This window comes from Capricornis sumatraensis, chromosome 5 (genome assembly GCF_032405125.1).
Source record: "Capricornis sumatraensis isolate serow.1 chromosome 5, serow.2, whole genome shotgun sequence".
Lineage (NCBI taxonomy): Eukaryota > Metazoa > Chordata > Mammalia > Artiodactyla > Bovidae > Capricornis > Capricornis sumatraensis.
Window position 1 is genome coordinate 111,258,354 of NC_091073.1, and position 72,089 is coordinate 111,330,442.

Here is a 72,089-nt window from a genome sequence, read left to right on the forward strand (position 1 = left end):
TCCTGGGTCAGTGGCTCTGTCAACTCTCTCGTGCAGACCACCATCACCTTTCAGTTGCCCATGTGCACGAACAAGTATATTGATCACATATCCTGTGAAATCCTAGCTGTGGTCAGGCTGGCCTGTGTGGACACCTCCTCCAACGAGGTGGCCATCATGGTGTCTAGTATTGTGTTGCTGATGACACCTTTCTGCCTGGTTCTCCTGTCCTACATCAGAATCATCTCCACTATCCTAAAGATCCAGTCCACAGAGGGGAGAAAGAAAGCCTTCCACACCTGCGCCTCTCACCTCACAGTGGTTGTCCTGTGCTACGGCATGACCATTTTCACTTACATCCAGCCCAATTCCAGCCCTTCTGTGCTTCAGGAGAAGCTGATCTCTGTCTTCTATGCCATTTTGATGCCTGTACTGAACCCTATGATTTACAGTCTAAGGAATAAGGAGGTGAAGGGGGCCTGGCAGAAGCTTCTAGGACAATTATCTGGATTAACGTCGAAATTGGCAACTTGAATTATGAGCATTACTTAGAGAAAAGAGCTTTGCCTGTCACTTAATTCTGATATGAAGAATTAACTGCATTGCCCTGGCAACCAGGAAGGTGATGAAGAACATGTACTGGTGATGCTGGGGCTGAGTGGTTCGGCTGAGGTGTGGGAGGTAAGGGTGTTTTTATGTCACAGCAGGATGTTCAGAGAAATTAAGCACTGCTGTGACAGAACTTCCCACACTTAATCTCCATTCACTTAACCCAAAATTAACGGAAAAATTAACTTGTTATTGTGAAATACTGTATTTTTGTAATCATGGATCTATTAATAGATCTTACTTTGGACCCCTTGTTCTTATTCATCTAAAATTTGTAGAAGGTTATTATGTTTCCATTGGGAACAAAAGCATTTTCACATTTTAGACTTATTGAAAATAACACATGGAGTATGTGTCCACATCTAGAAATTTTGTAAATCACTATTCTGAGGTGAATGTTGTTATCAAGGCTGATTCAAACGTTTTATGCAGAGCCTCTGACATGTGGACATAAAGCCTTGTCTGAGTGCTGGAGGTAACTGAATGGAAGAATCAACTAAAGGTCTTTTACACAGAAAGGATGTAACTAAAGGTGTTTGTACACATGGCTATTACTGACCAAGGAGATGCTAAATTTTAACCTCTCCTTGATATTATACAAACAATTTAAGAGGAATTTTAATGCATACCTAAGGGGTGAAACTGAAATCATGTGAAGTCGGTCCGACTCTTTGCGACCCCATGGACTGTAGCCCAGCAGGTTCCTCTGTCCATGGGATTTTCCAGTGAGTACTGGAGTGGGTTGCCATTTCCTTCTCCAGAGGATCTTCCCAAACCAGGGATTGAACCCGGGTCTCCCGCATTATAGGCAGACGCTTTACTGTCTGAGCCACCAGGGAAGCCTAAAGGGTACCATTCATATATTAAAACTGTCCAATCTCTGAACAAATAATTTAATTCTTTCTCTAGGTTTAGATATAAAATTAGCATGTAATATTTGAAATATTGTGTAAGATACCAAAGATGTAGTTTATCTATGAAAAGACAGATTCCTCAAACACAACTAATATAAAATAAGACACATTCAGTTTGGGAATCAAGAAAGTTGAGTCAGCCGTGCCCATGTCAGCCTCCAGTCTCCATATAAACCCTTTCTCCCATCGCTCCTCCTGACACACTGCAGGGCCCTAGTTATAAATCTGCTGGGTTTAGAATAGTCTGGAGCAGACCTCACCTCTGACAGAAAGCCTAAATAAAGTAAAGGCGGGGAAGAAGTAATGGTATAAGAGATAAAGAAGGGGAAGGGGAGAAAGACTATGGTAGCAGCTCATCTTCACACTTCCTTGAAGACATCTCAAAGTCCTTTCTTCCCTTGTCTCTTCTTTAAGTCAGGTGATAAGCAGTTCTTCCACTTGTGGACAAAGCTCAGTGCTCGAGCAGAGCTGAAGGCCCATTTAATATTGAATTTTACATAAAGTAATTTAGACCTATAATTTGTGTTTTAGGCAAGCATCCCCAAGCATGTCAATATTCATGGGCGAAAGCCCTCTTGCTGTTAATTAGGGAATGCTAACGGAGTGTAGACTGTGTGTATGACCATGAACTGTGTTTGAGAGACAGTAATCAACATGGTGCATTGGGCAGTAACATGGTCCTAGAGCAAAAATGACAAATGATGAAACAAAAGACGATGTAGTAAGTGTCACAGAGAAAGCAAGTCTCCAGGGGTGATTTCAGGAGTCTTCTGTATGAAAGGACCAGGACAGGTCCCATTGGAGACCAGCTAAGTCAGAAATAGTTACTCAGAGGACAGCAATCCATACAAAGATGCAGACAACCTGTGAGAGTCTCAGAACTGGGAGAGCATGGAAGGTCAGAAATGTCCCACAGCCTCGCTTGCAGGGCAGAGAAGATTGAAGCTGTGGAGGGGGCAGCAGGCAGGTCATGAGGGGTCAGAGTATGGAGGGCACCGATGCCACAGTCTTTCGACTGTATTGAGAGCAATGGCAGCTAGTAGAGGTTTTTAAGCAGGGGCATGGCTTGATAAAATTTACATTTTTGAATCATCATTTTTTGCAAAAGAGTCAAAGGAGAAAGGATGAGAGACCAGGAGACCATCTAGGGGCCTGCTCTAGTGACCCTATTGAGACATAAAATGAATCTGTACTCAGGCTGTGGCAATGGACAAAGAGAAAAGTAAAATCACATGATTAAAGAGATTTCAGAGGACTATTTCCTGTTTTCTTCGATTAGAGTTTTCTGTGGATCCACCACCTCCTCTAACATGTCCTAATCCTATGTATGAATGTTCTATAAATTGTGGAGTAAAGTACAAAAGTTACCACCATGAAAACACACTATATAAAATGGTAGGGGGTGTGATGAAAGGAGAAAATCAGTGAAAAATATAAGTAGACACGTGTCAAATATACGCATGACAGTTCAAGAAGGAGAATTTCTGAAGATGCTGCTCCTCATTTCTTTGTCTGGTTGATATACTTATGAGTCCTCTCCACTCATCCCATCCCCCCCTTGCCTTCACCAGCCTGCACTTCTTTGCCACCCCTTTTCCCAGCTTCAAGGTCAGCAGCCCAGAAAACCTCTCTCTGAGTCTGACCCTCTGCCTCCATTTTTACACCTTTTCTTCTGTCTCTGCTGCCATCACTGTGCTCTCTTAAGGATCCTTCTTACTACATGGGACCGCTAAGATTATCTGGGATAGTCTCCACTTTAAGATCCTTAATTTAAAATACGTGTAAGTTTTAACATAAAAGGCAGCATATTCACACATTCTGAGAATCAGGGCAAAGACATCTTCAGGGGGTCGGTCAATACTCAGGCTATCACAGAATCTTTTCAGATTGGATGGTTTTTCCACATAACTCTAGTAATCTTCAGTAGCTCCCATACTTTCTGATATGATGCAATGTATAATCCCATTTTTTACATTTCCTGGTTTATAATGGGAATAATTTCTTCAAGAAAGTCTGAAGAAATCCATCAACATTCCTTGTGACCTAGGACTGCTGGAAATGTACTCATTCATTTTGTTTGTCTTAAAGTACCTATATTTTTTCCTTCATTCAAAATGTATTTGTTCTTCATATACAATTCTTTGTTGACATCCTCCGTACCACCCCTCCAGGGCTCTGAAGATATCATTCGCTTGTCTTCTGCCTTGCACGGTTTTTGAGAAGAATTCCATTTTAATTTAGATGTTTGTCTTCTCTATGTGGGGTATCTTTTATCTCCGGCTACCTTCAGTGATTTCACTGTATTTTTGGCTTGTATACAATTAAAATGTCATTTGTTAACGTTTTTATTTTTTTAGTTATCCTATTTGGCTGAGTTTCTTGGATTTGTGCTTTGATTTCATTCATTTCCCCCCAGCCATTATCTCTTTAGTATTTCTTGTACTTCTGTCTCTGTTTTTTGTTGGGATTTTCCAATTTCACGTATGTTAGAGTGTTTTCTTGTCTTACAGCCCTGGGAGGCTCTTGACTCTTTTATCATTGTATATTGTTTTCTCCTTGTGCTTCAGTTTTGCTGATTTTTCTGGTTTATTTTTACTCTTACTGATTGTTTCTTGGCTCTATTAAGGCTATGCATAAGGAATCTTTGTTTCTGTGACTGTGTCTTTTCTGTTTAGCATTTCCATTTAATTCCTCCACATAGTTTTCAGTTCTCTACTGAAATTACTCAAGCGTTTATGAAAACATCCATCTGTTCCACTAGACTCTTTACTTCTTTATGAGAGTGGCTTTAACCCCTGCGTGGTAGTTCCTGTAATCCAAGTATATCTAATTCTGGTTTTTAAATTTCTTTGTTCAGTACAGTATAATTTTCCTTTTCTTTTTCTCTGACCTTTAATTTTGATTGGCACCTGGGCATTTTGTGTGTACAATGAGATAAATAGTACTGTCCTTTTAAATGGACACATCTCTACTGTTTATCCTGTAGTCTTGTGTTGTGAAGACTGTGGGAATCAATGTATTCATGGGTAGAGCTGAGTTTGAGTTTTGTGTTGTTAAGGTTATCCTTAGCTCAACAACAAATTCAATTTTTTCTATTATTCAGTTCAGTTTAATCACTCAGTCATGTCCAACTCTTTGTGACCCGATGGACTGCAGCACACCAGGCTTCTCTGTCCATCACCAACTCCCACAGCTTGCTCAAACTCATGTCCATCTAGCCAGTGATACCATCCAGCCATCTCATCCTCTGTTGTTCCCTTCTCCTCCTGCCTTCAACCTTTCCTGGCATCAGAGTCTTTTCCAGTGAGTCAGTTCTTCACATCAGGTGGCCAAAATATTGGAGTTTCAGCTTCAGCATCAGTCCTTCCAAAGAACTCCCAGGGCTCATCTCCTTCAGAATGGACTGGTTGGATCTCCTTGCAGTCCAAGGGACTTTCAAGAGTCTTCTCCAACACCACAGTTCAAAAGCATCAATTCTTCAGCGTTCAACTTTCTTTATAATCCAATGCTCACATCCATATATGACTACTGGAAAAAAACCATAGCTTTGACTAGATGGGCCTTTGTTGGCAAAATAATATCTCTGCTTTTTAATATGCTGTCTAGGTTGGTCATAGCTCTTCTTCCAAGGAGCAAGCATCTTTAATTTCATGGTTGCAGTCACCATCGCAGTGATTTTAGAGCACAAGAAGATAAAGTCTGTCACTGTTTCCATTGTTTCTCCATCTATTTGCTGTGAAGTCATGGGATCAGATGCCATGATCTTAGTTTTTTGAATGCTGAGTTTTAAGCTTGTGGGACATTCAGTCATTGGAGGGTTTTTCCCAGTGTCCCTGTCCCTCCCTTTGTCTTAAGTTACCCTGTGAGACTGCACGTCCTGAATGTCTTCCCCATTTCTAACCCATGGTAAACTGCTGTTACTTGTTTCTTAGTTGTTGCTAGTTTGGTGATGGAGGGACAACTCTCTGTTGTCCAGGATTTGTCTCAGACTTAGGCACATCCTTTGTCCCCGTGTCTCAGGGTTGGGGCTTTCTTAGTGGTGAGAGTGTCAATTCCTAGGTAGCTTGATAAGAAGTCTAGGGTTCCCGAAGAGGAGAAAGGGGTCTGGAGTCCTAGAGAAGGCGAAAGGCCTCTGGGGCTCTCACGGAGAAAAGAAATTGCTTTGTGTTAGTATAACAATGTATCTTGCTCGAGGACTTGTTTCTCCTTAACAAGAACCTTCTGACTAATCCTGGTATTTTAGAATGTACATTATGGGAGGGCTTTCCTGGTGGCTCAGACAGTAAAGCATCTGCCTGCAATGTGGGAAACCTGGGTTTGATCCCTGGGTTGGGAAGATCCTCTGGAGAAGGAAATGGCAACCCACTCTAGTACTCTTGCCTGGAAAATTCCATGGATGGAGGAGCCTTGTAGGCTACAGTCCATGGGATTGCAAAGAGCTGGACAAGACAGAGCAACTTCAAGATTCAAGAGAGATACTATGGGAGTGGGTCTTTTAGGATCTTTCTGTTGTTAAGTTCTAATCCTGTTACCCTAAAATGTAAATTGTGGGAGTGGGTTTGGTAAATTTTTACAATCTTGAGACATTCTTTTGATTGACTGTAATAACCAATTAAAAAAAGTATGTAACTCCCTTGCTAACACTAGCAAGGGGGGCATTCTCTGTCCCCCTCCTGATGTCTAAGTCAGAAACTTTGTCCCTCTTCTTACTTTAATAAAACTCTGCTACACAAAAGCTCTTGAGTGATCAAGCCTGGTCCCTGGTTCCAAAGCTAAATCTTCTTCAGAGATCATGAAATCCAACATTGTTCATTGTAAGATATCAGTGGTCTTCCCACTTCTACAGAGTAAGAAGATAGATGACTCATGATCTGAACACAGAGTAGCTTCCTGTCCCAAGGACCCCCACATGGGAATTTATTTATTTATTTATTTTTCTGTTTTCCTCTTTAGTGAATCTTCAGCTGTAGGAAGATTTCTCTGAGGAAAACAGGGATTGTAGTCCTTCCCCCGGTGGCTTCAGGCTTTTGTTCCATAATGGAGATGATTTGGTGATTGGAGAGTTCTTTCTGCTCACTGCAGAGGCTGCAGCTGCCTTCTCCTTGACCTACCCTAGGAAGAAAGTTTTCTCTGGTTTCCACTTTCCCCAAATATTCTTGTGAGGACAGTTCTAAGTCGATGGAGAAAATACTGAGAATTTGTGGGAACTTCTCTTTTTGCCATGATTCTCAGCCATTCTATACTCATAGTACCCCACACGAACTTTAGCAGTTTGGTAAAGCAATTTTCACTGGCTAGCTGTGGGGAGGGGTGCCCTATTTTCCTTCCATGGGCTCATCCAGGTAAGTAAGTGCTCACATCCTATCTCTTTCTGGATGGACCTATCTTTCCCAAGATTTCATGATGTTTGTTTGCCTTCTAATCTCATTTTACTAATGATTTCAAAGATGATTTTGTAGATTATCAAAACTTCTCTTGTTTTAGGAAACAGTCAATGTACTTTCCAGCTTTCTTCAACCTAAGTGGAAGCTAGAACAAGCTCAGTTACTTTACTTTATCTAAGTAGACTCTTTTTTTAGAGTATTTTTAAATGCACAGCAAAGTTGAGTAGAAAGTACTGACAGTTCTCATATATTATATCTGCCCCCGCTCCCTGCAACAGACACAGCCTTCCTATTATGGACATCCTGCAGCAGAGTATTAATATTTTCAATTTTTAACAGGATTTTTAACAGATAAAGTAAAAAGTGGGGGAGGTGGATGATAATTTACAGCTCAGGAATATATAACAATGGTAAATGATGATTTTCGAACTAAGGAATTTTAAATCAGACAAACCAGTTTTCTCAAAACACCTTAACCAAATTATTTGGAGCAAATAATTTATGTTCATGCCTTTCTTACAAACCCAAGCCTAAACAATGATAATATGTTAGCGTGTCTGTCACGAATGCTTCTTGAAGGAACTATTTCAACTTCTAGATAGATACCTATGAAATAAACTTTCTACTTAGAAGAGAGAGCATTTCCCATTTGGGGAATAGCAAGAATTTTAGAATCATGGGGGCTCACATGGGAAAGAAGCAGGAAAACTCTTAGATTGTATTTGACTTAAATTTTTTTTTCTCTCAGATGATTGAGATCTGGGATTAAATTCATTGGAAACTTCAGATCAAATATTGTGAGGTGAGTAGTTGTGGAATATAAAGTGCTGCAGTGAAAGATTAATGTGACTGTGATCTACAGAGTGAACTGATCCGGTAGCTCTTAAATTTTAATCTCCGAGAAACACCTGAAAAGTGTTTCACTCGATCAGAAGCACCTGGAGGCTCCTTAAACCACAGGTTTGCTGTTGTACTCAGCCGTGGATGACTGTGACCTCTGTGATGAGCAGAAGGATGAATACTGAGTGAGTAAAAGATCTGGCGAATAGTTTATGTGTATTAGGTGAAGCGGTGAATTTGGCATGTGAGGAGGGAATGCGTGAATGGTTGGACTAGCAGTTAAGCAAATGGACAAGTGAATGTTGAGCTGGTTGTAGACAGCTGGGTAAACAAGTGGCTATGTTAATGGTGGTGTTAAGAATTACTGGGTATATGACTCGGTAGATGAATAAATACATGGATAAATGGTTCACTTAACAGATGCATGATGTCTAAAGAATATATCAGAGAATGATAATGTGACTGCATTCTGTAAGAATTACATTGAGTCTTTTCATAAATTATCAAAAATTTGAAAAGGTTTAGAAAGCAAACTCTGTTTTAAGGAGTTGGATACTCTTTTTCCTTTCTTTTTCCCATGGAGACCATAAAACTATTGTTGTTGTGTATTTTATTTGGAGTTTTAAGTCTTTCTATACTTTGCAGTTATCATGAGCAGTATACTCAGTTCCATTCAAAATGCAGTGTTCACGGCAGCTTAGCCAACTCAGCACATTTCTCAGGGGAATGAAAACAGCTCTCCTGTCTCCAGAAGGAGAAGTTAGGTCATCATGGAGTAGAAGAGGCTAACTGGCTTTTCACCAGGTGGATGCAGGCCTAGGCACTGTTCACCAGGATAGGAGATTGAGTGCAGAAAGTCAGTTTGGGCTGTAGGAGAATATCCTAAAATATCAGAATACTGGCTTCAGTGAGTTTTTAGATGACCTAAGGCGTCAGCGGCTTGCAATCTGAGGAGGACTGGATTGCACAGTGAGAAGAGGCATAGCCTCAAGGCCCTGCCCTTAAGGTTTTGGAGTGGAGGCAGCAATTAACACTTTAAAGCATAAGGCTCCTGAGGGGAATCTGTCTGCCCACGTTGCAAATTTAGCCACTGCTATCAATGGCACCCTACTCCAGTACTCTTGCCTGGAAAATCCCATGGGTGGAGGAGCCCGGTATGCTACAGTCCATGGGGTCATGAAGAGTTGGACATGACTGAGCAACTTCACTTTTACGCATTGGAGAAGGAAATGGCAACCCATTCCAGTGTTCTTGCTTGGAGAATCCCAGGGTCGGGGGAGCCTGGTGGGCTGCCATCTATGGGGTCACACTGAGTCAGATACGACTGAAGCAACTTAGCAGCAGCAGCAGCATACCTCATTAGGTTTGGGTCTGAGCCAATTCTGGTGCATCTGTGAACTTCCCAGCAGTTTTGCCCATAAACTAAACTTGTCCCAGGTGATCTTAGCACAGGAGCCAAGGAGTGTTGACTCCTCCAATCTCTGGCCTATCACCTTGTTGGGGGGAAGTACTCTTCAGAGAGCAACAGAAACCTAGATGGAAGGAGATGTGGCTGTTTTGTCAGGCAGTAATCAATGAGTGAGAGTTCTAACATATCCACAGTGGGTCACGTGTAGGTAGAGGCTTCCACAGGGTCAGAAATAGAACTGATCTGGTTAGAGGATCAGAGATATGAATGATGCTGAAGTCTTTTCACCCTAATAAGTATGGCAGAACTCAAAACAAAGGAAGAGAGATGATTTGAGATTTGTTGAGTGTGAGCATTATATGATGCAAAAGATGTAAAATATGATTTTGTTTTTATTAAAGGGGCATTATGAACCTGGAACAGATGTGAATTAGCCAAAACTAAAACAATGCTGAGAAGAAAACGATTTTTACAGGAGGAAGAGCCAGATAGATCAGGCTCTTGACTGTGGTCATTGTTTAACTCTGGTTTTGAATATCAGTTGTGTGCCCAGCCCTGCACTATGAGGTTTTTGTTGTTCTGTGTATACAGGCAAATGGACAAATATTCCCAGATTGTTCTCTTAGTTATTTGGTCTCAATGAAAAACGTGTTTAGAGAGCTACATATTCCACAAATTAGTTTAGGCTAAGAAGACCATGCGTTGGCTTCCTGATAGGAGTGGTGAGGGATGAAGGACATTCCCAGGCACTAGTTCATTGTCCACTGTGGGCCAGGATCGACACTCAGCTCTGATCCGTTGGGGCTGAACCGCAAAGTAGTATGGAGAAAGTATTAACTTCAGGGAGTGTTAGAAGCATCCAGTGAACACATTTCCTCCTCAATTTGGCTTTCCAAATGCTGATGCTATTTCCATTTTCTTTACCTACAATGATTCCCAGAAGGGGCTACATTGAGTGTGGATAAAAGGTGCATTTAGATATTCATAAGTTTGAAATAAGACATGGTGTTTAAAAATGAATAGTAGTTTGGGTTAAAAATAGTCAGGTAACATATCAATGAAAGATATTTCAGTTATTTTAATAAACTATGATAATTAAAAGATAGTGAAATTTAGAAATAAGATGGGATAAGATTGTGGATTGGGTGGAAATTCTGATCAGGATGAACTTAATTTTGTGCACATTTAGTCATCATAGATCTGTTTGTCCATGAAAATGATGTGAATAAATTTGTAATTTGCATCATTGATGTGGAGGCAGTGTGTAGGGTGTGTAGAGTGGGTAGAGTTTCCATCAGGGAAATTTACAAAGAAGCTGTTACACTTCATAAAGTGAGATTGATGAGGGCAAATATAAGTGTGAATGAACACTAAGTGAAGGCTGGAAGATGTGTAATTAAAACAAAGATTTATTTGGGGATTAAATAAAGGAGGATTTATTCTACGGAGTAGTGAGGAGGAAGAAAAAAATCAATCAGGATGTGTTGGAAGAGTGGGTGCACTTTAGTTCCATTGTCAGACGTGAAGTCAGGAAGGACATGAATATAGCATGTGGGGAGAGGAATTGAGATTTTGGTGAGATGTTCATGAAACATTTGCTAAGCTGTTGGGAAAAGCATCTGGAGCTTTGGAGGGAAGTCTAGAAGATAAAGAGGCTTCCCCAGTGGCTCAGTGGTAAAGAATCTGCCTGCAATGCAGGAGACCTGGGTTCAATCCCTGGATCAGGAAGATCCTCTGGAGGAGGGCATGCAACCCACTCCAGTACTCTTGCCTGGGAGATCCCACAGACAGAGGAGCCTGGTGGGCTCCAGCCCGCGGGGTGGACAGGGGGGTCCATGAGAAAGAATTGGACACGACTGAGCACACAGGCTAGGAGATAAATGTAGAATTGAGGGTGAGCTACACGTGAAAGTGAAAGTGTTAGCCACTCAGCTGACTCTTTGCAACCCCATGGACTGCAGTTCGCCAGGCTCCTCTGTCCATGGGATTCTCTAGGCAAGAATACTGGAGTGGGCTGCATGCCCTCTTCCAGAGGATCTTATTAACACAGGGATCAGACTGGGTCTTCTGCATTAAATTCTTTAATGTCTGAGTCACCAGGGAAGCCCCAGAAATCACAAACTCTTCCAGAAAGGAAAACTAGAAAGAAGAGTATAAATTGTAAGCAAGAAACTTGAAACGTTTGTACAGTACTGGGGTAGGAGAATTTAGGAAATTTACCCAGGAGTGCAGATGAGAAATAACAGATTGGAGGAAAATCAGATCAGAAGTGAAGGACAGAGTTAAAAGTCAGAAAGAGGAATTAGTTAACGTTCTTCAAAGTTAGCAATGGAAAGGAATGAAAGTCTCTGGGTTTGATGCCTAAAAGGCCTTGAGTGTTTCCACGAATTAATGGAGGTGAAAACTCCATGTCCATGTCTTAAAGGATGAATGTTTTGAGGAAATGAACCCAGCAAGTGGACACCAATCATTTGAGAACTCGGTGTGAAAGCTGGATGTGAAAGAAAGAATTAAAATGGAAAATAGCGAAGATTCCTCTCTCCATGTTGAGAGATTTCTTTATTTTTTATAATGAAGGAAAAGGAGTTTATCAGGAGTAGGAAAGACCCCAGAATGATGAAAAGAGAGGCTGAAAGGCAGAATAAGATCCTGCGAGAGAGAAAGCCTGGAATCAAAGCTTATATCACTTATCATAAACAAGTAGTGGGTATTTGTCCTATTTGGTCATTAGTATAGCAATGCTGGATCTTCAGCTGCTTAACTTCACCAGTGATCCTTTCAGTAGGCCAATCTTACCCACATTGTATCGATGAGAATTATGAGACTCAGAGAGGGCCAGTGGCTTGCTTCAGGAAGTGGAAGGGAATGAATTCAAAACAGAAACTATTAGACTCTGAAGCTCAAACCTGCGCTGAGAGGTGACCCAGTACCGCAGTTGTGTTTGTAAAGAGACACAGCTATAGTAGAGAGATGTGCTGGATGAGTAAGAGGAACACAGGGAGGCACTGGCTGCCCTGTTCTCCAGGCGGCTTGTGCAGACACCAGAGGGGAAAATGATGTGAGGATGACCTGTTTTGTGTCATTTCTTCTACAGATGGCTTAGGTCTTGAACACAGATCAGTGTAATATTCATCTTGAAACACCAGCATCTAGCCAAGATGAGACTTTATAGATATTTGCCAAATTAGCAGAAAAAGAAATGTCTACTTTCTGCTGAAGGTCTGCTATATAGTCAACAACGGTTCACAATTTTTTTTAAGTTAAATATTTTCTTGCCGTTTCAGAATTATATTTGATATCCTTTTTTGAGGCAAGTAGATGTTTCTTTTCAGCCTGACCATGTTGAAGAGAAGCAAAGCAAGGGGTGGTGTGGGAAGTATCTTGACAGCGGTAGTGGACAGCAGGTGTGTGGACATTATGGAACGTGCATGTATCTGAATCATGAAACATGGCCATTTCTAGACCTACGTGCTTTGTTTTGTCCTTTAACAGCTTTTAAGTCTCAAAATAAAGCAGTTATTTTACCAGCAAAATGGGTTTATTTGGGAATAGCAAGAGGAATTGGAATTCAGGGCATGCAAGCTGTAGCAAAAGCCATTGTCACGTACCACAAACAAAGGAGAGGAAGCTGATAGAGAAGGAGGGTGTTGGGAAGGGTCGCTTTGAACCAAAGTCTTTTGGAGAGAATTGAGAATCCAGGGTGATGACAGTTTCTCCCTGGCTGAGTTGCTAAGGTAGTCGGTTTCTAAAAGGAGATGCAATGTGTATATTGTATATCTTTTCCTGTTGAGGTTTGCAATGGATGATTCTTTCCTATTGATAATTCTTCGCTGGGGCCTAGTAATTGATGATTCATCCTCTAATTTATGTTGCTGGTCTGCTTGAGACTTCCTATCTGAAGTTACCCTTCCTTACTTAGGGTTTTCCTTTTTAAATTTTCACACAGGTAAGAGCTCAGACAGTATTGAAGCTCAGACAGTATTCAGTTTTTTGCTCAGAGACCTTACCCCAACCCCTAAGGGTTTGCCGATAACACCAGCAGCTCTGTTTCTGCCCTCAAGCCCTCTTAATGCCTTATCTCCTGCTTTATTTTGTGCACTGAAGGAGAAGGAAAGTCAGTGAATTGGGCAGGCATGGAGAAATAATACGAATGAGTCAGTCCTATAAAAAGTATTCTTAAAAATGTAAATGCCCTCTTATTAATATTCAAAATTGATATTATAGCATATAATTCTACTGAAAAAGCACTTTCTGGATGAAAGAAAGCAAAAAGTCACCTTCATTTCTCTGTACATTTACACGAATTCGTACCTCCTTCTCTGCCTTCGACAATGGAGAAAGATTGCTAGGCATTTGCTGCCCTTTCTCTCTTATAAATAAAAAGTCAACCGTCCATATTCTCATTTCCTTAATTCTGAGCTGATATAAAACAGTAGACCTTTACCAGCTGCAAGTTGAAAGGAGAAAAATGAAAAAACAAGATACAATTACAATCATCTATCCCACTGTATCTCACTGAGGCTAAACAGACAAGCCTGTCAGACAAACAGTCCCCAGGTTCTCAAAGGGACAAACTATTCCTAAGCCCTCAGTGCTATTAAAAATTGCCTCTAGTATTATTTGTGTCTGAATTGCTGTGGGGGGAGGGCCGGTGGGTTGATGAGAAAATCATACTTGCTACTTTATTTACTCCAAGGCAGAGATCATGCTACAGCTAACACTCAGGCTACTGAAGTACTACTACGAGTAGCAGTTTACAAAGTACTTTCTCTATAAGTTACCTACGTTTGAACTTACATGTACTGGTGAGTCTCATACGCAAAATTTGCCACTGAACCAAAAATCACAGAGCTGGTAAATAAAATCAGGTTTCAAACTTAGATTCTCTGATTTCAGATATTTTCACAAGCACCTTCTTTTCAACATTTCCTTTAATAACAGAAATGTATAAATCTATTATTATACCGTGATGGGCCTAGTTGACATATTTAAGGTAAGTTTTGAAACTTTCCCACCAGCCTTTCTCCACTGTTTAAAAATTCACTTATTATTGTCACCTACTGTCCTTCCCATGTCCTAGAATCTGAGGTAAGCTGGCAAAGATGTGGAGCTCCTAAAATCGTACTACACCATCTTCAGGCTTTAACTGGGTCTCCCAACGACAACATTAAGTGCTATGAAGGTACTGGCCTGCTCTCTGATGCAGAATGGGTACCATGTACATCAGGAGGAAGCCTGTCATCTTGGCCCATGGGTATTCTGAAACATCTGGCTAGGAGTGCCCAAATTCATACAGTATGTATTGATAAAAGTGATTTTTAGCATTCTGTAATTCAATAGACTGTTATTTCTGACTCTCTCTGCAGACTAATCCTTACATTTTTTTTTCATGGGAGCAGATAACCAGAGTTGGGTGAGACAATTCATTCTCCTCGGCCTGTCCAGTGACTGGGACACCCAGGTCGCTCTCTTCGTCCTGTTCTCAGTCACTTACTTGCTGACCGTGCTGGGGAACGTCCTCATTGTTCTTCTGATCAGACTGGACAGCCGACTCCACACTCCCATGTATTTCTTTCTCACCAACCTCTCCCTTGTTGATGTCTCCTATGCCACAAGCATCGTTCCTCAGATGCTGGTGCATTTTCTTGCGGGACATAAAGGGATCCCGTACGTGAGCTGTGCAGCCCAGTTATTCTTCTCCCTGGGCCTGGGTGGGATTGAGTTTGTTCTCCTGGCCGTGATGGCCTATGACCGCTATGTGGCTGTGTGCGACCCCCTGAGATACTTGGTCATCATGCACAGAGGGCTCTGTGCTAGGCTGGCCATCACATCCTGGGTCAGTGGCTCTGTCAACTCTCTCGTGCAGACCACCATCACCTTTCAGTTGCCCATGTGCACGAACAAGTATATTGATCACATATCCTGTGAACTCTTAGCTGTGGTCAGGCTGGCCTGTGTGGACACCTCCTCCAACGAGGTGGCCATCATGGTGTCTAGCATTGTCTTGCTGATGACACCTTTCTGCTTGGTTCTCCTGTCCTACATCAGGATCATCTCCACCATCCTAAAGATCCAGTCCACAGAGGGGAGAAAGAAAGCCTTCCACACCTGCGCCTCTCACCTCACAGTGGTTGTCCTGTGCTATGGTATGGCCATTTTCACTTACATCCAGCCCAATCCCAGCCCTTCTGTGCTTCAGGAGAAGCTGATCTCTCTCTTCTATGCCATTTTGACACCCATGCTGAACCCCATGATTTACAGTCTAAGGAATAAGGAGGTGAAGGGGGCCTGGCAGAAACTACTAGGGCAATTATCTGGATTAACATCGAAACTAGCAGCTTGATGAATAATGAGCGTCACTTGCAGAAGAGAGCTTTGCCTGTGAATTCTGCCACTCTGCTATGAAGCATTAACTTCATTACCCTGGCAACCAGGAATGTGATGACAAAATGTGTACTGGTTATGCTGTGTAGGCAGCTGAGGAATTAGGTTAAGGTATTTAATGCAGGAACATTTTATGTCACAGCAGGATGTTCAGAGAAATTAAGCACTACGGTAATAGAACTTCTACTACTTGCTTGGTCTCCATTCATGTGAACTGATAATATTTTTTAAAATGTCATTTGCTATCTTGATTGGTCATATTGTTTGTAATCATGAGTCATAAATCTTACTTTGGACCAGTGGTTCTTACACTGTACAAGGTTATTTTGTTTCCATTAGGAACAAAACCATTTTCACATTTTAGACTTATTTAAAATAATGTATGTGCCAATAATTGTGTGAGACATTGTTCTTAGGAGAGTATTGCTTTCAAGACTGGTTAAAATGTTTCATGCTGGACTTATGACATGTGGACATAAAGCCTTTGAGTGCTGGAGGTACTCAGTGGAAGGATCAACTAAAGGTCTTGTTTTACAAGGTGTTTCTACGCCAGGCTATTACTGTTCAAGGAAAGCTATGTTTCAAGCTCTTTTTTTGATACTGTGCAAACAGTTTGAGAGAAATTTTACTGCATATATATGGGGTACCATTTAAAAGTTTAACCAGTCCAACTTCTGAAACATCTATAATTTCTTTTATTGAGATTTTAGAAACAAGTATATAATGTATGAAATCATATACATAAAAAATGTAGTTAACCTAAGGAAGGACAGATTCCTGAGGCAAAGGCAGTGAAAGATAAGACAACGTTAATATGTAGTTTGGGAATCAAGATAGTTGAGCCAGCTATGCCCATGTCAGCCTCCAGTCTCCTTATAAACCCCTTCTCCCATCCTTCCTCCTCACACACGGCAGGGCCCTAGTTGTTCTTTGTAAATTTGCAGAGCTTAGAATAGTCTGGAATAGACCTCACCTCTGAGAGACAGCCTAAGTAGGGAAAAAGAGGCAGAAGAAGTAATTGTACCTGGGATAATGAAAAGGAAATGGGGAGAAAGATGATGATGGAAGCTCATGGCCTCACCCCCTTGAAGACATCTCGAAGTCCTTTCTTCCATTGTCTTTTCTTCATATCAGTTCAGGGGCAGTTTTCCCATTTGTGAACACGTTGACCCACAGTCTCTCTGTTTAAACAAACTGAAGTTTCATATAATCCAAAATCCATTTGGTGTATTAAATTTACCTAAAACTGTCAATGCTAAAATTTACAGTGGTGTTCAGTCACTAAGTCGTGTCCACCTCTCTGTGAGGCCATGCTCTGCAGCACACCAGGCTTCCCTGTCTTCACTATCTCCCTGAGTTTGCTCAAACTCATGTCCGTTTAGTCAGTGATGCCATCCAGCCATCTCATCCTGTGTGCCCCCTTCTCCTCCTGCCCTCAGTCTTTCCCAGTATCAGGGTCCTTTCCAATGACTTGGCTCTTGGTATCAGGTAGTCAAACTATTGGAGCTTCAGCTTCAGCATCAGTCCTTTCAGTGAATATTCAGGGTTAATTTCCTTTAGGATGGACTAGTTTGATCTCCTTGCTGTCCTAGGGGCTTTCAAAAGTCTTCTCTAGCACCAGAGCATCAATTCTTCAGTGCTCAGCCTTCTTTGTGGTTCAACTGTCACATCCATACCTGACTACTGGAAGAGCCATAGATTTGACTATATGGTCCTTTGTCACCAAAGTGATGTCTCTGCTTTTTAATATGATGTCTAGGTTTGTCATAGCTTTACTTCCAAGGAGCAAGTGTCTTTTAATTTCATCTGACTCTTTATAACCCCATGAAGTATAGCCCACCAGACCCCTATGTCCATGGAATTCTCCCGGCAAGAACACTGGATTGGGTAGCTAATCCCTTCTCCAGGAGATCTTCCTGACCCAGGGGTTGAACCCAGCTTTCCTGCATTGCAGGCATATTCTTTACTGTCTGAGCCACCAGGGAAACACACATTTTGGAATGTAATCAGGCATTCCTGAAAGTTGTCATTGTTACCAGGCTTCTTGTTAATTCGGAAATAATCAGTGGAGAGTCTACTGTGTATCAGTAGCATGAATGGTTCTTGAGAGACAACAGTTAATACGGAACAATCCTGACAGGGATATGGCCACAGAGTTGGGATGACAGATAATGAAACAGATAAAATGCACTGAGTGTCACAGAAAGAATAAGGCTTCAGGGGTGAGTATAGAAATCTTCTATATTACAGGATCAGAAAACGTCTGGATGGAGACGAGAAAAGTGAGAACAAGTTATCTAAGTGACGATCAACCTGAGCAAAGGGGCAACTTGTAAAAAGTGCTGAGCTGGAAGAGATCATGAGTGTTCAAAACTATCCTGGAGCCTGGCTTGCAGGGCAGAGCAGACTGAAAAAGTAGGCTGGGTGAAGCAGGGAGAAGTCAGGTCTTAGAGGCCATGAAATGCTAAACTATTTAGGATAAAAAAGCAACAGGAAGCAAGAAAAGATTTTGAAGTAGGAGCTTGGGTTGATAAAATTTACATTTTTGAATTATCACTGTGGCAAATGAGTCAGAGGAAGAAAAGATTAGAGCCAAGGAGACCAGCTAAGGGGCTGCTCCAGTGATACTGCTGGGACATTAGGGGGCTCTGAAGTTAAGATATGCAGAGATCTTGCACATGCACAAGTTGGATTTAGAAAAGGCAGAGGAACCAGAGATCAAACTGTCAACATTTGTTGGATCATAAACAAGACCAAGGAATTCCAGAAAAACATCTGCTTCATTGACTTCATGAAAGCCTTTGACTGTGTGGATTATAACAAACTGTAGAACATTCTAAAGAGATGGGAATACCAGATCACCTTACCTGCCTCCTGAGAAACCTGTATGCAGATCAAGAAGCAACAGTTAAAACCAGCCATGGAACAACTGACTGTTTTAAAATTGGGAAAGGAGTATGACAAGGCCACATATTGTTATCCTCTGATTTAAATTTTATGCAGAGTGCATCATGTGAAATGCCTGGCTGGATGAGTCACAAGCTGGAATCAAGATTGCTGGGAGAAATATCAACAAGCTCAGATATGCATATACTGCTCTAACAGCAGAAAATGAAGAGAAACTAAAGAGCCTCTTGATGAGGGTGAAAGAGGGGAGTGAAAAAGCTGGACTGAAACCCAACATTAGAAAAACTTAAGATCATAGCATCCTGTTACATCACTTCATGGCAAATAGATGGGTAAAAAGTGGAAGCAGTGACATATTTTCTTTTCTTTGGCTCCAAAAACACTGTGGATGGTGACTGAAGCCATGAAATTAAAAGACAATTGCTCCTTGGAAGGAACGGGATGACAAACCTAGACAACATATTAAAAAGCAGAGCCATCACCTTGTCGACAAAGGAACATATAGTCAAAGCTATTTTTCCAGTCGTCATATAGGGATATGAGAGTTGGACTGTAAAGAAGGCTGAGCACTAAAGAATAAAAAAAATTTGTGGTGCTGGAGAAGGCAAGAGAAAGTCCCTTGGACTTCAAGGAGATCAAGCCAGCCAGTCCTAAAGGAAATCAGTCCTGAATACTCATTGGAGGAACTGATGCTGAAGCTGAAGCTCCAATGCTCTGGCCACCTGATGTGAAGATCTGACTCACTGGAAAAGACCCTGATGCTGGGAAAGACTGAAGGCAGGAGGAGAAGGGGGCAACAGAGGATGAGATGGCTAGGTAACATCACTGACTCATATGAATGAATTTGAACAGACATGAATCTGACCAAACTCTGGGAGATAGTGAAGGATGGGGAGCTGGACGGGCTACAGTCCATGGGGTCGCAAAAGAGTCAGACTTAGCAACTAAACAACAAAAATGACAACAAGGGTTATAGAAGGGTTGTAACGTGGATGACTGATGGGTTGCATAGATGGTTGGATGAGCACATGAGTGAATATTGAGATGGTTACATGAGTAGGTAAATGAGTAGATGTGTTAATGATGCTAAGAATTTTATTTGGGAGATAAATGAATAAATAATTCACTTAAAAGATGTGCAATTCATACAGAATATATCAGAGAATGTTAATGTGACTGTATTCTGTCAAAATTACATTGAATCTCTTCATAAAAATTAAAGATTTGAAGAGGTATAGAAGTTCATATGTCTGTGTGGAGAATTTCAATTGACCTATTTTCTTTCCCCCTTTTCCCCCTATAAATCATAAGGTTTTCTTCACTCCCTTTCTGGGACCTTATTTTGAGTCTTAAATCTTTCTGTATGGCATTACTGTTTTTAAAAGTTGTAAACCAATGTAAAATATGTACTTGGCTGTCCCTCTGCCCTTACATTGCTCGCAGGAGTCTATTAGATTCTTGGCACATGTCTCAGGGGAGCGAAGCACAATTCTATTTTCAGAAGGAGAGATGAAGGCATCGTGGAGCCAAAGGGAATAGCTTTTTAAATTTTGCCCAAGGTTGGATGCAGGTCTAGTCATTGTTCACGAGGAAAGGTGTTCAGTTTAGTTCAGTTCAGTCACTCAGTGGTGTGTGACTCTTTGAGACCCTATGGATTGCAGTACGCCAGGCTTCCCTGTCTATCACCAACTCCCGGAGTCTACTCAAACTCATGTCCATTGAATCAGTGATGCCATGCAACCATTTCATGCTCTGTCGTCCCCTTCTCCTCCTGCCTTCAATCTTTCCCAGCATCATGGTCTTTATAAATGCATCAGCTGTTTGCATCAGGTGGCCATAGTATTGGAGTTTCAGCTTCAATGAACAGCCAGGACCAATCTCCTTTAGGATGGACTGGTTGGATCTCCTTGCAGTCCAAGGAGCTCTCAAGAGTCTTCTCCAACACCACAGTTCAAAAGCATCAGTTCTCTGGCGCTCAGCTTTCTTTATAGTCCAAGTCTCACATCCATACATGACTGCTGGAAAAACCATAGCCTTGACTAGATGGACCTTAGTCGACAAAGTACTGTCTCTGCTTTTTAATATGCTGTCTAGGTTGGTCATAACTTTCCTTCCAAGGAGTTCAGTTCGGTCCAGTCACTCAGTCGTGTCCAGCTCTTTGTGATCCCATGAACTGCAGCACGCCAGGCCTCCCTGTCCATCACCAACTCTTGCGAGTCCGCCCAAACACATGTCCATTGAGTCAGTGATGCCATCCAACCATCTCATCCTCTGTCATCCCCTTCTTCTCCTGCCCTCAATCTTTCCCAGCATTAGGGTCTTTTGCAACGAGTCAGCTCTTTGCATCAGGTGGCCAAAGTATTGGAGGTTCAGCTTCAATATCAGTCCTTCCAGTGAACACCCAGGACTGATCTCCTTCAGGATGGACTGGTTGGATCTCCTTGCAGTCCAGGGGACTCTCAAGAATCTTCTCCAACACCACAGTTCAAAAGCATCAATTCTTTGGTGCTCAGCTTTCTTCATAATCCAACTCTCACATCCATACATGACCACAGGAAAAACCATAGCCTTGACTAGAAGGACCTTTGTTGGCAAAGTAATGTCTCTGCTTTTGAATATACTATCTAGGTTGGTCATAACTTTTCTTCCAAGGAGTAGGCATGTTTTAATTTCATTGCTACAGTCACCATCTGCAGTGATTTTGGAGCCCCAAAATAAAGTCAGCCACTGTTTCCACTGTTTCCCCATCTATCTGCCGTGAAGTGATAGGACCGGATGCCATGATCTTAGTTTTTTGAATGTTGAGCTTTAAGCCAACTTTTTCACTCTCCTCTTTCATTTTCATCAAGAGGCTCTTTAGTTCTTCTTTGCTTTCTGCCATAAGGGTGGTGTCATCTGCATATCTGAGGTTATTGATATTTCTCCTGGCAATCTTGATTCCAGCTTTGTTTCATCCAGCCCAGCATTTCTTATGATGTACTCTGCATATAAGTTAAATAAACAGGGTGACAATTTACAGCCTTGATGTACTCCTTTTCCTATTTGGAACCAATCTATTGTTCCATGTCCAGTTCTAACTGTTGCTTCCTGACCTGCATACAGGTTTCTCAAGAGGCAGGTCAGGTGGTCTGGTATTCCCATCTCTTTCAGAATTTTCCACAGTTTATTGTGATCCACACAGTCAAAGGCTTTGGCATAGTCAATAAAGCAGAAATAGATGGTTTTCTGGAACTCTCTTCCTTTTTCCATGATCCAGCTGATGTTGGCAACTTGATCTCTGGTTCCTCTGCCTTTTCTAAAACCAGCTTGAACATCTAGAAGTTCATGGTTCATGTATTGCTGAAGCCTGGCTTGAAGAATTTTAAGCATTACTTTACTAGCATGTGAGATGGGTGCAATTGTCGAGTCTTTTGAGCATTCTTTGGCGTGTATTGAGAGCTAAATATCATGTTGGGCTGTACAAGATTATCCTATCCCCAGAAAGCTGCCATCTCCAGCTTCTTAGAATGACCTAAGTCTTCAGTAATTTGTTGTCGTCTGAGGAGGATGGAGTACCCTTTTCCACAGAGAGAAGAAGTGTGGCATCAAGGCCTTGCTCTTGAGGTTTGGGAGTGGAGGCAACAATTAACACTGTAATGCTTACAGATCCCAAAGGCACTCTGCCTACCTTTCTAATTCAGCCACTGTCACACGTCATTAGGTTTGTGTCTGAGCCAATTCTGGGGCACCTGTGAGCTGCTTCTCATCAATTTCCCTCACAAACTAAACTAGTCCCTGGTGATCTTAGCCCAGAAACCAAGAAACTTAATCCCTGTGGTCCATCACTTTTTTGAGGAAGAGCACTCTTCAGAAAGCAACATAAACCTGGACTGAAGAACACATGACCATTTTTTCTGGTACTAATGAATGTTTGTTAATAGAGGTACTCAGAGGGGATGGTTGTAAGCAGAGGTTTTTTTAAGAGAGGTAGAAATAGAACTGATGTGATTTGTCAAAGACTGAGTTGAAAATATAAACCATGAATGTTGGGATCTTCTCATTCTGTTTAAAATAGCAAAGATGGTTAAATAATACTGCTTTCCAGATGTTGGAGGCTTAATTATATTTTTGTTGTAAGAGTTTCTCAATTCCAAACTTTAGTACTGACACAGAGAAAGAAAATATGAAACAGAGGGGAATAGTGGCGATGATTAATAATTAAAGATTGGAATTCCTACGGATGCATTCTGCATCTTTTTATTTTTCAGGGAAACACTTACTAAAGAAGCCCAGATGTAAATGATTATTAGATATTGTTATTCTTGAACAAATAAGAGGAGTATATTACATCTCTGGACATAGCTTTAAAGTGTCTTTTCTCATAGTATTTGGATTTTCCTTTCAGTGATAGGAATTTGACATGTAAAATGATTAAATGGATTGCTTATGTTCATAAACAGCGAGACTAGGAAGTGGCACTAGAAATAAGGTCTCCTGACTACAGAATGAGCTGTAGGGGTTATACTGTGGAAAGCTGCCAGGCTTAGGGAATTATACTACAAAAGAATACCCTAGTCTTATCTACAGGGGACAAGAGATACAAAGAAAGTGAGCATTTACAAATGAAATCATGGTAACATATATCATCAAAGGTGAATTTCAGGTTTTCACATATTGGACAGTGTCTCTATAGTTGGACTCAGCTTACATGAAAAGTCAGGCAACAAAAAAATCCAGATGTGAAATAGATAATAAAACCATGAAGAAGAAAAACGAGTTTCCCTTTCAGGGTACTAAACCATATTTGAAACTTCATCCATCTAAGTGACCTTGGGATCTTTTGTTTCCAAACAATAGGTTGATGCAAATATTTCTGCTCATGATAGATGAACTTAGTGTATACAACATCCGAGTATTCACCTACAGGTCTGATGACTCTTTCTTTAAATTGAAGTGCCATTCTATTGACAACTCAACTGCCGAAAGGTATGATTCTCGTTTATTCTGGCCAGCATGAAAGAAAACATATCTTTAGGTTGTGGGCCCCACCTTCATGTGCTCTGCTTCTACATTTAGGACTTCTATTTGAATTCTTACAAAAGATGATAAACAAACACTTCTATATATAGAGAAAAAAAGGTGCTGGCTTTTCATCCCTTAGCTGAAGGTATCATCTCTACAGTGAATGGGTAATGTGGAGATCATATGGGTTGTGGGCTCACCTATAAGGCTTCACACTGTTGGAGATTGGATATTTGAGGTTTATCTATCCACTCAGTCTTTGAATTGGCATGACTAATGGAAGAGATAGTTATTCTGAAATATAATTCTGAAAGGTATTACACTGGAGAGTTCTTCTGTAGTATATATACCTGCTAAGTTTTTCAAATTAATACTTCTTTCTAATGAGTGGAAAAAGAGCAAGATAACTTATGAAGCTGTCAGCGAGTATAAGTAGAAAGTATTGTTAGATAGTTTTACAAGTGTAATACACTGATCAGGGCAGTTTAATAAAACGTGACAATAAATATGGAAGAGGAAAAAGTACCCACGTGTCAAGCCCTGGATACTTCCTTACAAAGGAAAATCAAGTATTTTGGAGTATTGTTCCACATAGTAGTAATAGAAACGAAATGCAATTAAAATTGTTTAATGGGCTGCTCTGGTGGCTCAGATGGTAAAGAATTCACCTGCAGTGCGGAAGATCCAAGTTCAAACCCTGAGTTGGGAAGATGCCCTGGAAAAGGGAATGGCTATTCACTCCAGTATTCTTGCCTGGAGAATTCCATGGACTGAGAAGCCTGGTGGGATGCATTCCATGGGGTTGCAAAGAGTTGGACACAACTGAAGTGGTTGAGCACGCATGCACATAAGCTGATATACTAGTTCACACTAAGATTAGATACTTCGTATTTTAAAACTCCCAATTAGTTTTATCTTTAACCATTTCATGAAAAAGAAACTGCCAAACATAAAAGTAATAGGTCTCAGGCATTAGTGGCAGTGCTTTCAGGAGATGGATTTTCATCGATTATTTCAATGGCATCTATTGGGCAATATCACATAGTGTATTCTATTAGTTACGGCCACAGTAACTACCCTGCATCCACCTCAATTCATAAAACACAAGCATGAGCAAGTCCTTCCCTTACGGTGCTCATGTTTAAGGAGAGGAACTACAGAAGTGTGTCACTGCTCACTACAATGTTCTGAGCAGGCAGCAGAGGTTGCTTATTTTTGAGTAAACAAAGAAAGTCAAAACATAGAGAGGTATTGAAGTTTGAACATATGAACATATTACCCAAAGGATATAAATAAGATTTATTAGTCTTATTTTAAAAATAAAATTTGTATTATTTTATGTATACAACATCATTATTTATACACACACACACACACACATACAGTGAAATGATTACCATGATCAAGATAATTAACATATTGTTCTCATTGTTTGTGATGAGCACCTAAAATCGAATTTCTTAGCAAATTCCAAGTATTAAATGTTATGTTAATAACTGTAGTCATCATGGTCTACTTTAGATCTCTAGACTTTTTCACCCTAAATTATGCACCTCTGTATATTTGACCAACAATTGCCCCGTTTCCTCCACCTCCCGGCTCTTGGTAATCAACCACCTTTCTACTTCCTGTCTTTGATGTTGAGATTCCACGTGTAAGTGAGGTCATGCAGTTTTTCTCTTTCTGTGCCTGGCTTATTTCACTTAGCAGAATGTGTTCCAGGTTCACCTATGTTGGTACAAATGACAATATCTTTTTCCTTTTAAGGCTGAAAAATATTCCATTTTTGTATGTGTATATACCGTGATTTTTTAATCTGTTTAACTTTCCACAAATACTAAATTTGTTTCCATCTCTTATCTATCATGAATGATGGTGCAGTGATTTTGGGAGTACAGATAACTCTGAGGTGCTGATTTTATTTCCTTTGGTTATGTACAAAAGTGGAATTGCTGGATCTTATGATGGTTCTATTTTTCGAAGACTCTCCATACTGGTTTCCATAATGGCACACCAGTTTGCATACCCATCAATGGTGTAGAAGAGTTCTCTTTTCTTAACATCATTGCTAACACTTACCTTTTTTTTTTCCTTTGGTAATAGCTATCCTAACAGGTGTGAGGTATAGTTCATTGTGATTTTGATTTTGATTTCCATGATAATTGGTGATGTTAAAATATCTTTGAATATATCTGTCAGTTATTTATCTGTTAGATCTCTAGACTTATTCATCCTCATAAATATGTCTTCTTTGGAAAAATCTCTACTCGACTTCTGCCTTTTTAAAAAACCAGGCTGTTTGCTGTCCTTACTATTTATTTGTGAGACTTCTTTGTATATTTTGGATATCAATGCTTTATTAGGTATATAGTTTACCAATTTTGTAGGCATTGACTTGGATCTTCATATTGTTTTGGGTGGTATTGACATTTTAATAATACTAATTCTTCTAAGACATGAACATGAGATATCTTTCAATTTAGGTATGTCTTATTTAACTTCTTTCTTCAATATTTATAATTTTTAGCACACACATCATTTTTCTTCTTGGTTAAATTTTTTCCTAAGTATTCTTTTTGATGTGGGATTTTTTTTCCGTTTGATTTCTTTTTTGGATGCAGTGATGTTGCAACAATGCCAGTAATTTTTGTTTGTTGATTTGCATCCTGCAATTTACTGAACTCATTTTATTTATAGCAGTGTTTTGGTAGAGTCTAGGGTTTTCTGCATAAGATTATGTCATTTCAAACAGAGATCATTGTACTTCTTTCTGGTTAGGATACCTTGTATTCCTTTTTCTTGTCTGATTGCTCTTGTTAATATTTCTAGTATCGAATAGAGATGAGAATGGACATCCTTGCCTTGTTCTGAATCTTAGAGAAAAAATTTTAAGTTTTCCACATTGTTTATGACATTATTGTGGGCTTTTTATAAATGGCCTTTATTGTGTTCAGCAAGTTTCCTTTTATACCTGTCTTGTTGAGCGTTTTAATCACGAATGGCTATTGAACTTGGCCAGGTGCTTTCTCTGCATTTTTCATTCGACCGGTGTGACGTGTCATGTTGATTGATTTGGATATGTTGAACTACCCTTGCATTCCATAGATAAATCCCACTTGATTGTTGTATATAATCCTTTTCATGTATTTTTGAATTTTTGTTTGCTGTTTATTAAGAATTTTTGCATCTGTGTTCTTTAAAGATGTTGGTCTTACCTCGTGGTATCATTCTTTGACTTTGGTATCAGTATCGTGCTAGCCTGATAAAATGAATTTGGAAGTATTCTGTAGAGACAAGACACAGAAAGTGCTCACTTCTTCCGTCTCTCTGAGGACTACTAATTACCTGCCTTACAGGCTCACAGAGGCAGGGTAATTAGAAGCTTGACCTTAAGACAGCAACTGGGAAAATACACAGTTAGTCCTTTCCATGGAGGGCTTCCCTGGTAGCTCAGATGGTAAAGAATTTGCCCGCAATGCGGGAGAAGTGGGTTCGATCCCAGGGTCAGCAAGATCCCCTGGAGGAGGGCTTGGAAACCCACTCCAGTATTCTTACCTGGGAAATTACATGGACAGAGGAGCCTGGAGGGCTATGGTTCATGGGATTGCAAAAAGTGAGACACAACTGAGCAATTAAGCATATGTGGTACTGTTGAGTGCTGAGGCCCCAGATCTCAGAGTCAGGTGATTTGGGAGCCTGTCCTTCAGGTGGCAGCCATCGAAGCTGGTGTTTGTAATGTGTGATCCAGGGAATGCTGGGAGTTGTGGGATTCCTCCCATTTGTAAGGCAGTGTGTCAGTGGTGGCATTCATGGGCACGAACGTGTCTCAGATTCTTCCACTTGTTTTGATGTGGATGTTTTCTCAATCATTCAGTGTATAGGAGCCTCTCAACTAGCTTCTGAATTTTTGTTGAAGGGAATTGATCTGTGTGTAGATGTTTATTTAATGGATCCATGGGAAGAGAGAAAGCTAGGAGTCTCTTATTCTGCCGTCTTGTTGACATCCTTTCTCTGGTTTTATTGTCTATTAAAGGAGCATTGGGGCTTCCTTGGTGGCTCAGGGGTAAAGAATCTATTGCTGATGCAGGAATAGATCAGGAATGGATCAGGAATATCCCATGGAGGAGGAAATGGCAGCCCACTCCAGTATTCTTTCCTGGGAAATCTCATGGACAGAGGACCCTTGCAGGCTACAGTTTGTGGGGCTCCAGAAAAGTCCGAGATGATTTAGCGACTATACAACAACAAAGGAGCATTAGGTACCTGGTGAAACTGTTTAAGCAGCCAGAGTTGTAGCAAATACTGAGAGGAGAACACAGACCAACTGATATAGGAGAAAGAGCTGAATAAAGCTGACACTCAGCTATGGTCAATGTTCAACACTGGTTTCCAGGAAGTAGATATTTCTCAGACGGGTCATGATTGAGGAAAGCAAAGTGAGGGGTAGTAATGAAAGTATCTTGATGTAGCAGAAATGAAGGAATTGTTTAAAGGGGCAATCAGGTTGTGAGAAGGACATCAGGAAAGATGTTTGTAAAAATCTGTGTGTCTAAATCATGAACAAGAAGGGCATTTATTGAACTGCTTGTTTTGTCCTTTAAGAGTGGAAGCATGAACACCTTTCTTCACCTTTCTGCTCAGAAACCCTGGCCTGACATCTATGTGGGTTCAGATAAGAGGCAAGCAGCTCTGCCTCTCCTCTCAATCTCTCTCGCTGCCTTTGTCTCCTGTTTTCTCTTGTTTTGTCCACTGAGAGGAAAGGAAATTAAAAATATGCAGGCATGGAGGAAGAGTAAGAATGAGTCAGTGCTTCAGACATGGTAAAAAACTATTTCTGTTGTTCAGAATTGACCTTGAAACATATTAGATCTACTGAAAAAGTGCTGCTAAGAAAAGAAAACAAAGTGGAAACTCTATTCTAATGTGTTTCTACAAGAATCCATACCTTCTCTGCCTTGAATAGTAAGAAAGGGTCCTTAGCCATATGCTTTCCTTTCTTTTTTATATTGAGAAAGCCTAAACATTCATAACCTTCCTTGTTTTCTTTTAAGCCAATATAAAAATGGTAGATTATCAATAATAGTTGAAGCGAAAAAATAAAACAAGGCCCAACTACAATTCTCTTATCTGTCTCATCCCACTAAAGGCTAAGAGACCAGAGTCTAGTAAAAACACCGAAAGGAAGAAAAAGTCCTCAGAATATCTCACTAAACCCTAAGATTCATTAAATGTTGCCTACAGTTTTATTTTTTGAAACATCTATGTCTGAATCCATAGAGGAGATATGAGGAAAGTCACATCTATTACTTTATTTACCCCCAGGCGGAGGTCGTGTTACTACTGCTTGTCATTCTACTACAGAACTACTACCAGTAATAATTCACAAGTACTTTCTCCAGAAGTTTCTTTCATTTGAGCTTAAACGTATTGTGAGTTGCATAAGTCTGTTTCATAACTAGAAGTTTGTCACTAAACCAAAAATCACATAGTTGCTAAATAAAATTAGATTTCAAACCTAGGTTCACTGATTCCAGATCTTTCTGTAAGTCTCTCTCTATTCCCATTATTTCCTTTTATAATAGATTTATCCAGTTCATCATGATGGGTCTAGCTGACATGTCTAATGCAGGCTTTAAAAAAAAAATTCCAACCAAGTTTTTCTTCATTTTTTTATCATTTTATCCATCACTGTCACCTACCATCCTTTCCATACCCTAGAATCTGTTGTAAGCTGGTTAAGATATGGAGTTCTTAAAATTGCTCTGTGGTTATCTTCAGACTTTAACTGAATCTCCTAGAGACCACATCATATTCTTATAAAAGCACTGGGCTGTCTCTGATACAGAGTAGATATAATATGTATCAGTATAAAGCCTGTCATCTTGACCCATAAATGATCTGAAACATCTAAGGCTGGTTAATTTCATACAGTATGTATTGATAAAAAATTATTTTTATGATTCTTTGACTGAATATTGAAGGCAAAAGGATAAGGGTGCATCTGAGGAATGATATGGTTAGATAGCATCACCAAACAGAGAAGGCAATGGCGCCCCACTCCAGTACTCTTGCCTGGAAAATGCCATGGGTGGAGGAGTCTGGTAGGCTGCAGTCCATGGGGTTGCTAAGAGCCAGACATGACTGAGGGGCTTCACTTTCACTTTTCACTTTGATGCATTGGAGAAGGAAATGGCAACCCACTCCAGTGTTCTTGCCTGGAGAATCCCAGGGATGGGGGAGCCTGATGGGCTGCCGTCTATGGGGTCACACAGAGTTGGACATGACTGAAGTGACTTAGCAGCAGCAGCATCAGATCAATGGACATCACCTTGAGCAGCTCCGGGAGGTAGTGAAGGCAGGGAAGCCTGGTGTGTTGCAGTCCATGGGGTTGCAAAAAATCAGACATGACTTAGCAACTGAACAACAAAAACGGTTCTTTGATTCAACAGCTTCTATTATTTCTGAGTCTCTGCAGATTAATAACCTCACATCTTTTAATGGGAGCAGATAACCAGTCTTGGGTGAGAGAATTCATTCTCCTCGGCCTGTCCAGTGACTGGGACACCCAGGTTGCTCTCTTCATCCTGTTCTTGGTTATGTACCTGCTGACTGTGCTAGGTAATGTCCTCATTGTTCTTCTGATCAGACTGGACAGCCGACTCCACACTCCCATGTATTTCTTTCTCACCAACCTGTCCCTTGTTGATGTCTCCTATGCCACAAGCATCATTCCTCAGATGCTGGTGCATTTTCTTGCGGGACATAAAGGGATCCCGTACGTGAGCTGTGCAGCCCAGTTATTCTTCTCCCTGGGCCTGGGTGGGATTGAGTTTGTTCTCCTGGCCGTGATGGCCTATGACCGCTATGTGGCTGTGTGCGACCCCCTGAGATACTTGGTCATCATGCACGGAGGGCTCTGTGCTAGGCTGGCCGTCACATCCTGGGTCAGTGGCTCTGTCAACTCTCTCATTCATACTGCCATCACCTTTCAGTTGCCCATGTGCACAAACAAGTATATTGATCACATATCCTGTGAAATCCTAGCTGTGGTCAGGCTGGCCTGTGTCAACACCTCCTCCAACGAGGTGGCCATCATGGTGTCTAGCATTGTGTTGCTGATGACACCTTTCTGCCTGGTCCTCCTGTCCTACATCAGGATCATCTCCACCATCCTAAAGATCCAGTCCACAGAGGGGAGAAAGAAAGCCTTCCACACCTGTGCCTCTCACCTCACAGTGGTTGTCCTGTGCTATGGTATGGCCATTTTCACTTACATCCAGCCCAATCCCAGCCCTTCTGTGCTTCAGGAGAAGCTGATCTCTCTCTTCTACGCCATTTTGACACCCATGCTGAACCCCATGATTTACAGTCTGAGGAATAAGGAGGTGAAGAGAGCTTGGCCGAAACTTCTAGGACAATTATTTGGATTATTGTCGAAATTGGCAACTTGATGAATCATGAGCATCACTTGGAGAAAGGAGCTTTGCCTGTGTGTTCTCTTACCCACCTCGGATTATAACTGCATTGCCTTGGCAACCAGGAAGGAGGTGACAAAACATGTGCTTGTGATGTTGGGTAGGAGGCTGAGTGACTGGGTTGGGTGTAGGATGTGGGGGTGTTTTTATGTCACAGCAGGATGTTCAGAAACAGTAGGCAGTGGTGAAATAGAACCTTCCACTGCTATCCGCTCAGTATCCATTCATATGACCCTACAATATTTGAAGAAAATATTTATTGTTTTGATAGCAACATGAAAAATTGTTACAACTATGGACCCATTCTTGGATTTTACCTTGGAATACTGAATTATTCAACCACATTTTAAGGAGGTCATTTCATTTCCACTGGGAACAAAATGAATTTTCATGTTTGAACACTCAAAACATTGTGTGCCATACATAGTCACATTTATTAATTGTGTGAGCCACTGTCTTAAGGAGCATGTTGCTATCAACTCTGATTGAAATGTTTTTTGCACAACCTATTGCATGTGGACGAACAGTCTCTGTCTGAGTAATGGAAATAAATGAGAGGAGAAACATCAAATAAAGTTCTCTTTTTACTGCAATAAAGATATAATTGAGTTGTTTGTGATTGACATTATTTAAGAAAAATATGAGAGCTACTGCTAAATAGCATATGAATAATTTGGTAAGGAAACAATTGTATATATTGGGTACCTTTCAAAAGGTGAAATTGTGATTTCTGAAAATTCAGCAAACCTTTCTTTGAACTTTTGGAAAAAAATAAGCAAATAAACAGGAAGATAAATGAATACAATGTTAAGACACAGTTAATCGAAGGAAAGTAGTTTCCTTGAATAAACCAGTGAAAGATAATACAGCTTTAATATGGATTTTGTGCTGTAAGGATAGGTCAGTCTGCTGTGCAGATGTTATTCTCAAGTCTCCATATTAAAGGTGTTCTTGTTCTCCCCTCCACACACCTCACACACAAAGGCACAAACCCCTACTTAAATCTTAACCCCCTACTTAAATCTCCTCTGTAAATCTTGTGAGCTGGCATTGCCTGTGAGTGCAGCTTGTCTCTGAGGATAAACCTAAATAAGGTAAAAGGGGGAAGAAATGATTAAACAGGGGATAGGTAAGAGGAGAAAAAGAATATGATAATAGTGGGTCTTCTCACTCTCTTCAAGGAGTCTAAAAGAGAGACTTTCCTTTTCTTTTTCGTCTCCTTATTAAGTCAATTGATAAGTTTTTGGTTGACTTGCATTTTGGCAGTGGTGATCAGTTGAGGGATTTCCTTTGGCACCTATTCTTCTCTGTGAAACAAGACGGATCACTCATGGCTGAGAGTGCAGAGGAGGGAGGAAGAGACGAAGGTGTGAGATGTGAGAATGGTGAAGGCGAACAGCCCACAGTGGGAGACAGACAAGTGTGCCTCTCTCACTTGTGGACACCACTCTCTGCCTCAAGTATCTTTAAATTTCATCTCAGTGTCTTCAATTACAAGGTCGCAAAGGTCACATATTCCCTCTGATTTGACCAACTTTATTCTCAGCCCTCTCAAAGTTACATATCATTTTGTGGACACTGACTTTGTTGAAGACGATACTATAGGCATTGTGTGGTATCAAAGTTGTGTTTAGATATGGCCACTTGTTGTTGTTCACTGGCTAAATTGTGTCCAACTCTTTGCAACCCGATGGACCACAGCAGCCAGGCTTCCCTGTCCTTTATAGTCTCCTGAAGTTTGCTCAAATTCATGTCCATTGAGTCGATGATGCTATCTAACTATCTCATCCTCTGTTGTCCCCTTCTTTTGCATTCCCAACATGAGGGTCTTTTCAAATGAGTTGACTCTTCACATCAGGTGGCCAAAGTATTGGAGCTTCAGTTTTAGCATCAGTCCTTCCAATGAATATTCAGAGTTGACTTCCTTTAGGATTGATTGGTTTGATCTCCTTGTAGTCTGAGGGACTTTCTTTTGTCTTCTCTAACACCACAATTCAAAAGCATCCATTCTTCAGTGTTCAGCCTTTGTTATGTCCACCTCTCACATCCATACATGACTACTGGAAAAACCATAGCTTTGGATACATACACCTTTGTTGGCAAAGCGATGTCTCTGCTTTTTAATACTCTGTCTAGGTTTGTCATAACTTCCCTTCCAAGGAACAAGTATCTTTTAATTTCAAGACGGTGGTCAACATTCACAGTGATTTTGGAGCCCAAGAAAATAAAATCTGTTACTGTTTCATCTATTTGCCATTAAGTGATGGGACTGGATGCCATATTAGTTGTTTGAATGTTGAGGTTCAAGCCAACTTTTTCACTTTCCTCTTTCACCCTCATCAAAAGACTTTTTAGTTCCTCTTTACTTTCTGCCATCAGAGTGGTATCATCTGCATATCTGAGGTTGTTTATATTTCTCCCAGAAATCAGGATTCCAGATTCTGATCCATTCAGCTGGGCATTTCACATGATGTACTCTGTATAGAAGTTAAATAAGAGGGTTATATATATAACTTTCCCAGTTTGGAACCAGTCCCTTGTTGCATGTCTGTTCTAATTGTTGCTTCTTGACCTGCATACAGGCTTCTCAGGAGACAGGTGAGGTGGTCTAGTAGTTCCACCTCTTTAATAATTTTCCACAGTTTGTTATGATCCACACAGTGAAGGGCTTTAGCATAGTCAAAGATTGAGTCAATGAGATATGGCCACTACCTCAGGAAAAGTACAGTCTTCTAGGGCAGGGGTTGGAAAACTGTTTCTGTATTAGGCCAGATAGAAAATTTTAAAGGTTTTCTGGGGTTTCTGTATTAGGCCAGATAGAAAATTTTAAAGGTTTTCTGGGTCATACATTCTACATTACAGCTAATTCAGCTCTCCCATAATAGCACTAAATAGCCATAGATAATGTATAAATAAAGAATAAATGTTGCTGGTACCAATAAATCTAAATATAGGGACACTGAAATTTGAATTTAATATAATTTTTACATCATAAAATCTTCTTTTTTTAACCATTTAAAAATATAAAAAAGTTCTTTTCCCATGGACCATACAAAAACAGTGGCAGGCCAAGTTTGACCTATGGGCAATAGTTTGCCACAATATTATAAGGGAAATGGAACAAAATTGCAAAATTGCAACACGAGGTATATGCATAAAGAGCACTGATATAAAAAGGAAAACGGGATTCTTTCAGCATGTAGACTGAGGTTATGATGGTGAAGAGAAAATGAAGTAGTTCTCACTTCAGTTTGCATTTCAGAAAGCATCTCATTTCTCATCATCATTTAGGTTCATTTGCCCAAGATCTAAGGACTCCAAACTAATGGGTGAATGCAGGACACAAATCACCTGTTAGCACCATTCTTAGATATCTGCTGAATATGAATTGAATGATTTATATTACTTCTTAGCCCTAGAAACATTTAACCACAGTGATAGGACTTCTGGGGACACAAGCTTCTACTTTCACTCTGTACTATCCATTATTGTGATATCTGGGACCATCAAGCTCTCCCCTATTCTTCCCACTAAAATTCAGGCTTTTGAGGCCTAATCCTACTGTATAAAATATAGATCCTATAAAATATACACGACCAAGTGGTGTCTTGCCAGAGTGATGCAGTTTGGTTGTCCTTCTAGCATCAAATTTGGGTTAAGCTGCTGCTGCTGCTAAGTCGCTTCAGTCATGTCCAACTCTGTGCGACCCCATGGACGGCAGCCCACCAGGCTCCCCCATCCCTGGGATTCTCCAGGCAAGAATACTGGAGTGGGTTGCCATTTCCTTCAGCGAAGTCTGATCCTTGGTACCATGAGATTTTTTCCCCTTTCATGGAAATTATCGGTGTATGCATGCTATTGTCTGACTTCTCTGAGTCTTCTACATAGTCCTCATCGAAGTATAGCAGGACAACAAAACAAGTGTGATCCTGGACAAGTTATAAATCTCTCCAAGAATCAGCTCTCTTTTTCATAAGTTGCAAAGAATAATAAGCTCCTTGTGAGAAGTTTGAGAGGATTCAATGAAATATTATATGTAAAGTGCTTATATAGATTTGGTGGGCATATAATTGGAACATCTGTTTTCACAAAACTGACATTATTAGCTAAAGCTGGACACACACATAATCTGTGATATAGCAATTCCACTACTGGGAAACAGAAATGAGGACATTTGTGGGACAAAAGATGAGTGTGTTTGTATGTGAATGTTCATAGGAGTGTTCTTATTAACAGCAGCAAAGCAGAAACAAACTAAATGTCTATCAGATTTGATAGACAAATGGATATCAGATTTGAGATGCTTTCAGTGGGTAGTAACTTTTTGAAGTATTTTCAGAATAAAGGCAGACTTCTAGATACAAAAATGCGTAATTTGACAATGCCCAGTTAAAAGGAACCACCCCCCCCCAATAGTAAGGCAAAATGGGAAAGGTCCCATGAAATAGCTGCATCAGTTCTGAAGATAGTATATGATTATAGCCCATGTATAATTTAGAACCTTGTTACAGGAGATATTGCTCAAAGATATCTGAGCAATCCATGAATAATGGGACACTTTGGTTCAAATAGTCTCAATCATTATTACATGGACAGAAAGTCATGGTCAAATTTTAACTTCCTTAAAGTGAAACTTCACCAAAGACAGGAGAATGTCTCCAGGGGAACCAGGGCTTCAGATTCTCCTCTCTCTTCTGGCTCATTAAAAAATTATTCTCACTTGTAAATTCTTTAAAACAGGTAAGAATTTAAGGTGAGAGAATTACCTATAGAGAAAGAGCAAAAACAACAGAAATCTACGAAGCACAGGATAATTGGCCTGCGGAGATTTTGTCTCTGAGGGAAAAGAAGATCCCACATCTTGCCCAGCCCAACTCTTCCTGGGGCAATGCTGGCCTCTTGTCCTGGAGGTAGGGCAGTCGTGATCAGAGGCTCTCCATTGGGTTCTTGGGATTATGGTCAAGAAGCAATGATTTCCTTAACACACAGCTTCTTTCTAGGCTCATGTGACAGTTGGGTTGAGTTTGGTTAGTATAGAGATAAAGGTCACATTTGAACAATTTGTTATAAGAAAACACATTTGAATAGCCAAACTGGCGAGAAATTTCTCTTGAAGACCTCTGAGAAATGAAGTACCTAGCATAGGGCTTTTACTGCATCCATGGAATCATTGAACATAAGTCACTATAGGCTGTTTTCCCTGTGTCACATTGCACCCCCAGCACCTGTACACTGCTGGAAATCTGGACCAGAGGACAGGTTTGTGTTAACCAGCCCATTCTTAAACAATGATGGTCAGAAGGTGGTGACTTCAGCTGGATAACTGGCTTTAAACTTTCTGTTGCTCCAAGCAGTGTAGGTATGCATTAGGAAGTAGGAATCAGGTGGGGATAGCAACTTAGCCAGTTAACATTTGGGAGAAATCTCAAGCTTTCCTGCCAGCTTCTTTTTTGAAAAGAACATTTCTTTAGGGAGATTGAATCACAGTTCTAGGAAGGAAAGGTGGTTCAGGAATGCTGTTTGTTTTATTGTTATTGTCACTTATAACACCACCAAAAATAACACTTTTATTTTTGAAAGTCTGTTTTTAACTTTTATTTATGTATCATATTTTCAAAAGTTTTAATCATTTTACTTGTTTTGCTGTTGAATCTTTATTTTTGATTAAAAAATTATTCTTTTTACTACTGATGTCATATCTAATTCTATCACTCTTCCTACTTCCCTCACTCCAATGAATTGGTACAGCTTTGAATGTATGCTGTGTTTAGACGGATGAAGAAGCTACAGCTAGACTCCCAAATTCACGGGTTCCACATCTGTGGATTCACTAACCATGGATTGAAAATATTAAAAATAATTCTAGAAAGTTATCAAAAGCAAAACTTGAATTTGCTGCATACTGGCAACTATTTATATCACATTTACTTTGTATTAGATATTATAAGTAATCTAGAGATGATTTAAAGTATACAGGAGCATGTGTGTGAGTTATATGCAATAACAGACCACTTTATATAAGGGAGCTGAACATTCATGGATTTTGGTGTTCATTGGAGTCCTGGAACCAATCCCATGGATACTGAGGGGCAAGAGTAGGTAATGATGGTTGAACTGGGAAATGCAAGTTCATTGACAAAGCAGTTCATTCACCCCAGGGCATGGCACTTTAAAAACATGAAGATGATACAGAAACATGACATGCTAACAATGAGTGTTTCTATTTGTATCAATAACTTGCTGAGCCTTTAAGGGGAATTACTGACCCAAGAACAGGGATTACTATATTTTCTTTGTCAAGCCCTTAACTATTATTTATTTTTAAGAGGTGAAAGCCTCAAAACCACAAGAGATTATCATCAGATTTTTCAACAAAGTCTCCTTATTTGGTTCCTGAGCATACCTTAATCATCAGCTACCTCCTGGATTGTTTTGTTTTTCTTTTAGCCCTCTCCCAGAGAACTTGTGTTACATGAATTGTTTTGTGTGTTATAGCAGGATTAAAGACTACCTCATATACCTTTCTAGAAATATCATCTATTAAAATGTTATATGTACATGGTCACATTCCACTGACAGGTCTCAGATTTTCCCCTTTGAAGTCATTACCTCTCTCTGGTACCTGAGGTCTTCACCAGTGATAATTTCATATTCCAACTTTTCCCTTTTTACTGGGGATTAAAAGGTAGGTTTCCTCTTTCTTTGATAGAAGTATTACAAAGTGACTTGCTAATTGGAAGCTCTAGAGTAAATTCTAAAGAATTAAAAAACATTTTCTACTTTTATTGCCTCCTCTTATAACTTACATAAATTATCTCTTGAAGTGGGAATGGTTTATCGAGCTTAATTCATTCATAGATAATAGAAAGATTATCAATGGCAAATTTCCATAGACCCTTCTCTGCTGGATGGCACCTTTCGCTTCTTATTTATCTGCGGTTATCTGCCCTGACTGTTATGAATACCCTCAAAACAAAGTATGATTTTCATGATATATTCAATGACCCTCTCTGATCACAGGCAGCAAGCAGGTAACATTTTCTTGGGATAGCTGTGCTTACACTTCACTTTCTGTACCCAAAGGAGAGAATAATTTGAGGGGCAGAGCATGTGGAAAATCTAGAGTGGGCCTTGTTCAGTCTGTGAGGTTCCTGGAAATCACCTGTGATTTGAATAAGGCCCAAGTAAGATTACTAAGCATTCCAGAGATAATACTCAAGCTCTTGCGCTTTCTGAAGTACTAATACATCAGCAGGATTAGAAAGTTTGAGGATGGTATTGAACAGAGTAGGCTATTACTCTCTGGCCATGTTAGGCACAGTAGAGGGAGCATCGCATTAGGATGAGAACAGACAGAATTTTCTAAGGCACAGGGGACAGTCACGTATTTCAGATGGAGATAAAAGTAAAGAGGGTTAAAGGAAAGAGGTAATCATCAGCCATTTCACTGAGTTAACTTCAATTTTTACATTACATTTTGTAGTCTCCAAACCACAACAATCCCTATCCAGAATGTATAGAAATAGAATTGGAACGAATGTGCAACCAGTTTCCCCTTATCTAATAGGCTAGCACGTGTGCAACTGTCTGAGCTTTTATCACTAAGGAAGATGGTTAATGCATCTTTGTTTCTTGACAGTCATCCTCTGTTGTTGACCCCATGCACTGCAGTTCTTTTAAGGGAGGAGAAATACAATATAGACGATTCTTCCCCCTTAGTCTCTCAACCAGATAAAAGACAAATAGGTGAAGGTTTCTCAAAACTGAGTCTGATTACTCAGGTCTTCGTTTTTCATCTCACTGAATTGGAGATGTAATTTTTGACAATTTTTAGCTCCTAAAAACTATTTTATATTTGCTACCTTCTAACTTATAACCCAAAATTTGTGATTTTAAAAGGGTGGAAACTTAATATCTCATTTTCACAAAGAATCTAGAAATAAAAAAGTGATGAAAACCATTCAATATGGATTTTGAGATCATAAGAAGGGAAAAACTGGTATTTAACAAAGAAGTAAATAAACTCCATAGTTAGGAGTTGGCTTTAAAGAAAAAAAATCACATTTTACAGTTAACGTTTTTAACTCAGTTATCTAAGCATTTTAATGAAAATCTTCCCACTTAAGGAATGAGAAGAGTTTTCTATTCTCCTTGTATCTCAGCCATATCGGGCATTCTACGGTGGTCCCAAACTCAGAAGGAGACACATGATCTGAAAACGCACACCACTCAATATTGGACGGCTGTTTTGTCTAAATGACCTCATAAGATCCTCTGGCACCTTAAGTATCTAGTCTTTTTCGAGTTATAGCTTGGGTTTGGTCTTCAGAGGCCCATGGTCAGGGAAAACCAGACATGGATGAGTGAGTTCATTCTTCTGGGGCTGTCCAGCCTCTGGGAGACGCAGGTCTCCCTCTTTGTCCTTTTCCTGGCCATGTATCTGGTGACCGTGCTGGGGAACTTCCTGATAATACTCCTTATCAGACTGGACAGCGGGCTAAACACACCCATGTACTTCTTCCTCAGTGTCCTGTCGTGTGTGGACGTCTGTTATACCAACAGCACGGTCCCCCAGATGCTCGTTCACTTCCTGTCAGCCCGGAAGTCCATTCCGTTCTACAGCTGTGTGCTCCAGCTGCTTATCTCCTTGGCAATGGGTAGCACAGAGTTCTTCCTGCTGGGGGCCATGGCCTATGACCGCTACGTGGCAGTGTGCCGCCCCCTGCACTACACGGTCATCATGCACAGAGAGCTGTGCCTGGGGCTGGCTGCAGGCTGCTTGGTGGCTGGTTTCATGAATTCGCTGATGCAGATGATCATCACCTTTCAGCTACCTTTTTGCCGTAGGGTTGTTAATCACTTTGCCTGTGAGATGTTGGCTATGCTGAGGCTGACCTGTGTGGACAACTCCTTCAACAAGGTCATGGTGGCCGTCTCAGGATTTCTGGTCATCATGCTTCCCTGTTTTCTTGTTTTATTCTCCTACGGTCAGATAGTCGCTACCATTCTGCGTATTCGCTCTGCCCAGGGACGCCGCAAAGCGTTTGGGACGTGCGCCTCTCACCTCACTGTGGTTGCCATGTGCTTTGGCACAGCCTTCTTCACATACTTGAGACCCACGGCTGGCTCCTCTGCCGAACAGGAGAAGAGGGTTGCTCTATTCTATGCTGTGGTGACCCCAATGCTGAATCCCTTAATCTATAGCTTGAGAAACAAGGAAGTGATGAGCGCCGTTAGAAGAGTGTTGAGGAAATTTAGTGAAAAATGATAACAATTCAAAGAATTTCTCCTAGAACAAATAATTTCAGGATTTGTATGGAAATACAAAAAACCTCGAATAGCCAAAGCAATCTTGAGAAAGAAGAATGGAACTGGAGGAATCAACCTGCCTGACCTCAGGCTCTACTACAAAGCCACAGTCATCAAGACAGTATGGTACTGGCACAAAGACAGAAATATAGATCAATGGAACAAAATAGAAAGCCCAGAGATAAATCCACACACATATGGACACCTTATCTTTGACAAAGGAGGCAAGAATATACAATGGAGTAAAGACAATCTCTTTAACAAGTGGTGCTGGGAAAACTGGTCAACCACTTGTAAAAGAATGAAACTAGATCACTTTCTAACACCACACACAAAAATAAACTCAAAATGGATTAAAGATCTAAATGTAAGACCAGAAACTATAAAACTCCTAGAGGAGAACATAGGCAAAACACTCTCCAACATACATCACAGCAGGATCCTCTATGATCCACCTCCCAGAATTCTGGAAATAAAAGCAAAAATAAACAAATGGGATCTAATTAAAATTAAAAGCTTCTGCACAACAAAGGAAAATATAAGCAAGGTGAAAAGACAGCCTTCTGAATGGGAGAAAATAATAGCAAATGAAGCAACTGACAAACAACTTATCTCAAAAATATACAAGCAACTTATGCAGCTCAATTCCAGAAAAATAAATGACCCAATCAAAAAATGGGCCAAAGAACTAAATAGACATTTCTCCAAAGAAGACATACGGATGGCTAACAAACACATGAAAAGATGCTCAACATCACTCATTATCAGAGAAATGCAAATCAAAACCACAATGAGGTACCATTTCACACCAGTCAGAATGTCTGCGATCCAAAAACCTGCAAGCAATAAATGCTGGAGAGGGTGTGGAGAAAAGGGAACCCTCCTACACTGTTGGTGGGAATGCAAACTAGTACAGCCACTTTGGAGAACAGTGTGGAGATTCCTTAAAAAATTGCAAATAGAACTGCCATATGACCCAGCAATCCCACCGCTGGGCATACACACCGAGGAAACCAGAATTGAAAGAGACACATGTACCCCAATGTTCATCGCAGCACTGTTTATAATAGCCAGGACATGGAAACGACCTAGATGTCCATCAGCAGATGAATGGATAAGAAAGCTGTAGTACATATACACAATGGAGTATTACTCAGCCATTAAAAAGAATACATTTGAATCAGTTCTGATGAGATGGATGGAACTGGAGCCGATTATACAGAGTGAAGTAAGCCAGAAAGAAAAACACCAATACAGTATACTAACACATATATATGGAATTTAGAAAGATGGCAATGATGACCCTGTATGCAAGACAGCAAAAAAGACACAGATGTGTATAGCAGACTTTTGGACTCAGAGGGAGAGGCAGAGGGTGGGATGATTTGGGAGAATGGCATTGTAACATGTATACTATCATGTAAGAATCGAATCGCCAGTCTGTGTCCGATGCAGGATACAGCATGCTTGGGGCTGGTGCACGGGGATGACCCAGAGAGAGGTTATGGGGAGGGAGGTGGGAGGGGGGCTCATGTTTGGGAACGCATGTACACCCATGGTGGATTCATGTCAATGTATGGCAAAACCAATACAGTATTGTAAAGTAAAATAAAGTAAAAATAAAAATTAAAAAACAAAAACAAAAAACAAAACCCAAATGACTTAAAAATAAATTTTCAGTTGAAGAAATTAAAAAAAAAAAATTTCTCCTTCCCTCCAACAGCCCATAAAATGACATTTTAATTAAAGAGAAAATGATGGATGTGCCCTTTCTCCTCAGATTTGCTGATAAGGCAGATCAAGGTGAACAAGCTTTTCTAGACTGACTTTCCACATTCATCCACGTTTTGACTATGTGCATCACTACTGCAGTAAACAATCTGCCTGCAACACAGGGGATGTAGGTTCAATCCCTGGGTCAAGACAATCCCCTGGAGGAGGAAATGGCAACCCACTCCAGTATCCTTGCCTGGGAAATCCCATGGACAGAGGAGCCTGGCAGGCTCTAGTCCATGGGGTCACAAAGGAGTCAGACATGATTGAGCAAAACAACAACAACAACAACAAAATTTTTTAAAGCCTTTAATTCTTATGCTGCAGTCTTCTGGATAACCTCTCCTCCTAAACTTCATATCCCCCTTTTTACTTTCAAATTCAAGGTAAATAGTAAAAAATTTCAGGTGGCAACAGCCACACTTCATGTGGCTTTGAAAACTCTCTAACCTCTAGTTTCCTCAGTTATAAAAACAAGTGATCATAACCAGTGATATGATTATTTTGAACATTATAAATTATCTATGTAAAATACCTAGTAGGGTGGTGGCATAGAGTAGATATTCAACTATTTTTTTAAAGTAGGATTACACAATTGTAGGGCTACATGTTATGGAAACTTCTCTCTACATACAACTACTCAAAATGAGTTTTTTTCCTTTTGCTTTGGCTCTAGTAGATCACTGTTCTATGTCTGCTGCAAGTAATTACTTTACCCAGAACTATGGCATTTATTCATTCATCCATCCATGCATCTATCTACCTAACTACCTACCTACATATCTATCTCTTGTGTGTTTTTTTTTAGCTCCAGGCCAGACAAGACCTTTCTTGTGATCTCCAAACACATGTATCAATGTTTGATTGGCTCCTTCACTTATATAAATCTCATTCTTACCATAGTTAAAATAGAGCTATTATGCTTGCTTCCTCTGTCCCAAGCTATTCCTTTCCTCTTGCCACCAAACACCTTCACTGTATTAGTAAAAGTGACCATCATACATCAGAGTAATTTCTGATTCCTTTCTTTTACATTCTACCTAGCAATAGATTTCATTTGCTTGCCAACAAAATATGTGATTAACTGGTCTCTCTGTTTCCACCTCTCCTTTTTACATTCTGTTCTGCGCACAACAACTTTAATTTTTAAAATTATTGTTTGCTTTTTTACTTTATAAAAAGTAAGTGAAAACAGAGGCAGAACACAATACTGAATGTATAACTTAGTGAATTATTATAAGACAAACCCTGTTGTAACCACCACTCAAGTTAAACAAACAAAAAAAGATGTGCTAGCTGCTGCAATAGCCCCTCCATGTATCCTAATGACAACTCCTTTTTCTCAAAAGTAACTGTTCTCTTGACCTTTGTAGTAATTACTGTAGTGTATTTACTTATGGCTTTATTCCTCAAGCAAACATCCCAAGTCACTGTAGTTGAATTTTGCCCAGTTTTCTCAATTTGATATGCTTAGAAATCCCTTTAATCTATAGGACCCCTCTAACTCTGTCTTTTCCCTACAGTTTATTTGAGTGACCTGGACCATTTGACCTGTAGAAAGCTTCTTTATCTTAGAAAACAAATCAGGTCACATCTTTTTCCTGCTTAGAATAAAATCCAAACTCCATATGTGCAGGGCCTCATATGGCCTTATGTGTGCCTGCTTCTTCATCTGCATCCCAATTCCCTCCTCCTCTCTCTCATTGCTCTCAGGGTACACCGTTTGTCTATCAGGGTTGGAAGAAGAGGACTGTCTCTATAAAAGGAAAATTTATTTTTTTTTACAAGTCATACGAATTCATGAAAAAAATAATTGTAGACCTGTTAGATTTTTCTATGTGAAATCTGAGACTTACCCAATGTATTAATAATTTACTAATAAGCACTCATAAGTTTAGTAATAAATGCTACCTTTCACTGGAAATTCTCAATCCTATCAATTAATATCATGAATAACTGGGCTCAAATTTCTGAGTAAAATCTCAGAAGTAAAGATGTTTTGATCTCCCACTTTTTAAGAAGAGAAAATTCAAGTGTTTGCCTTAGAAAGGGCAAAATGTTATGTTCACCAGTTAAACTAAACTTCATGTGAGTAGGGACTATGTGTTTTATCTCATTTTTTCCCAGTGCCTTAACAGGGCCAATAAATACCTGCTGATTGAATAACTTATTAATTGAAACTTTCTTTACAATTTTAGAGGTTGCCTTTTATGAAACATAAAAAGAAAATTCATATTAGAATCTAGTACAGTGGTAAATAAGACTTTAAAAAATAGGTGCAGAGTTAACTGGTTTGTATTGTTCCTCAGCAGATGAAATATTATCACCCATACAGGGCTTCTTTCATTAACTGAAGTAGATTAATTATATTTTATCCCATTCTTTATTCTTAGTTCTTCCTTGCTGTGTGGACAACTATTCTGGTATGTTTAATGCATGCAATGATGTTTGAGAGTATGTTTATGTATTTAGAAATATATTAACTACTCAAGAAACTAATACAGTGTCTTAGTTTATTTATTTTTTTTAACCAAACCCTCTATTGCTAGTCTATTACTTTAAACTGTACAGAGTAATCCATGGTGTCCACCATATTTTAGCTACCATTCTTTGTTGTGGTACCCAACTCCCCCTCACCACATATGGCCCTATGATTTACATCATAATACATGTGCACTTAAAGACTTATGAGGATTTATTTAGGGAATGCACACAGGAGCCAAATAGCTTGGTAATGGATAATGCTCTCCAGATTGGCTTTATCTACACTCTTACTTCAGTGTGTGAGGGTTCTTATCTATCCACAGCCTGCTTATTTTAAATTTTTTCTAGCCTAGAAGGTATAAATTTGTTTTATTTTGCATTATTCTTATAATTAATCAATATGAACATGTCTTCACATGCTGACCTTCTGATTTCATCTACCTTCACCCCACCCCATTGTATTCATGCCTTCCCCAACTCAGTTCATGATAACTCCATCATTGCAGTGATTAGGCTATTTCTGTCTTTTTCTCATATCTGCTTTAAATGGGCAAGCGTAGCCTGTTGTCTCTATTCTCAAAATATATACATAATATGATCACATCTCAACATCACATCTCACACATCCCAGTGTGAGCCACCCTTCCTCCCATACGAGTTACTGCAATTGCTTATATCAAATTTTCCTGCTTCTCTTCTTATATCCCAGGATTCAGAGTGATCCATTTAAAACATAATTGAAAGAGACACGTGTACCCCAATGTTCATTGCAGCACTGTTTATAATAGCCAGGACATGGAAGCAACCTAGATGTCCATCAGCAGACGAATGGATAAGAAAGCTGTGGTACATATACACAAAGGAATATTACTCAGCCATTAAAAAGAATACATTTGAATCAGTTCTAATGAGGTGGGTGAAACTGGAGCCTATTATACAGAGTGAAGTAAGCCAGAAAGAAAAACACCAATACAGTATACTAACACATATATATGAAGTTTAGAAAGATGATAACGATAAGCCTGTATGCAAGACAGCAAAAGAGACACAGATGTATAGAACAGTCTTTTGGACTCTGTGGGAGAGGGAGAGGGTGGGATGATTTGGGAGAATGGCATTGAAACATGTATATTGTCATATATGAAACGAATCACCAGTCCAGGTTCAATGCATGATACAGGATGCTTGGGGCTGGTGCACTGGGATGACTCAGAGGGATGGTATGGGGAGGGAGGTGGGAGGAGGGTTCAGGATGGGGAACACGTGTATACCTGTGGCAGATTCATGTCAATGTATGGCAAAACCAATACAATATTGTACAGTAATTAGCCTCCAACTAAAATAAATTTATATTAAAAAATAAATAAAACATAAATCATGTCCTTCCTCTTTCAACCTTGCACTTATTCAGGTAAAACCCAGGTTTAAAACAATGAACACAGGTTTTCTTTTAACTATACTGTTTGCATGGAATGTCTCTTTCTCGGGTATGCACTTCTTTATCTCCTCCAGTTCTTCATTTAACTGTCATCGCTGCCCTATTTGATCCTGAAAACCTTCTCCTTGCCCCCTGCTCCTATTTCTTCTTCAGTTCAATTCAGTCGCTCAGTCGTGTCTGACTCTGTGACCCCATGGACTGCAGCATGCCAGGCTTCCCTGTCCATCACTCCTAGAGCCTACTCAAACTCATGTCCATTGCATCAGTGATGCCATCCAACCATCTCATCCTCTGTCGTCCCCTTCTCCTCTCACCTTCAATCTTTCCCAGCATCAGGGTCTTTTCCAGTGAGTCAGTTCTTCATATCAGGTGGCCAAAATATTGGAGCTTCAGCTTCAGCATCACTCCTTCCAATGAATATTCAGGACTGATCTCCTTTATGATGGACTGGTTGGATCTCCTTGCAGTCCAAGGGACTCTCAAGAGTCTTCTCTAACACTGCAGTTCAAAAGCATCAATTCTTCAGTGCTCAGCTTTCTTTATAACCAACTCTCATATCCATACATGACTACTGGAAACACCATAACTTTGACTAGATGGACCTTTGTTGGTAAAGTAATGTCTCTGCTTTTGAATATGCTGTCTAGGTTGATTATAAGTTTTCTTCCAAGGAGCAAGCATCTTTTAATATCATGGCTACAGTCACCATCTGCAGTGATTTTGGAGCCCCCCAAAATAAAGTCTGACACTGTTTCCACTGTTTCCCCATCTATATGCCATGAAGTGATGGGACCAGATGCCATGATCTTAGTTTTCTGAATGTGGAGTTTTAAGCCAACTTTCTCGCTCTCCTCTTTCACTTTCATCAGGAGGCTCTTTAGTTCTTTGCTTTCTGCCATCTATATATGCTTTCTGTCATCTATATATCTGAGATTGATATTTCTCCCAGCAATCTTGATTCCAGCTTTTGATTCATCCAGCCCCAGCATTTTGCATGATGTACCCTGCATATAAGTTAAGCTAGCAGGGTGACAATATACAACCTTGACATGCTCCTTTCCTGATTTGGAACAAATCCTGTTGTTGCATGTCCAGTTTTAACTGTTGTTTCTTGACCTGCATACAGGTTTCTCAGGAGGCAGGTCAGGTGGTCTGGAATTCCTATCTGTTTCAGAATTTTCGACAGTTTGTTGTGATCCACACAATCAAAGGCTTTGGCGTAGTCAATAAAGCAAAAGTAGATGTTTTCCTGGAACTCTCTTGCTTTTTCGATGATCCAGTGGATGTTGGCAATTCTGTCCTTTATTGTGCTCATCTTTGCATGAAATGTTCTCTTGGTATCTCTAACTTTCTTGAAGAGATCTCTAGCCTTTCCCATTCAATTGTTTTCCTCTATGTCTTTGCAACAATCACTGAGGAAGGCTTTCTTATCTCTTCTTGCTATTCTTTGGAACTCTGCATTCAAATGGGTATATCTTTCCTTTTCTCCTTTGCCTTTCACTTCTCTTTTCTCAGGTATTTGTAAGGCCTTGTCAGACAATCATTTTGCCTTGTTGCATTTCTTTCTCTTGGGGATAGTCTTGATCCTTGCCTCCTGTACAGTGTCATGAACCTCCATCCATAGTCTTTAGGCACTCTATCAGATCTAATCCCCTGAATCTACTTGTCACTTCCACTGTACAATTGTAAGGGATTTGATTTAGGTCATACCTGAATGGTCCAGTGGTTTTCCCTACTTTCTTCAACTGAAGTCTGAATTTAGCAATGATGAGTTCACGATCCGAGCCACAGTCAGCTCCCAGTCTTATTTTTGCTAACTGTATAGAGCTTCTCCATCATTTGCTGCAAAGAATATAATTAATCTGAATTTGGTATTGACCATCTCATGATGTCCATGTGTAGAGTCTTCTCTTGTGTTATTGGAAGAGGGTGTTTGCTATGACAAGCACATTCTCTTGGCAAAACTCTGTTATCCTTTGACCTGCTTCATTTTGTACTCCAAGGCAAAATTTGCCTGTTACTTCAGGTGTGTCTTCCATGCCAAGATGCTGGAGGAATAGGATGGGGAGATCAGTTTCTCCCCCTCAAATTCATCAAAAGATCATTTGAATGCTGAACAACTTCCACAAAACAGCTTCTGAACACTGGTGAAGGACACCAGGCACCCAGAAAGGCAGCCCATTCTCTTTGAAAGAAGGCAGGACAAAATATAAAAGACAAAAATAAAGAGACAAAAGGGTTAGGGATGGAGACCTGTCGTGGGGAGGGAGTCATGAAGGAAGAGAAGATTTCACACGGTAGGAACCCCTCTCACAGGTGGGTGTATGGGGTTTTGGAATCTCAGAAAGCAACATAACAGAATACAGAAAAACAAAAAACAAAACCACAGACTGCACGCCTAACCATAACTGCAGAAAAGAGAACTTTCCCCGTGAAAGGAACTTTCCCCGTGAAAGGCTCTAACCTAACAACCTAAGGTGCAGCCTGGCCTGCTCACAGAACAAAAGATTGAGCCAATACCAAAGGGGAGCTGGCCAGCTCCCCTCTCACCCAGAGGCAGAGAGGCAGGCTTGTGACAGCCAGAGCCAGAAGGCAGGGGGCTGCTACAATCTCAGCCCCAGAAATGGCATCTTCCACAAAACTGTGAGCAGACTCCCAGCTGCTAACCTTGTCTTCCTGAGATCCTGGATTTGACATCTGCCAGGAGGGTCACAGCCTGAGGCCAGCTCTCCAGAGGAGACATGCAGGGGACCTGAAATGGTTCTCTTGTGGAGCGCCCGGGAAACCGAATGTTCAGGACCGGGGAGGTGATTAAGATGCACGGCCCACGTGGGATAGTCAATCCCCAAGCATTTGGTCACCTGAGCTGCTCAGACCTGGGAAGGGCACGAAACACACGCCCAACACACAGACTGAGCCAGAACTGTGTATGAGTGTCTCTTATAGAGGTACGGGTCAGCAGTGGCCTGCCACAGGGGCTCTGGGTGCAGCAGACCTGGCTATAGCATAAGTCCTCTTGGAGGAGGTCACCATTAACCCCACCATAGAACCACCAGAACTTACACAGGGCTGGGGAAACAGACTCTGGGAGGGCACAAACAGAAACTTGTGTACACCAGACCCAGGAGAAAGGAGCAGTGACCCCACAAGAAACTGGCCCGGACATGCCCATGAGTGTCCAGGAGTCTCCGGTGGAGGCGTGGGTTGGCAGTGGCCTGCTGCAGGGTCAGAGGCACTGAGTGTGGCAGTGCACCCATTGGACCTTTTGAGGGAGGTCGGCATTATCTTCATTACCTCCACCATAGTTTGGCCTCAGGTCAAGCAACAGGGAGGGAACACAGCCCTTCCCATCAATAGAAAATTGGATTAAAGATTTACTGAAGTGAAGTGAAGTTGCTCAGTCGTATCCAACTCTTTGCGACCCCATGGACTGTAGCCTACTAGGCTCCTCCATCCATGGGATTTTCCAGGCAATAGTCCTGGAGTGGGTTGCCATTTCCTTCTCCAGGGGATCTTCCCAACCCAGGGTTTGAACCCAGGTCTCCCACATTGTAGACAGACTCTTTACCGTCGGAGCCATGGGCCCACCAGTTAGAGTTACTAAGGGAACATTTCATGCAAAGATGGGCACGACAAAGGACAGAAATGGTATGGACCTAACAGAAGCAGAAGATATTAAGAAGAGGTGGCAAGAATACACAGAACTGTACAAAAAAGATCTTCACAATGGTGAAGATAATCACGATGGTGTGATCACTCATCTAGAGCCAAAAATCCTGGAATGTGAGGTCAAGTGGGCCTTAGAAAGCATCACTATGAACAAAGCTAGTGGAGGTGAAGGAATTCCAGTTGAGCTATTTCAAATCCTGAAAGATGATGCTATGAAAGTGCTGCATTCAATATGCCAGCAAATTTGGAAAACTCAGCAGTGGCCACAGGACTGGAAAAGGTCAGTTTTCATTCCAATCCCAAAGAAAGGCAATGCCAAAGAATGCTCAAACTACCGCACAATTGCACTCATCTCAATGCTAGTAAAGTAATGCTCAAAATTCTCCAAGCCAGGCTTCAGCAATACGTGAACCGTGAACTCCCTGATGTTCAAGCTGGTTTTAGAAAAGGCAGAGGAACCAGAGATCAAGTTGCCAACATCTGCTGGATTATGGAAAAAGCAAGAGAGTTCCAGAAAAAACATCTATTTCTGCTTTATTGACTATGCCAAAGCCTTTGACTGTGAGGATCACAAGAAACTGGAAAATTCTGAAAGAGATGGGAATACCAGACCACCTGACCTGCCTCTTGAGAAATCTGTATGCAGGTCAGGAAACAACACTTAATACCATGTTCATGGATTGGAAGAATCAATATAGTGAAAATGAGTATACTACCCAAAGCAATTTACAAATTCAACGCAATCCCTATCAAACTACCAGCCATATTTTTCACAGAACTAGAACAAATAATTTCAAGATTTGTATGGAAATACAAAAAACCTCGAATAGCCAAAGCAATCTTGAGAAAGAAGAATGGAACTGGAGGAATCAACTTGCCTGACTTCAGGCTCTACTACAAAGCCACAGTCATCAAAACAGTATGGTACTGGCACAAAGACAGACATATAGATCAATGGAACAAAATAGAAAGCCCAGAGATAAATCCACACACATATGGACACCTTATCTTTGACAAAGGAGGCAAGAATATACAATGGAGTAAAGACAATCTCTTTAACAAGTGGTGCTGGGAAAACTGGTCAACCACCTGTAAAAGAATGAAACTAGATCACTTTCTAACACCGCACACAAAAATAAACTCAAAATGGATTAAAGATCTAAATGTAAGACCAGAAACTATAAAACTCCTGGAGGAGAATATAGGCAAAACACTCTCAGACATAAATCACAGCAGGATCCTCTATGATCCACCTCCCAGAATTCTGGAAATAAAAGCAAAAATAAACAAATGGGATCTAATTAAAATTAAAAGCTTCTGCACAACAAAGGAAACTATAAGCAAGGTGAAAAGACAGCCTTCTGAATGGGAGAAAATAATAGCAAATGAAGCAACTGACAAACAACTAATCTCAAAAATATACAAGCAACTTATGCAGCTCAATTCCAGAAAAATAAACGACCCAATCAAAAAATGGGCCAAAGAACTAAATAGACATTTCTCCAAAGAAGACATACGGATGGCTAACAAACACATGAAAAGATGCTCAACATCACTCATTATCAGAGAAATGCAAATCAAAACCACAATGAGGTACCACTTCACACCAGTCAGAATGGCTGCGATCCAAAAATCTGCAAGCAACAAATGCTGGAGAGGGTGTGGAGAAAAGGGAACCCTCCTACACTGTTGGTGGGAATGCAAACTAGTACAGCCACTATGGAGAACAGTGTGGAGATTCCTTAAAAAATTGCAAATAGAACTACCTTATGACCCAGCAATCCCACTGCTGGGTATACACACCGAGGAAACCAGAATTGAAAGAGACACATGTACCCCAATGTTCATCGCAGCACTGTTTATAATAGCCAGGACATGGAAACAACCTAGATGTCCATCAGCAGATGAATGGATAAGGAAGCTTTGGTACATATACACGATGGAGTATTACTCAGCCGTTAAAAAGAATTCATTTGAATCAGTTCTGATGAGATGGATGAAACTGGAACCGATTATACAGAGTGAAGTAAGCCAGAAAGAAAAACACCAATACAGTATACTAACACATATATATGGAATTTAGAAAGATGGCAATGACGACCCTGTATGCAAGACAGGAAAAAAGACACAGCTGTGTATAACGGACTTTTGGACTCAGAGAGAGAGGGAGAGGGCGGGATGATTTGGGAGAATGGCATTCTATCATGTATACTATCATGTAAGAATTGAATCGCCAGTCTATGTCTGACGCAGGATACAGCATGATTGGGGCTGGTGCATGGGGATCACCCACAGAGATGTTATGGGGAGGGAGGTGGGAGGGGGTTTCATGTTTGGGAACACATGTAAGAATTAAAGATTTTAAAATTTAATAAAAAATAAAAAAAATAAAATAAAATAAAATAAAATGAGACCCAAAAATACAAAACAAAACAAAACAAAACAAAAAAAAAAGAACTGGACATGGAACAACAGACTGGTTCCAGATAGGAAAAGGAGTCCGTCAAGGCTGTATATTGTCACCCTCCTTATTTAACTTCTATGCAGAGTACATCATGAGAAACGCTGGACTGGAAGAAGCACAAGCTGGAATCAAGATTGCTGGGAGAAATATCAATAACCTCAGATATGCAGATGACGCCACCCTTATGGCAGAAAGTGAAGAAGAACTAAAAAGCCTCTTGATGAAAGTGAAAGAGGAGAGCGAAAAAGTTGGCTTAAAGCTCAACATTCAGAAAATGAAGATCATGGCATCGGGTCCCATCCTTTCATGGGAAATAGATGGGGAAACAGTGGAAACAGTGTCAGATTTTATTTTTGGAGGGCTCCAAAATCACTGCAGATGGTGACTGCAGCCATGAAATTAAAAGACACTTACTCCTTGGAAGAAACGTTATGACCAACCTAGATAGTATATTCAAAAGCAGAGACATTACTTTGCCGACTAAGGTCCGTCTAGTCAAGGCTATGGTTTTTCCTGTGGTCATGTATGGATGTGAGAGTTGGACTGTGAAGAAGGCTGAGCGCCGAAGAATTGATGCTTTTGAACTGTGGTGTTGGAGAAGACTCTTGAGGGTCCCTTGGACTGCAAGGAGATCTAACCTGTCCATTCTGAAGGAGATCAGCCCTGGTATTACTTTGGAAGGACTGATGCTAAAGCTGAAGCTCCAGTACTTTGGCCACCTCATGCGAAGGGTTGACTCATTGGAAAAGACTCTGATACTGGGAGGGATTGGGGGCAGGAGGAGAAGGGGACGACAGTGGATGAGATGGCTGGATGGCATTACTGACTTGATGGACGTGAGTCTGAGTGAACTCCAGGAGTTGATGATGGACAGGGAGGCCTGGTGTGCTGCGATTCATGGGGTCTCAAAGAGTCAGACACGACTGAGCGACTGAACTGAACTGAACTGAACTGATGGGCCTGCCCATCAGAACAAGACCCAGTTTCCCCCTCAGCCAGTCTGTCCCATCAGGAAGTTTCCATAAGCCTCTTATCCTTATCCATCAGAGGGCAGACAGAATGAAAACCACAGTCACAGAAAACTAACCAAACTGATCACATGGACCACAGCCTTGTCTAACTCAGTGAAACTATGAGCCATGACATGTAGGGCCACCCAAGATGGATGGGTCATGGCAGAGAGTTCTGACCAAACGTGGTCCACTGGTGAAGGGAATAGCAATCCACTTCAGTATTCTTGCCTTGAGAACCCCATGAGCAGTCTTTCTTCTTACCTTGGTATTTATTTTTTCCAAAGAACTTATCTATTCTAATGTATTTGCAATTAATTCATTTTTAAATGTCTGCTGTCACCCTTCCACTTCCCCCAGAATATAAGCCCCTTAAGAATAGAGGTCTTTGTTTGGTTCAAGAATATATCATAGTGTCTGGCTCATAGTTACCAAACAGTAAAATTTTCTGAGTGAACCATGTTGTCAGCCTTTTGGATTTCTATTGCTATACACTGTGTTCATTTTCCTTTAGTTTTCTACCATTTCCTTGTTGGTATGTACATTATAGACATGAATCCTTTTCTGTTATAGCCATTGCAAATATATACCTCTGATATGTCACCTCTGTGAATCTTATTCATGGAATCCTTTGTTGAATGAAAAAATCTTCATTTTGGTATAATCCAATCTATCATAGTTTGTCCAATGATTTAAACTTATGAAGTTTTGTTTTTCTAAAAAAATCTTCAAATCGAGGTCATGCAATATTCTATTTTATTTAATTAAGTTTTCTACTTTCACCTTTCACAGCATTTCTTTAGTTTATCTCTAGCATTTTAGTTTCCTTAGACATCTACTTCTACATAAGTTGTTAAATATATGTCTAGTGTTTTTCCCCATGTTGTGGTCCATTTATGGTCCTATATATAGATCTGTCTTTGAATTCTATTCTTTTCTATTTTGTTAATTTGTTTTTCACCATGCAATCCTATTTTCTAATTCCAAAAATTGAAATATCATTGACATATAATGGTATATCAGTTTCAAGTGTAAAACATAGTGTTTTGACATTTATATACATTACATACTAATCACCATGGTAAGTCTAATAACCATCTGTTATGAGACAAAACTATTATAAATTAGTGACTATATTCCCTATGCTGTCCATCACATTCCAGGACTTATTTATTTTGTAACTGCAAATTCATACCTCTTAATCTCACTCACCTATTTCTCCCAACCTCCCACCCATCTTCCAATCACCAGGTTTTTTTCCTCTTTAATCTGTGAGTTTCTGTTTTTGTTTCACTGGTTTGTTTCTTTGTTTTAGATTCCACATATAAGTAAAATCATACAACATTTGTTTTCCTTTCTCTGGCTTATTTTACTTAGCATAATATCCTCTAGATCCGTCTATATTGTCACAAATTACAGAATTTCATTCTTTTTTATGGTTGAGTAATATTTCATTTTATATATACATATATACTATATCTTCATTATTCTTTCATCTGTTTATTAGAACTTAAGGTACTGCTGTATCTTGGCTACAGTAAGTAAAGCTGCAATTAATATAGGCGTACATATATCTTTTTGAATTAATGTTTGTTTGTTTGTTTTCTTTCAGAAAACATCCAGAAGTGGAATTGCTATATTGGGTAGTAATATTTTTAATTTTTTGAGGAAACTTCACACTGTTTTCCATAGGGCTGCACCAATTTATATTCCTACTGATGGAAACTTCATTAAGGGTTCTTTTTTCGCCCTATCCTTGCCAATAATTGCTATTTGTTGTCTGTCTGATTATAACCATTCTCACAGGCTACATGAGGTGAGGTGATATGGTGGTTTTCAATTGTATTTCTCTGATGATTAGTGATGTTGGGCGTCTTTTTTGTGTTTCTTGGCCATCTGTATTTCTTCTTTGGAAAAATGTCTATTCATATCCTATGACCATTTTTTAATAGAACTTTAAAAAAAATATTGAATTGTGTGCTTTCTTTATATATCTTGGATATTAACCCCTTATCTAGTGTATTATTTGCACGTATTTTCTCTCATTCAGTAGGTTGTCTTTTTTGTTGATTATTTCTTTCCTTGTGAAAAAGTTTTCTAGTTTGATTTAATGCCATTTGTTTATTTTTGCTTTTGTCTCTCTTGTCTGAGGAGATAGACACACAAAAATATTGCTAAGACTGATGTCAAAGAGTGTACTGTCTATGTTTTCTCCTAGAGTCTTATGGTTTCAGGTCTTATATTTAAGTCTTTAACCCATTTAAAGTTTGTTTTTGTATATGGTATAAGGAAGTGGTCCACTTTAATTCTTTTGCCTATAGCTTTCCAGTTTTCTCAACACCATTTATTGAAGAGAGTGTCTTTTCCTCATTGTATATTCTTTCCTCTTTTCTCATCGATTAATTGACCATAGACATGTGAGTTTATTTCTGGGCTTTCTATTCTGTTCCACTGAAATGTGTGTGTGTGTGTGTGTGTGTGTGCGCGCGCACACACACACACCTGCCTGTACCATACTGTTTTGATTATTGTAGCTGTGTAGCATAGTTTGAAATCAGGGTACATGATACCTCTAGCTTTGTTCATCTTTATTAAGATTGCTTTGGTTGTTTAGAGTCTTTTGTGGTTCCATATACATTTAAAAGTTTCTTGTTCTAGTTCTGTGAAAAATGCCATTAGTATTTTGAAAGGGATTGCATAGAGTCTGTAGATTTCTTTTGGTAGTGTAGACATTTTAACAATATTAATTCCTTTCATTAGTGAGCACAGCATATCTTTCCATTTATTTGTGTCATCTTCAGCTTCTTTCCAGAGAAGGCAATGGCACCCCACTCCAGTACTCTTGCCTGGGAAATCCCATGGATGGAGGAGCCTGGTAGGCTGCAGTCCATGGGGTCGCGAAGAGTTGAACATGACTGAGTGACTTCACTTTCACTTTTCACTTTCCTGCATTGGAGAAGGAAATAGCAACCCACTCCAGTGTTCTTGCCTGGAGAATCCCAGGGACGGGGGAGCCTGGTGAGCTGCCATCTATGGGGTCGCACAGAGTCGGACACAACTGACCAACTTAGCAGCAGCAACTTCTTTCATCAGCGTCTCCTTGGTATTTTTATTCCCAGGTATTCTTTTTTCCTTTTTGGTGCAATAGTAAATGGGATTGTTTTTAAATTTCTCTTTCTGATAATTCTTCATTAGTGTATAAAAATGTCACAGATTTCTATATATTTTATTTTGTATCTTGCTACTTTACTGAATTCATTTATTAGTATTAATAGTTGAAGAGTGGGAGTTTAGGGGCTTTCTATATAGTATCATGCCATTTGTAAATAGTGAGTTTTGCTTCTATCCTCCATTCTGGATGCCTTTTATCTCTCTCTCTTGCTCTCATTTTTTTTTTTTTTTTTGGTCTGATCACTGCAGCTATTACTTCCAATGTGTGTGATCAGTCGCTTCAGTTGTGTCTGATTCTGTGACTGCATGGACCACAGCCCACCAGGCTCCTCTGTCCTTGGGATTTTCCTGGCAAGAATTCTGGAGTGGGTTGCCATGCCCTCCTCCAGGGGATCTTCCCAACCCAGGGACTGAAGCCACATCTCCTGCATTGCAGGTGGATTCTTTACTGCTGAGCCATGGGGGAAGCCCAGTACTATGTCAAATCAAAGTGGCAATGGTTGGCACACTTGTGTTGTTGATCTTACAGGAAATGTTTTCAGCTTTTCATTATTGAGTAAGTTAGCTGTGAGTTTGTCATAAATGGCCTTTGTTATGTTGACATGTTTTGTCTATAGTTAGCTATTTATAGCATGATATATGCCATATAAATTTTGAGCAATTTCTTAAAGTTCCATGAAACATTTACCTGAAATTTTGATTAGGTTTACTTTGAGCTTAGAGATTCATTTTGGAGCATTGACATCTTCATAATATTAAATTGCCCAATCCAAAGCATGAAATGTATTTTTAGTTCAGATAATCTTTAATGTTTTATTTGGAGTTTTCACATATTCTCCATATTTTTAAAATAAATATCCGTTAAACATATGTTGTATGCCAGACGATCTTCTGGGTATTGTGGATCCAACAATGAAAAGCATGTCTGCCTTCTTGGACATTGTGGTGGTGGTTTAGTCACTAAATTGTGTCTGACTGTTATGTTTTACTTAAAGGAAAATAGACAGTAAATATAGGAAATAAACAATCAATACAGTGTGTCATAATTACTATGGAGAAAGATAAAATGGGGAAAGTAGATAAAGAACACAGGAGGATTGAAAGTATTGGCAGAGAGTGCCACAGAATTCATGTATATACTCTGCTGAGAAATTCCTAATTACTTTATAATTTATAATTCCTAAATACGTCACAATTATTATATGGGGTATTTTATTTTACTTTTTTAGTTGGTTATTGCTGGTATACAAAAATGCTATTGATTTCTGTAAGGTGGTCTTGATCTAGTTCTCTTTTATAGATTGTTGAAAAAATGTTCCTGGTTTATAGTCATATCGTCTATAAATAGTGATAGTTTTTATAATCTTTTATCCATCTTAATCTATTTCCTTTTCTTGTATCATACTCTAAAACCTCTAAGGTCATATGAAAAAATAGCCATGATGGCTGGTATTCTTTCTTGTTCCTGATCTAAAGGCAGGAATCTGCAGATTCTCCATTAAATACAATATTCTTTGTAGATTTAGGGTATTTAATTTGAATTAAGTTAAGTTTTTAAGTTTGAAGTATATTAAAGTAAAGGATTAGCTTCTCTAGACTATATCAAAGCATATCATAAGGCAACTACAATTAAAATTATAGTATTGGTGTAGAAAAAGATGTGTCAATAAATCAACATACAAACTCAAAAGAAACCTTTGTCATGGGAATTTAGTGTATCATAATTGTGTAATTAATTTAGAAAATATGTATGATAATGGGAAAAATTGCCACCTTAGTAGGAAAAATAGCTCATCTTTCCTCTTGTATGTAAAAATGATCAATTCTTAATATCTAGAGGTGAAGAAGTTCACTTTACAAATGATTTTATGTTCATTCCCATTTAAATCTAAAGTATATAATGGTAAAAGAATAAGAAACAAAGCAATAAATCCACAAAGCATAAAGGACAATAAATAAATTAATATATTTTATAAGAAATGCCAGGAACGTTTTAGAAGCTAGAGAGCAAATTCTTTCTTATCTTTTTAAGGTCCAGAGATAACATAGGCTCTATGACACTTTCCCTTTCAGCAGTGCCCACGTAGCAGCCATCTGTAGGTAGGCTGTAGGTAGGCTATTCTTTTAAAAAAGTGGGTCTCAGGCTGGGAGAAGACACTATTTATACCAGCTCTCAAGCCCTTTACAGGGCAATGCCACCTAACCGAGCAGAGGATGAGAACAGACTGGTTATACTCACTTAGACAAGGCACGTGGTGGAAATCTTCCCTGCTACCCTTGGGAAAGGGAAAATGGGGAATAGAAGTTTCACTGCACAATGCTTAGCATCCTCACTAGAGTATTTTTAACAGAGGGTAGTGGTGTTTTATTAAAGATTCTGAACACTAAAGATCCCTAAGTACAAACCAACATATGGAAGATCATCTTCCTTAAAGTGAAGGGAAAGGCAGAAGTTCTAAGGTTACAGAATGTGATGGTAGAATTACAAACCTGGACTGTCTGTGTGCTCAGTCATGACCAACTCATTGCAGCCCTCTAGACTGTACCCTGCCAGGCTCCTCTGTCCATGGAATTTTCCAGGCAAGAATACTGGAGTGGTTTGCCATTTCCTACTCCAGAGGATCTTCCTGACTCAGGGATCAAATCCATATCTCTTGAGTCTCCTGCACTGGCAGGCAAATTCTCTACCAGTGAGCAACATGGGCAGCCTGGACAGCAGCCCAATAATAAGTAACAGCTGTCAGGTATTGGCATAAAAAATGTCTCCTTGCCTGACCTCAGATTAGGTGATGTATCACAGAGCACCCAATGGTCCCCTGAGTTGCTGATCTAGGAGTTTCTGCTCAAAGGGATGTGGTGATGGGTGAATTGGAATGGGGAAGTTTTGATGTAATTCCCAAGGTCCTACAGTTCAGTCAGTTCAGTTGTTCAGTCACATCTGACTCTTTTTGACCCCATGGACCCATGGTCCTAATGTGGGATAAAAATCCCAACAATCCAAAGGGGCTTCCCTGGTGGTTCAGTGGTAAAGAATCTGCCTCAATGCAGGAGCCTCAAGAGACGTGGGTTCGATCCCCGGGTCAGGAAGATCCCCTGGAGAAGGGAATGGCAACCCCCTCCAGTATTCTTGCCTGGAGAATCCCGTGGACAGAGGAGCCTCATGGGCTACAATCCATGGGGTTGCAAAGAGTCGAACACGACCAAAGTGACTTAGCATGGATGCATGTACAATCCAAAGCTGGTATCACTGAGGACTCAGACGTACTTCCCCTGAGAAATTAAAGTTTGCTGAGTTCTTTCTCATGCTCCAGAGACAAGGAAACAAAATTTTCACTTGCAAAGTTGAAATGTAGGTTAGGGTGTTAGAGGCAGAAGTGACCAGGCAGAGGGAGAGGAAAATTAAAAGAAATCTAATAAGCAAAAAATAATTGGCCCCTTGAGATTTTATCACTAAGTTATAGAAAGTTACCTGTTCCAACTGCACTTGCTTCAAACTCCACAACTCTCCCAGCCCTGCCATCTTTCCGAGGCACAGGATGGCCCCCTCCGTTCTCCAGAGGTAACTCAGCCATTTCCAGTCTTTCTTCAGCACTTATTTAGCAACATAAACTGTGAAACTAGCTTCCTGTAATCCATGACTTCTGTATTCTTCATGTCTCAGAGTATAGTTAGTGGCTTGATATAGTTGTCCTCTGGTAGAAGTTCATCCTAAAAATTATGTTCTGTCTATTCAAATTATGTTTGTGAGTGTACAGCTAAGTAGGTTTGAAAAGAAGTTTGAGAAGTTTAAGCATCACTGAGTGCATTTATGTGTGGGTTCCAAAGGGACCATGATGGGAAGTGATCCTATGAGTCAAAATAATTCTGGGCTCTCCTCCACTTGTGTAATGATTTTAGCTTAATTACATGGCTACTCAAATTTTTACCTCTGGCTTTGGAATGATTACCAAGTGACCTGGAAATGTAGTCTACTTTTTATATTAGTGTGATAGTAACCATTTACATGAACAGTGGTGGATATGTTGGTTCAATTTATAAGCACTCACCACTGCATAGAAGAGATTCATGGGAGTCAGCTCAGAAGGGACAAATTTTCTCAATCAGATGAAACTCATACCCTCAGACCAGGACCCTTCATCATGTCTCACCTCTTACTTTTTAAGGATATTCTTTTGTCTAGAGAAAACTATTCTTAGGTTTGAAACTTTGAAAGCTAATTTAAAAAAATAAGCAATTGATTTATTCATTTCTGATATTGGATCATTTTAATTTCCTTATATTTCATATTCAGAGCTCTTAGTTTTCTCTTAGAAGAGGAAGAAAGGACTTCCTGCCATGGATCCGCTATAAGACACTGTTCATCACCATATCAGACACAGAGTAGAAGCATGATCACCTTTTCAAGTTTATGAAAGAGGCCTTTCACGTACTTCAAGAATAGAGTCTCTAGTGGGGGAGATGTGCTGTGTTTTTCTTCCTTATGTTGCTGAAGTGGCTTGAAGGCCAGATCTCAACTTCACAGGTAAATGAGAGGGACCTACTCTGGCCCACCAGGACTCTGAAGTAAATGGGCTCAAAAGTAGAAAATAGGATCCCATTTAGTCTCCTTGATATGTTTCCTGATTTTCATGTTCGGTATATCCATAGCCTTTTAAAAAATGACCATCATGTGCTATACACAGGGTCTGCTATGTATAGGAGCAGCATAATGGATGTGCCCCAACTTGTCAGATAATCCTGCTTACCTGCTGACTCCCCCATTGTCTAGTCACTTCGGCTTTTTCCCATCTGTAAAACAGAGTTAATAAGCCGAAGCTCACAGTGTTGTTGTGAAGACATATTTTTGTTGCTTAGTCATTGTGTCCGACTCTTTGTCAGCCCATGAACTGTAACCCTCCAGGCTCCTCCCTTTATGAGATTTCCCAGGCAAGAAGTACTGAAGTGAGCTGCCATTTCCTTCTCCAGGGGATCTTTCTGACCCAAGGATGTAACCTGGATCTCTTGCGTTTTCTGCATTGGCAGGCAGAGTCTTTACCACTTGCACCACCTGGGAGGCCCCATATATTAGTAGATATATGAGGTATTTAGTATAATGACTAGTACAGAGTAAGTGTTCAGCAAATAAAAATAAATTTAATTATGGTTCTTGTTTTTCTTTTACCATCTTTCCCACTCCAGTGGATTTTTGCACTCTGGCTGTGCAAAAGTGTTTCAGTGAAGAATATTACTTATATCTTTAAATATTGTGCATTTTTTGCCAGTGTTGTAGCTGAGTGTCCTGTTCCAATCAATTTGATGTAAGTGACAGAAAGCTTTCAGTGCAAAGACTTGAAAGTGGTATCTTTGTTCAATCGTCATTTCTAATACTTTCTGTGTGATATTCAATTTCTGAGAGTTCTCTTTTTAATAAATTCCTTGACATTTTGGACCTTATTCAAAGCAATACTAAATCCTGAATATTTTATAGTTAACCATATGAAAATAAACTATAATAGCAAGACCTCCAGCCATCTGTGTTGTAAGTGGTGTGATCTGTAACAATCATCCTAAAAGTTTTTATGCTAAAACTGGAAACTTTTAATAAATATAATCTGCTGCCCATCTGCTGTTTGAATAGTAAATAAGCCATTGTAGTAATGACCCTCATGTGGAATTTTCAGGTACTGTCACAGGAGTAGCTCAAAGACCTCAAACTGCCACCTGCACATTTTAGTTACGGATACATTTCTTTCTTTAAGTAGGAAACATAAAATAAGTTTTGACTTGGGATTAAAAAAACTGTTACTGTCTCTGTTATCGTGTTCTATAATTAAGACCTGATTTTCTACCCTTCTGCCTTCACTGGTGAGGAGTGATTCCTGTTATATTGGTGAATGAATGAGTTGTCCTTTTCTTGAGAAAACATTGTTATTAAGTAATAACATAATGGGCTTCCCTGATGTCTCAGTGGTAAAAAATCTACTTGCAACGCAGGAGACGCAGGTTCAATCCCCTGGAGGAGGGCATGGCAACCCACTCCAATATTCTTGCTTGGAGAATCCCATGGACAGAGGAGCCTGGTGGGCTGTAGGCTCACAAAGAGTTGGACATGACTGAAGGGACTGAGCATGCACACACGATAACATGACATCATTAAACACATTAGTAAATTACCCTTGGAGGACATAAGAGATACACTTTAACAGCTATGTATGCCTTCTCTTCATTTAACACCTGATTCTTGAAGTTGGCCATTGTGGATTGACATGCCCACCTGGGCCACTGGCATGAAGTAGGTGAAGATGAGACCTTCCACCTGACACTCTCAGATTAAAAGGGCACATTATAGAAAACAATTTCAAAATCCCTTGGTGATAAGTATGAGAATATTACTTAAAACATTCAGGATTTCATGAATACATTCCATTGAGGAGGGGTGAATACAGTTGTGTCTGAGACATCCAGAGAGTAAACAAACAAGCAAACAAAAAGTTAAATGGTACTGAACCTCATGTAGAATTCAGAAGAAGATCTTTCATGTGGGCTAAAAACTTGCTCACCAGAAAGACAGTAATTACCCCCTCTAATAACTACTAAGTTAACTAGAATTTTAAATCTAAACACTTCATTAATTTCCTTCCTTCATTTAAGAGTAGATATATGTTCTAATAAATTGAATTTCAAGAATGTAACCTTTTTTTCCCCTTGATTTCCAGCTGCACAACTGGGTACTGTTACATTCTTCCTCTACAGATAACATTAAACAGAGTTTGGATGACGATCTGGCTGAGACATTCAGGGAGAACTTTAAGTTCAAATGGGTAGGTTCTCCATGTGGTATGAAAGCCACCTTCCAATTCTGAGTTTCTTTAATTCATCATTTTGACATCTTTAGTTCAGTTCTTAGAAACTAAATGGGTCAGGGGAATAAAACGCAGACATGGATGAGTGAGTTCATTCTGCTGGGGCTGTCCAGCAACTGGGGGATTCAAGTCTCCCTCTTTGTCTTGTTCTTGGCTATGTACTTGGTGACTATTGTGGGAAATGTCCTCATCCTTCTTCTGATCAGACTGGACAGCAGGCTTCATACCCCCATGTATTTCTTCCTTAGTGTTTTATCTCTTGTGGACCTTTGTTACTCAAGCAGTATTGTCCCTCAAATGCTGGTCCACCTGCTCTCAGTCCAGAAGTCCATCTCATTCTACAGCTGTCTGATCCAGCTCTCTATATCCCTGGCACTGGCTGCGTCTGAGTTCCTGTTGCTGGGGGCCATGGCCTATGACCGCTATGTGGCAGTGTGCCACCCACTACACTACACGGTCATCATGCATGGAGGGCTGTGTCTGGGACTGGCTGTTGGCTGCTTGGTGGCCGGTTTCACGAATTCGTTGATGGAGACAGTCATCACCTTTTGGCTTCCCCTGTGTCACAATGTCATTAATCACTTTGGTTGTGAGACCCTAGCAGTGCTGCGGCTAGCCTGTGTGGATATCTCTTTCAACAAGGTCATGGTGGCCATCTCAGGATTTCTGATGATCATGCTTCCCTTTTCCCTGGTTCTGTTTTCCTATGGTCGTATAGTTGCTGCCATTCTGCACATTCATTCTGCTCAGGGACGTAGCAAAGCATTTGGGACGTGCGCCTCTCACCTCATTGTGGTTTCCATGTGCTTTGGAACAGCCATCTTCACCTACCTGGGGCCACGGTCCGCCTACTCAGTGGAAGGGGAGAAGATGGTTGCTCTGTTCTACGCTGTAGTGGCCCCTATGTTGAACCCCTTGATTTACAGCTTGAGAAATAAAGATATTATGGCTGCTCTCAGTAAACTTTTAGAGAAATTCAGAGACAAAGGGTAAAGACTATAAGAACTTCTTGTTATCTATCATCAAAATCAAAAAGATTAGGTAAGTGAAGGTGGGACTGCCACATGTACACTAAAGACTATTATGGCCAGATCCTGGATTTCAAGTGGAGAATTTCTCCACATAATTAATGGATTTCCTCATGTAGGCCAATACCAGGTAATTTACATACCAGTGATTCATGAAAGGGCCTTTTCTTAGACCGTCTTATCTCAGGTATCCAGGAGTATTTAGGATTCTTCTCCCATTTTTACATTTTATTAGCCTGTTGATGTTTAAAGGAATAATGCATGGCTTCATCAGCAGACCTGGTTTGTGGATTGAATGGATAGATGAATTCTGACAATTAGGCCCACTTACACTTTTGTGGATTAGAAGAGAGAATGTCTGTTTCTCTTTCTACATGACAGTACTCCAATTGTTTTTAGAACAGCTTGATTTCCTCCAAACGGTTTTTTCAACTCCTTAAGAAAAAATAACATCAATTTTGGAGCTTTCGATACTCTCTATCCCTAAATCTAGACTGTGATATTATTATATTCTGAAATAAATAATATATGACAGAATATTTGTTCAGACCATTATGCTGGATCTTATTTGCTTTGAAGATGAGAAATCTGTGTCTTCACTATAGTCTTTTTTATTGCGGTAAAACATACAATATATAATATAAAATTTGCCATTTTAGTCTTTTTTAAGTGTGTACTTCAATGGCATTAATTACATTCACAATGTTGTGCAAACATCACCACTATCTATTTCCAAAGTTATTGATTACCATAGTCTTTTATTCAACTAATTTTCAAAGACCTGGTTCCTATAAACTGGTTACAAAGATTCCACACCAACTGTACTCATTTTCTCTTAAACTTAAACAAAGGTATGTGCATTTTGTTTTGCTAATCATTATTGATTTTCACACACAAACCTACCTAGATTATTTTGAATTTTGATTCTCCAGTTCATTCCATTTGTTTACTTTGTCTTTCTGTTGATATAGATACAATGCATGGAAAAAGTTATAAAAATAAATACCAAATAGTACACATCAATTATACGTCACTGCAAACTTGGGGAGAAGGGGTGCAGAATGTCTTATAATTGGAATCATACAGTATACAGCCTTTTCATATTGGCTTCACTTAGTAATTCGCATTTAGGTTCCTTCATGTCTTTTCATGGCTTAATCATTCATTTCATTTTGGAACTGAATAATATTCTATCGTCTGCATGTTCCCCAGTTTATTCATTCATCTACTGAAGGACTTCTTGTCTGCTGCTAATTTTCAGTAATTATGAATAAAGCTGCTTATAAACATTTGTGTGCAGGTTTTGTGTGGCCATATTTTTGACTCCTTCAGGACTCCTTTAGGTGAATACCAAGTAACATGATTGCTGGATCATATGGTAAAAGTATGTCTTGCTTTGTAAAAAACCATCAAACTGTCTTCCAAAGTGGCTGTACCACTTGGCATTCCCACCAACAGTGAATGAGAGTTTCTATTGCTCCATATTTCTCCAGCGTTCTCTAGTGTTTTGGATTTTGGCTGTTCTAATAGTGTGTAGTGGTATTTGATTATTGACTTAATTTGTATTTCCCTGATGACACATGATATAGAGTATCTTCTCATATGTGTGTATTAATACTAGTTCAGACTCTTCCAGAATACAGAAAAGCAGTAAACGCAACATAATTTTATGAAGTCAGGATTACACTCACACCAAACCAAGCCAAGATATTATAGAAAGGAAACCATAGATCAATAACAGTCATGAACAGCCACACAAAATTCTAAAAATATTGCCAAATAAAATCCCATTCTTTGCAAAAATATAATAGCTTATATTTTAATTTAGTTCCTCATCTTAAAATAAATCAATGTATATATTTCCCTGTATCAAGAGAATAAAAGGGAAAAACCATTTAGCACTTCAGTAGGTGGCAAAAAGTATTAATGTTAATAAAAAAAATCTTTGCAAACTAGGTATAGAAGGAAACTTCTTAACCCAATAAAATGTATATATAAATAACTTACAGCTGACATCAATATTTATTAGCAGAAAATGGAATCATCTTCTCTTTGAGATTAAGAATAGTCCTTAATGTCCATGATCATCAGTTTCCTTATCTGGAAATTCTGGCCAAAGTGATAAGGCCAGAAAAAGAAATAAAAGGAATACAAATTAGAAAGAAACAAATAGAATCATTTTTGTTCTCAGGCAGCATTATTATTTACTATAAAATCTCTAGGAATATACAACAAAGATCTTGGAATTAATAAGGGAATTTGGCAAGGTTGAAAGATGCAAAGATAATAGGTAAAGTATGAGTGTGTACATGTGGGCAAGCTAAATCCCTTCAGCTGTGTCCTACTGTATATGACCCTATGGACTGTATCCTGCCAGGCTCCTCTGCACATGGGATACTAGAGACAGGAATACAGGAGCGGGTTGCCAAGTCTTCCTCCAAGGGATCTTCCTGACACAGGGATCAAACCCACGTCTCTTATGTCTCCGGCACTGCAGGTGGATTCTTCACTACTGAGCCACTGGGGGAGCCCACACTTCTGTCTCAGTTCAGTTCAGTTCAGTTCAGTTCAGTCGCTCAGTCGTGTCCAACTCTCTGCGACCCCATGAATCACAGCACGCCAGGCCTCCCTGTCCATCACCAGCTCCCGGAGTTCACCCAGACTCACATCCATCGAGTCCGTGATGCCATCTAGCCATCTCATCCTCGGTCGTCCCCTTCTCCTCATGCCCCCAATCACTCCCACCATCAGTCTTTTCCAATGAGTCAACTCTTTGCATGAGGTGGCCAAAGTGCTGGAGTTTCTGCCTCAGCATCACTCCTTCCAATGAATACCCAGGACTGATCTCCTTCAGAATGGACTGGTTGGATCTCCCTGCAGTCCAAGGAACTCTCAAGACTCTTCTCCAACACCACAGTTCAAAAGCATCAATTCTTCGGTGCTCAGCTTTCTTCACAGTCCAACTCTCACATCCATATGTGACCACTAGAAAAACCATAGCCTTTACTAGATGGACCTTTGTTGGCAAAAATAGTATCTCTGCTTTTGAATATGCTGTCTAGGTTGGTCATAACTTTCCTTCCATGGAGTAAGTGTCTTTTAATTTCATGGCTGCATTCACCATCTGCAGTGATTTTGGAGCCCCAAAGTATAAAATCTGACACTGTTTCCACTGTTTCCCCATCTATTTCCCATGAAAGGATGGGACCAAATGCCATGATCTTCATTTTCTGAATGTTGAGCTTTAAGCCAACTTCTTCACTCTCCTTTTTCACTTTGATCAAGAGGCTTTTTAGTTCCTCTTCACTTTCTGCCATAAGAGTGGTGTCATCTGCATATCTGAGGTTATTGATATTTCTCCCGGCAATCTTAATTCTAGCTTATGCTTCTTGCAGCCCAGCGTTTCTCATGATGTACTCTGCATAGAAGTTAAATAAGGAGGGTGACAATATACAGCCTTGATGCCCTCCTTTTCCTATTTGGAACCAATCTGTTGTTCCATGTCCAGTTCTAACTGTTGCTCCTTGACCTGCATATAGGTTTCTCAAGAGGCAGATTAGGTGGCCTGGTATTCCCATCTCTTTCAGAATTTTCCACAGTTTCTTGCGATCCACACAGTCAAAGGCTTTGGCATATTCTAGCAGAAATAGATGTTTTTCTGGCACTCTCTTGCTTTTTCCATAATCCAGCGGATGTTGGCAACTTGATCTCTGGTTCCTCTGCCTTTCCTAAAAGCAGCTTGAACATCTGGAAGTTCACAGTTCAGGTATTGCTGAAGCCTAGCTTGGATAATTTTGAGCATCACTTTACTAGCGTGTGAGATGATGCAATTGTGTGGTAGTTTGAGCATTCCTTGGCATTGCCTTTCTTTGGGATTGGAATGAAAACTGACCTTTTCCAGTCCTGTGGCCACTGCTGAGTTTTCCAAATTTGCTGGCATATTGAGTGCAGCACTTTCATAGCATCATCTTTCAGGATTTGAAATAGCTCCACTGGAATTCCATCTCCTCCACTAGCTTTGTTCGTAGTGATGCTTCCTAAGGCCCACTTGACCTCACATTCTAGGATGTCTGACTCTAGATGAGTGATCACACCATCGTGATTATCTTGGTCATGAAGATCTTTTTTGTACAGTTCTTCTGTGTATTCTTGCCATCTCTCCTTAATACCATCTACTTTTGTTAGGTCCATACCATTTCTATCCTTTATCAAGCCCATCTTTGCATGAAATGTTCCCTTGGTATCTCTAATTTTCCGGAAGAGATCTCTAGTTTTCCTCTACTTCTTTGCGTTGATCGCTGGGGAAGACTTTCTCATCTCTCCTTGCTATTGTTTGGAACTCTGCATTCAGATGGGAATATCTTTCCTTTTCTTTTATCCTTTGCTTTTCACTTCCCTTCTTTTCAAGCTATTTGTAAGCCCTCCTCAGACACACATTTTTTCTTTTTTGCATTTCTTTTCCATAGGGATTGCCTTGATCCCTGTCTCCTGTACAATGTCATGAACCTCTGTCCATAGTTCATTAGGCACTCTATCTATCAGATCTAGTCCCTTAAATCTATTTCTCACGTCCACTGTGTAATCTTAAGGGACTTGATTTAGGTCATACCTGAATGGTCTAGCGGTTTTCCCTACTTTCTTCAATTTGAGTCTGAATTTGGCAATAAGGAGTTCATGATCTGAGTCAGTCAGCTCCCAGTCTTGTTTTTGCTGACTGTATAGAGCTTCTCCATCTTTGGCTGCAAAGAATATAATCAATCTGATTTCGGTGTTGACCATCTGGTGATGTCCATGTGTAGAGTCTTCTCTTGTGTTGTTGGAAGAGGGTGTTTGTTATGACAGTGTGTTCTCTTGGGAAAACTCTATTAGCCTTTGCCCTGCTTCATTCCGTATTCCAAGACCAAATTTACCTGTTACTCCAGGCAATCTTGACTTCCTACTTTTTCAGTCCAGTCCTCTATAATGATAAGGACATCTTTTTTGGGTGTTAGTTCTAAAAGGTCTTGTAGGTCTTCATAGAACCATTGAACTTCAGCTTCTTCAGCGTTACTCGTTGAGGCATAGAGTTGGATTACTGTGATATTGAATGGTTTGCCTTGGGAATGAACAGAGATCATTGTGTCATCTTTGAGATTGCATCCAAGTACTGCCTTTCAGCCTCTTTTGCTGACCATGATGGCTACTCCATTTCTTCTAAGAGATTCCTGCCCACAGTAGTAGATATAATGGTCATCTGAGTTAAATTCATCCATTCCAGTCCATTTTAGTTCGCTGATTCCTAGAATGTCAATGTTCACTCTTGCCATCTCATGTTTGACCACTTCCAATTTGTCTTGATTCATGGACCTGACATTCCAGATTCCTATGCAATATTGCTCTTTACAGCTTCTGACCTTGCTCTTATCAGCAATCACATTCACAACTGAGTGTTGTTTTTGCTTTGGCTCCTTTCCTTCTTTCTTTCTGGAATTGTCTCTCCACTGATCTCCTGTAGCATTTGGGCACCTACCAACCTGGGGAGTTCCTCTGTCAGTGTCCTGTCATTTTGCCTTTTCATACTGTTTATGGGGTTGGTATTTAAATATGTAGATTAATTAAATTTATAAATATTCATATAAATAAATATAAATTATATGCATATTTAAGGTAATGATGTTTTTGTAAACATTACTGAAAATTGTTGAGTAGGGAATTCCAAAACTTTATTTCTCCACAAAACAGCCAATAAGCTGGCAAAAACTTTTGGAATTAACCTTTGCAGAACTCTGAAATCTGGTTAAAAAAAAGAACTGACTACAAAGGGGAAAGATTAATAAAAACTGAAAATGCTGCACTATGGTAAAATAGTACAAGGGCAATTCAGCTGCCCACTTACCTCTCACCTCCCAACTTGGTGACAGCCGGGAAGGTTGCAGTCTATACTCCTGGTGCAGGTTGCCAGTAAAAAACAGCAATCTGGAACTTACTCAAAGAATTTTGGCTGTTTCAACATATCTGGCAGCTACCTGAAGAGCTGAGATAAAGGCTGGCCTCTGTTTTACGACTCAGAGTATTATCAGGACTGGGATGGCTTTCCAGGTGGCATTTGCTGAAAATATTTAAAGGCAGAAGTATGGCAGCCTGACACTAGGGTTAAGAGTCAAGACAGCCAACAACCAGACTGAAAAGACTGGGAAGCAAGAGGCTGGAAGAGGATGTATATATGGAAATAAGGGCTTTAAAAGGCATCCCTGGTAGCTCAGCTGGTAAAGAATCCACCTGCAATGCAGGAGACCCTGGTTTGATTCCTGGGTCATGTAGATCCCCTGGAGAAAGGATAGGCTACCCACTCCCGTATTCTTGGGCTTCCCTGGTGGCTCAGACAGTACAGAGTCTGCCTGTAATGCAGGAGACCTGCATTTGATCCCTGGGTTGGGAAGATCCCCTGGAGAAGGGAATGGCAACCCACTCCAGTATTCTTGTCTGGAGAATTCCATGGGCAGAGGAGCTTGGCAAGCTAAAGTCCATGGGGTCACAAAGTGTTGGACACAACTGAGGGACTTTCACTTACTTTCAAGGGCTTCCCAGGTGGTGCTAGTGGTAAAGAATAGTTAACAGAGCCGAAGTATAAAAACTAAATTGCAACAGCTAAAAATAAGACACTTCTTTCAAATCCTACTTATCCTGAATCCTTTTATCCTAAAATCCTAGAACTGTTGACATCCCCCCAAAATGTATCATACGATATCATCGACAGTTTTCCCAAATGGATCTTAAATATATCATGATGTGGCGGGCACTAATGGAAAGAAATGACAGAGGGTCCACTGAACAATATCTGTGCTAACCTGGCTCTGGCTCCCTGCTGTGGTGGCAGTGTGCCAGGGAGACTGAAAATGAGAGCACACTTCTCCTCCAAAGATTGGAATGTCTATCTTCAGAGTGTTCTATGAATTACTGTGTCTGTGTCTTTACACAAGACGTTTAGGGTCAGAATTCCATACAAATTAATCTCAGATAGGTAGGAGAAGTTCATCGGATACAAACTGGCTATATTCCATGACACGCTGACACTATCATATTCTAGAATTCAGCTATACAGTCTTTTCTTGGAGATATATATGTATTGGCTGGCAGTTGCAGGTTGGATAATTTTGCAGATCTCTGTCCAGGTTATGTGGGAAGCATTAAGGAAACCCCGGGAACTCACTCTCTGTCCTGTTTTCCCTCAGGTCCTGAGGCCACTCAGCTGTTGGTTTTTAATTTTTTCGGTGTCATCTTGTATCTGTTGTGTTCCATTTCCTTCTCCAGGGGATCTTCCCGATCCAGGGATTGAACCTGGCTCTCCCACATTGCAGGCATACTCTTTACCGTCTGAGTCACAGGGAAGGCCTAAAATAAGGATTCCTACCAGTGTTGTTTCTGCCTGGTTTCGAACCAGGGACCTTTCACGTGTTAGGTGAACGTGATAACCACTACACTACGGAAACCTGTGTGTTATGGCTAGATTATTTTAATGGTAAAGGACAGTTCCATTTTTTTTTTTTTTTTTTTTGCTAAGCAGTAGTCCAGTATATGGGTGTTATCACTGTTTGATATCTATTCATACTTCAGCCCTATAAACTGTGTTAAAGCCTGTTTAATTATCATAGACACATTGGAAGACTGAATTGCTTATAACTACTAATATCTCCATTTTTCATTTCATGAAACCCCAATAAATTAGACAGCTTTTGCTTCTGTGAGGGTTATTTAAGAGTTCTTCAGATTTCAGAGAAGTGATTTTAGTAAAGTAAAATTTTGTCCTAGAACATGAAATACTGGTCAAGTGGTTCCCAAAGGCAGCTGACAAAGTAATGATCCCATTATGATAAATTTATTTAGCACACAATTACAGCAGAAGCATTTAAACAAAAACCTTTATTTAAAATTTTACTGAAATGTAGCAGTATGTTTACTTTGGATATTAGTATCTCCCATGGAGTGCTGATATGATTGTCCTGTTTTAAGTAACTGAAGGT

The 72,089-nt window shown here is 40.0% G+C and overlaps 5 protein-coding genes and 1 non-coding gene across 6 annotated transcripts in view; 5 read left to right on the forward strand and 1 right to left on the reverse strand.

The window, feature by feature from the left end:
• Nucleotides 1-513, forward strand: part of LOC138080100 (olfactory receptor-like protein OLF3) — a 954-nt gene extending 441 nt beyond the window's left edge. Inside the window, exon 1 of the mRNA XM_068973040.1 lies at nt 1-513. This exon is cut by the window's left edge and continues 441 nt beyond it. Within this exon, the coding sequence (XP_068829141.1) occupies nt 1-513 (513 nt within the window).
• A 14,010-nt stretch (nt 514-14,523) lies between these two features.
• Nucleotides 14,524-15,477, forward strand: LOC138080074 (olfactory receptor-like protein OLF3). Its single transcript, XM_068972990.1, has one exon. It carries the CDS (start codon nt 14,524-14,526, stop codon nt 15,475-15,477), a length of 954 nt encoding a protein of 317 aa, XP_068829091.1.
• Nucleotides 15,478-29,923: 14,446 nt separating this feature from the next.
• Nucleotides 29,924-30,877, forward strand: LOC138080091 (olfactory receptor-like protein OLF3). The gene has a single exon (XM_068973019.1). It carries the CDS (start codon nt 29,924-29,926, stop codon nt 30,875-30,877), a length of 954 nt encoding a protein of 317 aa, XP_068829120.1.
• Nucleotides 30,878-39,236: 8,359 nt separating this feature from the next.
• On the forward strand, nt 39,237-40,169 carry LOC138080117 (olfactory receptor-like protein OLF3). The gene has a single exon (XM_068973062.1). It carries the CDS (start codon nt 39,237-39,239, stop codon nt 40,167-40,169), a length of 933 nt encoding a protein of 310 aa, XP_068829163.1.
• A 22,943-nt stretch (nt 40,170-63,112) lies between these two features.
• On the forward strand, nt 63,113-64,054 carry LOC138080094 (olfactory receptor-like protein OLF3). The gene has a single exon (XM_068973024.1). It carries the CDS (start codon nt 63,113-63,115, stop codon nt 64,052-64,054), a length of 942 nt encoding a protein of 313 aa, XP_068829125.1.
• Nucleotides 64,055-71,485: 7,431 nt separating this feature from the next.
• On the reverse strand, nt 71,486-71,558 carry TRNAV-AAC (transfer RNA valine (anticodon AAC)). The gene has a single exon. It is a non-coding gene; the product is annotated as a tRNA-Val (tRNA).
• Between the last annotated feature and the right edge of the window lie 531 nt (nt 71,559-72,089).

Bases quoted from the DNA above. Each gene is read 5' to 3' on its own strand.
- LOC138080074 (XM_068972990.1), top strand. From the start codon at position 14,524: ATGGGAGCAGATAACCAGAGTTGGGTGAGACAATTCATTCTCCTCGGC.
- LOC138080091 (XM_068973019.1), top strand. From the start codon at position 29,924: ATGGGAGCAGATAACCAGTCTTGGGTGAGAGAATTCATTCTCCTCGGC.
- LOC138080117 (XM_068973062.1), top strand. From the start codon at position 39,237: ATGGTCAGGGAAAACCAGACATGGATGAGTGAGTTCATTCTTCTGGGG.
- LOC138080094 (XM_068973024.1), top strand. From the start codon at position 63,113: ATGGGTCAGGGGAATAAAACGCAGACATGGATGAGTGAGTTCATTCTG.